This window comes from Vicia villosa, linkage group LG2, assembly GCF_029867415.1.
Source record: "Vicia villosa cultivar HV-30 ecotype Madison, WI linkage group LG2, Vvil1.0, whole genome shotgun sequence".
Taxonomy (NCBI): Eukaryota; Viridiplantae; Streptophyta; class Magnoliopsida; order Fabales; family Fabaceae; genus Vicia; species Vicia villosa.
In genome coordinates this window covers 141,080,572-141,152,660 of record NC_081181.1, presented here as the reverse complement: position 1 = coordinate 141,152,660, position 72,089 = coordinate 141,080,572, and the positions used below count along the sequence as shown (strand labels likewise).

Below are 72,089 nucleotides of genomic sequence, written 5' to 3'. Positions count from 1 at the left end.
ATTAATTCATTATTAGTGATAATCAAATCAATCGATTTGAATTGGTAATGGTGCAAAACCCCTAATCTCTTAACTATGGTGATCAAACCTATTGATCATTGCGGTTAATTGTGCCAAATCAGGGTTGTACGCCCGAATCTTAAAATATTTCTTAAATCCATTCAAAACCACAATACTAAACTATGGATTTTCATCCTCATCAATTAGACAATTCAAAAACGCTTTTCAAAGCACAAACAATTTCAAACACTTTCAATTCTAATTCTAAGGCGTACAACCCTCCCTGAACTACGTAGACTCTGATCCTCCCTAAGGAGGTACGTAGGAACTTGGCAACAAGGCGAGTCCCCCTCTTCCAAACTCTAATCATGTTCAAATAATTAGCCTTTAACCCTATTTACTGTCTGTCATCTTTCTTTATCTTTTGCTACAAACCTTCATCTTTGCAATGTTAACCTTTAGGAAAGGGTTGAGGGTGCCTAACACCTTCCCTCGATCTGAATATAGTATTTTACACTGATCTCTTAACTGCGCGAGGTTTCCTATTCGCCTTGGTAGAATAGGTGGCGACTCTAATCTTTAATTTTTAGGGCAGGTTGCTACAGAGAGATATATTGAAAAATTAAATCACAAACTCTAGAATAGGTGGCGACTCTAATCTTTAATTTTTAGGGCAGGTTGCTACAGAGAGATATATTAAAAAATTAAATCACAAACTCTCACCAAATGGATCATCAAGTATTGGATAAAAAAAGAAATTTAAAACTATTTTAGAATATAATAAAAACAAACAAGTATTAAAAGAATAAAATCAAAAGGATATAAAAAGGAGGGTGAGGCCCAAAGCTGAGTTTGAAGTCCGGGAGGGGGTGTATTGATCATGCGGTGGTGCTGAAGCCAAAAAATGGTTGGATCTGAAGGTTAAAGCCCAAAACATTGGAATACAAAAGAAACCCTAAATCTAAACTTGTGGTCCGCCTCAAAGCATTTTTTCTCCAACTCAACTGATATTCACGAGTTTCCTCTGTATCGCACAACATAACTTCGTCTCTTTTTTTCTTCTTTCCACGATTTCTTCATCGCCTCTCTCATTTTATTTCTCAGAAAAATCGAATCCGAAGCTGCGTGGAATTGATGACGTCGTCGATGATGTTGCTTAAGTTTCGGTGATGGATTTATTCTGCAAAGCTGATACGGTGAGTGTTTGTTGCTTCGTCGGAGGATGATGGCGAGGTCGCTGACGAAGTGTGTTGTAGTGTTGACGGCGCGCGTTTGTTGAAGGAGTTGCTGTGAGGCTGTGATGGACGTAAATTGCAAACGGATGGTTCCGAACGAGAACAGAGGTTTGTTGAGAGTTTAATCGCGTCAGTGGAGGATGCTGAATCCGGTTCAGATTTGCGATGTTCAATGTATTGAAAGGTGAGTTGTATGTTGAAGTTTATGCAGGTTTATTAGAAGGTTTTATGAATATGGTGGATCTGAAAATTGATAAGGCTTGCTTGCAGGTGTAATGGATTATGCCAATGGTTGATAGATGAAGATGATTTGAAGTTTATGAATCGGTTTTATGAAGGTTGAAAGAAGCAGGGAGTTTGAAGGTTGAATATGATGCGATGGTGATGAATTTGAAGAAGATTTGGAGGAGAGTTTTTCTGGTTTTCAATTTGGCAGCATAACACTAAAATTTTCTCCTCCTCTTTTCAGTGTGATCAAGCTCTTATTTATAGATGGAATTTAAAGATGAAATACGTGTGAATTCTGGATGAAGCGTGTGAATCAATGAGGAACTTGTGAAGGGTGGTGAAATCGTGACCCAAACTCTGCGTTTTGTCCAATTTGCTTGGCTGGAAACGTGATGTGAAGAGCGTGATCCGAGAGTTCCTTGGCTTGTGTGGACCCACTCAATTGACTCATTATTTTCCTGCAATTGAATAAAGACCAAAAACTAAATAAAAATAAAAATAGGCTTGGTTAGTGAGAATTTAAAGGGAATTGATTTAGACTTTAATGATAATTCAAAATTGAATTAAAATTAAAATTTAAACCTATATGCAATTAAAATGAAATAAATGTATGATATATTTTTGAGAATTTAATATTTGATTTTAAAATTCAATAAAAATTCAACATGAATTAATATTAAACTAAAATCAATATTAAATTCAATTTTTTGCTAAAAACTAATGAATGATGAAATTAAATCGAGATATGCATAAAAGGGGATGGACACATAAAATGCGGGTCAAAAATTGGGGTATGACAGTCGCCTTCTCTAAATACACGAAGTCGAACCTTCTTATCAAAAGCTTTCTTCATTCTCTTCTGGTAGAACTGACCATGGCATAAAGTCGTCATTCTCTTTTCTTCTATCAAATTCAATTGATCAAACCTGCTCTGACACCATTCAGCCTCAGATAACTTGGTTTCCATTAAAACTCTCAATGATAGAATCTCAACCTCGACGGGGAGCACTGCTTCCATACCATAAACCAAAGAAAAGGGAGTTGCCCTAGTTGAAGTGCGAACAGATGTACGGTATCCATGCAAGGAAAATGGGAGCATCTCATGCCAGTCCTTGTACGTAACAACCATCTTTTGAACAATATTTTTAATATTCTTATTTGTTGCTTCAACAGCTCCATTCATCTTTGGCCTATAAGGCGAAGAGTTGTGATGTTCAATCTTGAAGCTTTCGCACAGTTCTCTCATCATGCTATTATTCAAATTTGAACCGTTATCAGTAATGATCTTGCTTGGTACACCATATCGGCAGATGATGTTATTCTTGATAAATCTGACCATAACTTGCCTTGTCACATTAGCATATGAAGCGGCTTCTTCCCATTTGGTAAAATAATCGATTGCTACCAGGATGAATCAATGTCCGTTCGAAGCCTTGGGTTCAATCATGCCAATCATATCAATACCCCACATAGAGAAAGGCCATGGAGAGGAAATAACATTGAGAAGTGTCGGAGGTACATGAATCTTGTCAGCATACACTTGACACTTATGACACTTCTTTACAAATTTGTAGCAATCAGATTCCATTGTCAGCCAATAGTAACCCGCTCTAAGCATCTTTTTAGCCATCGAATGTCCATTGGAATGAGTACCAAAAGATCCTTCATGAATTTCATGCATCAACATGTCTGCTTCGTGTCTATCCACGCATCTGAGAAAAACCATGTCATAATTTCTTTTATACAATACATCCGCATTGATGAAGAAGTTGCCAGCCAATCTCCTCAAAGTTTTCTTATCCTTATTTGATGCCCCAAGTGGGTACTCTTGGGTCTGAAGGAAATGCTTAATATCAAAACACCAAGGCTTTTCATCTGTTGATTCCTCAACTGCAAACACATGAGCAGGTCTATCAAGACGCCTGATTGTAATCCGAGGCTCCTCATTATGGAAATTCACTTTGTACATGGAAGACAATGTGGCTAAAGCATCAGCCATTTGATTCTCATCTCGAGGGATGTGGTGGAATTCAACTTTGCTAAAGAATGTCAACATCCTTCTGGCGTAATCTTTGTAAGGGACTAAACCAGGATGACAAATTTCCCATTCTCCTTTAATCTGATTAATCACAAGCGCGGAATCTCCATAGACATCAAGAATCTTAATTCTCAGATTAATGGCTTCTTCGAGCCCCATGATGCAAGCTTCATATTCAGAAATATTATTTGTACAATCAAAACATATCCTTGCGGCGAAAGGAACATGTGAACCTTGCGGAGTGATAATAACAGCACCAATACCATGGCCATGAACATTAGAAGCTCCATCAAAAATTAAACCTCATTTGGATCCTGGATCCGGTCCATCTTCTGGCAACGGTTCATCCCAATCTTGAGCTCACAAATACATTATATCTTCATCTGGGAAGTCCATTCTGATAGATTTATGGTCATCAATTGGTAGGTGAGCGAGATACTCTGCCAACACACTTCCTTTCACAGCTTTTTGAGCTCGGTATTCAATATCATATTCAGATAACAACATTTTCCAGCGAGCAATCCTTCCGGTCAATGCAGGTTTTTCAAATATGTACTTAATTGGATCCATTTTGGAAATCAATAAGGTGGTGAGGTTCAACATATACTGTCTCAGTCGGCGAGTAGCTCACACCAAAGCACAACAAGTTTTCTCAAGCAGCGAGTATCTTGTTTCGCACTCGGTAAACTTTTTGCTAAGGTAGTATATTGCATATTCTTTTCGACCAGACTCGTCATGCTGACCCAACACACATCCCATTGAATTCTCAAGCACTGTGAGGTACATAATCAGAGGTCTTCCCTCAACTGGAGGGAGCAAAATGGGGGGTTCAAGCAGATATTCTTGGATATTATCAAAAGCTTTCTGACAATCTTTATTCCACACACATCCCTGATTTTTCTTTAACAACTTGAAAATTGGCTCACAGGTAGCAGTCATATTGGAAATGAACCTGGAGATATAATTCAAACGTCTGAGGAAACCTCTCACTTGTTTCTCATTCTTTGGTACTGGCATTTCTTGGATTGCTTTGACTTTATCAGGATCCACCTCAATTCCTTTTTGACTGACAACGAAACCCAATAATTTTCCAGAACAAACACCAAAAGTGCATTTGTTTGGATTCAAACGAAGACGATACTTCCTCAAACGCTGAAACAACTTTAAAAGATTTTCCATGTGCCCTTCTTCTGACTGGGACTTGGAAATCATGTCATCCACATAAACCTCAATCTCTTTGTGCATCATATCATGGAAAAGAGTAGTCATGGCCTTCTGATACGTCGCGACAGCATTCTTCAACCCAAAAGGCATTACTTTGTGGCAGAAAGTTCCCCATGGTGTAATAAGGGTTGTCTTTTCCATGTCTTCAGGTGCCATCTTAATATGGTTATATCCTGAAAAACCATCCATGAAGGAGAAGACCTCGAATTTTGCCGTGCTATCTACCAACATATCAATGTGAGGTAGAGGAAAATCATCTTTCGGACTGGCTTTATTCAAATCTCTATAATCAACACACATGCGAACTTTTCCGTATTTCTTCGGAACAGGCACAATATTGGCAATCCATTGAGGATATACAGAAGTGACAAGGAAACCTACATCTATTTGCTTCAAGACCTCATTCTTAATTTTCTCCGCCATATCGGGATGACTTCTTCTTAGCTTTCGCTTGACAGGAGGACATTCTGGTTTCAACGGCAAACGATGCTCCACAATATCTGTGTCCAACCCAGGCATGTCTTGGTAGGACCATGCAAAAATGTCAACATACTCTTTAAGAAGCTCTACAATCCTCTTCTTAACATCTTGACCAAGCAGTGCCCCAATCTTGACTTCCTTTTTATCCTCTTCAGAACCCTAGTTGATGACTTCTAATGGCTCTTTATACGGCTGAATGGTGTTTTCCTCGTGCTCAAGCAGTCTGGAAATCTCATCAGGAATACATTCATCACTCTCTTCTCCCGCCTCATACACAGGACACTCGAAGTTGGGAGAAGGTGCAGGGTCATTACTTTCAACGGTTTTATTGGTTAATCTGCACAAGTGATTATTATTTCAGAAAAGGAAAGATATATGCAAACATGCAATCGTGCAAATTATGGCAAATGAAAACATATTTTTAAAGGTTTTTTGTGTTACCACTTTCTAGAAAAAGCAAAAAGGTAAAAAATCATATATATGCAGAAACAAAATGACTTTTATTGATGATTTTAATGTTTAAAACAAACAGAAAAAAGCCCCAACAACTTCACTTTCATCTTGGGCAGAATGAAAGGATTTTGAAAATCATAAAAGCAAATTACTTTGAAGCATGAGTACAATCAGGAACGTCAATGGTGATCCAGTTCTTGATCATCTTTCCACGGGTCACAAAGTTTGGCACTTCTGGCTCTGGTTCATCTTCAATAATAGCATCCACCTCTGGAGGAGTCGGATGTAGGAACCCAGCACTATGAAATATCTCCTGATAAGGATGAAAAGCAGATTTAGGCTTCATCACAGACTTGTCTGAGACAGAAAGTCCCAGACCAGCTCTATTCTTGTTCTCTTGCAGACTCACCACTTGTCCCCATACTCCTGAGTGTCCATTCTGAACCACTAGCTGAGCATCTTTTAAAGGAGGCAATGGAAGCTTCATCTTTTTTGAATTCATCATTAACAGACAGGGCTTGAAACGCAGTTCCAATGACCACTTCATCAGCTTCTATAGTACGGAATGAAGAGAGATGACTAATCAACAAAGCTTGTTCTCCATTCACGACAACCATCTTTCCATCTTTCACAAATTTCAACTTCTGGTGAAGAGTTGAAGTAACTGCCCCAGCTTCATGGATCCATGGGCGTCCCAATAAACAACTGTATGCAGGAAAGATGTCCATCACTTGAAAAGTAATCTTGAAGACAAACGGTCCAATACAAATGGGTAAGTCAACCTCTCCGACCACTGATTTCTTTGATCCATCAAAAGCCTTCACAATAACATTGCTAAATCTCATCAGTTTGCCACCATAAGATAGCTTGGCAAGAGTGGATTTTGGCATGACATTCAGCGATGAGCCAGTATAAATCAACACATTAGACATTGAGTCCTCCTTGCAACTGACAGAGATGTGCAAAGCCAAATTAAGATTTCTTCCTTCCTCAGGCAAATCTTCATCACTGAAGCTCAAATTGTTACATGCAGTGATATTACTCACAACCCCATTAAACTGATCCAACGTCACATCATGATTCACAAAGGCTTGATCAAGTATCTTCATCAAAGAATCCCTATGAGCAGGAGAACTCGTCAGCAGTTCCATTATAGAGATCTTATATGGAGTGCGATGCAACTGATCCACGATCTTATAATCACTCATCTTGATAAGCTTCAAAATCTCATCCATTTCCTTTCCTGAAGACGACCCATCATTAACTTTTGTCGCATCATTCACCTGTACTTGAGTAGGATTCCTCTGGACACCCACAACTGCTTGAGGTTGAGTAAAAACTCGTTCACTTCTAGTTACTCTACTAACATCTTCTATATTCTCAATAGAAAACAGAGGCTTAATCTCGACTTATTTTCCAGCTTCCAGCATGGTGGCATTGTATCTGTAGGGTATAGCTTTATCAGAGCTATAAGGTACAGATCCAGGCAAACATATCACAAGAGGTTCTACAGCAGCTTTTCTATAATAACCAATTTCTACACATTCCGGAATTTCAAAGCACGGCTCAATCATATTAACATCATCTTCATCTCTGTCCCTCAGAATCTCAATGAGCCTTTGATTTATCATCTCTTGTAAATCTCTTCTCACAATATAACACCCTCGAGGATTGACTAAACAAATCCTACAAGCAGCATGATTATGCTCATAATGACTATATTCACACAGAGTGGCATGCATCTCCACCAATGATCCTCTGATGTGTTCCACACGATAAATCTTATACTTTCCAGGGCATCCATGCACCATGTTCACAGCAGGCGCTTCATGAGTCGGCAATGGATTGTTCTGCACATTTGGGCCAATATCACGGAAAGAAAGCATTCCTGAACGAACCAATCTCTGAACTTCGTTCTTTAGAGGCCAACAATTCTCTAAGTCATGCCCAGGACCATTCTGATGAAAAGCACAAGTGGCATCAGCTTTATACCACCAAGGAAGTTTCTCTGGAACGGGAGGCGGTGACCTTGGTTGAACCAACTTCTTATGAATTAGAGCCGGATACAGTTCAGTGTACGTCATGGGGATTGGATCAAAATTAACTCGAGGATACGAATTCCGCCTCGCTGGTTGTTGGTTAACAGGAGCTACAGGTACTGGATTCACAACAGGAGTCACTGATGCCACTTGTTGAGGTTGATTTCTGGATCGACTATTCCTTCCATGAGAAACAACATTAGCATCTGATTCCTTCTTCTTATGGAAAGAAGAACCATATTTCTTTGCACCACCAGACGGATTGTCATTCTGAACCAGGCGACCTTCTCGCACAGCTTCTTCCAGTCTAACACCCATACCCACCATTTCAGTGAAGTCTACGGGAGCACTCGCAATCATCTTTTTATAATAAAACGGGCCAAGAGTCTTCAGGAAAATCTTAGTCATCTCTTTTTCTTCCATCGGAGGAATCACTTGGGCGGCAACCTCACGCCATCTCTGAGCATATTCCTTGAAGGATTCCTTTTCTTTCTGCATCATAGCTCGTAGTTGATCTCGATCAGGAGCCATGTCCATATTATACTTATATTGTTTCACAAACGCCTCAGCTAAATCATTAAAAGCGCAAATATTGGTGCTATCAAGGCCCATATACCACTTAGAAGCAGCTCCGGTCAAACTGTCTTGGAAATAATGGATCAACAGACGTTGATCATCAGTGTGAGTGGACATCTTCCTTACATACATCACCAAATGTGCTTGAGGACAGGAATTTCCCTTATACTTCTCGAATTCAGGCAACTTGAACTTAGCAGGTACTTTCACATTGGGAACAAGGCGGAGATCATGCACATTCTTTCCAAACAGTTCTTTCCCACACAGGGATTTCGTTTCTTTCTGCAGTTCTTCAAACTGATCTTGGAAACCATCCATTCTGTCATGGATACCCAAACCTTCACTTGGCGCAGCATCAAAAATGGGCTCTGGGACAAAAGGACCAGTATGAACAATAGGAGACGTGTTGACCATAACAGGAGTCAAAGGACGAGTCATCTCAGGAACAAATAGATAACCTTCAGGCATACCCCAGGGATATCCATTAGGCATACGTTGCTGAGTAGCACCAACAGGAACAGCAGGAATTGTTGTAGAAGCAATTTCAGAAATCATAGTAGCTTGACCCTGAGCTTGGGCATTGGGGGGAGGAACCTGATTCTAATTCTGAGTAGCCATCAATGTCTCAACTAGAGCAGTGAGACGTTCCACACCAGATCTCAAAGTAACAACCTCTTCACGTAGCTCACGATTCTCTTGTTCAAGACCTTCCATCTTCTTCTTGCAGTTAGCTTGAGTGTTATTCCGGTGAGACAACTTGATTATGTATGAAGAACACTGAATAAGACCTCGGGAATACTCTCGGAAGCAAGACAAAAATGCGGAATGATGCATGAAATGCAATGCAAATGATATTTATTGGTTTTCAAGGAACTTTAAGATATTAATTGTGAACATTAGCAAAAACAACATAAAACATAACAACATTCTTTCATTAGTAATGGAAAAGCTTACAAAAGGATTCAAAGATCCAAAATTACAAAACAACGGAAAAACTAAAAACTAGAAGGGAACGCTTCTGACGAAGATCCAACTCCTCTCTGCAGCTTCCTACGGAGCTTCTCCAATTCGTCTTCATAAAAGGCCTTCAAATGAGTCTTCTCGACCATTAGCTTATCAGCAACTTCCTTCCATGCGACTGAATCTTCATGACTACCAGAGGAAAATAAATCCTCTTGTTGTCTCTTCCGCTTTTCACCATGTTGTTGAAGTAGCTCTTCCTGACGACGGATCTGATCATCCTTCTCCATCAACCAACCATCTTGGATATAAAGCATTTCATCCTTTTCTTTCAAATGTATCTTCAACTCTTTATTCTCAATTTCCGAAGCATGAAACTTCTTCTCCCAAGCATCTCTTTCCATTCTTAACTTAGCCACGAGCTCTAAGTGCTCTTCACTACTCTCGATGGGAATAGTGGAAGACAATGGTGGAGCAATGGGTAGAGAGGGTTCCTCAAGTAAATAAGGCATCTGAAAAGTATGAGCTCTAGTTTGAACCCAATCAGTATAGTCTTTGAAAGCAACACATTGCTTCTTTCCCAAATGTCTCTTCCTATCAACATGGTGCCAAGCACGCACAAACCGATTTCTCATATCCGAATCTCCATCTTGATTAAGATAAAAGATTCCTGATACAAGAATACTAGCAGGTCGCTCCTTCATGGGGTAACAAAATTGACGCCTTGCAAGAATGGGATTGTAGGTAACTCCTCCTTGTATACCAAGAAGAGGTACATTAGGGAATTCTCCACAACTATCGATAATCTCACCAATGTCATAAGCAGGATTATACCAATGGATATTCCCATTAGTAAGAGGCATGATCTTCTGAGACCATGAGAGACCATCAGGATTGCTCAAGAAATTCTTAGTCTGAGGTAAGTGCGAAATAAACCACTTATAGAGCAAAGGAGTGCAATAGTTGATAAGTCCACCTTTCTTATCAGTCCTATGGTGAATGGAACGATAAGTATCCCCAAGCAAAGTAGGCACAGGATTCCCAATCATGAAGATCCGAATAGCATTAACATCGACAAAGTTGTCAATGTTGGGAAAGAGTATTAAACCATAGATGAGCAAGGCCAAAAATGTCTCAAAAGCAATCATACTTCCTTTACTAGCCAACATAGAAGCCTTTCCGATTAAGAACTTAGAAGTCAACCCCCCAAATTCCTCCTTTTTTGGTCATATTTGCTTTCACATCTGATATCTTTAACTGAAGAAGCTCTGCTATCTCATCAACCTGAGGCTCTTTCTCCAGACCACTAAACGGTATATCATTCGTAACTGGCAAACCAATCTAATACGAATACTCCTCCAAAGTGGGCATAAGCTGATAATCAGGAAAGGTGAAACAATGATAAACCGGGTCATAAAACTGCACAAGAGTCTCAAGAATCCCCTTTTCCACTTTGGTCTTCAAGATAGAGATCAATTTCCCATAACGGTTTCTGAAGTTGTCAAGATTAGGAACCAAAGTCGCTAGCTCTTTCAACTCTTTTGCACTTGAATTCCTGAAAGTGTACTTGTTAATGCTTCTCTTTTGATCCATGGTACCTGTGATGTTTACAAACAAAGTCTCTAAGTTCCTTGAAAACCATTTGTGAAAGACATTTTTTTTATGAATGCATGAATGCATGGTTTATGCATCAACCACAATCAAGAGCACACAAGATCACATCAAATCATACAAAATCACACAATTCAAGTTCAAAGGTTCGACGTCACGAGCATGGAGCCATGGGTCTACCCATCCCACAAGGTGTGTTCTAGGGAATTTTGTACCTGCCGATCGGGCTCTACAAAGGTTCCCAGAGTTTTCAATCTTCTATAGGACATTACCGGCACGCACAATTGCTCATGGGCGCCAATGACATGCCTAAAAAGACCTCGTCTGAGCGTAGTATCGCATGACAACAAGCTCAAATTGGTACTTGATCTTGTTTATGCACTACATCCTAAAAAAGGCTTAGATGGGTTAAAAAGGTTCTAGGCCATTCATCTTCTACGGACACTCACTATTGAAAGTAATAGCGTTCTTACGATGGTTCGTAACAACATCTACTACCTTCCATGAGGCCTCCACTGATTGGGGTTCCACCATATGACGCTCATGGTAATGATTGCTCCTGACATGCGACTATTGGTCTTACCACCTCCTATCTCAAGTTACTCACAAAAGTTCGGGTTAGAACTTTATCTCATCACAGAGGAACCATCGAGCACCAAAAAGAAAAAAAAGAAAATAAGCAAACAAAGCACACAACAATATATACAGATAAAAACACACAGATAAACAAAAATAGGCTTAACACACTTAAAACTGGATCCCCAGTGAAGTCGCCATTTTTCTGTAGCGGGGAAAATCTGAGATCGAAGCCATAGGATTGACTCGACTCAATATTTCGTTTGAAATCGCCACCACGCTTTATTGTTTCCAAAGGAAAAGGGAAAAGAACGTAAAACCCAAAGTTTGTTTTTTTTAAAACAAAAAGAGAACTCGGGTTCGGGTGTTGATTATACAAGGGGAAGGTTTTAAGCAACCCTCATATCTGTGGTACTCCACAGGAACCTTTTTGAAAATCTGTGTCGTGTGTGCTAAAAAAGGGAGTTTGTTTTATTTTTAAAATAAGCTCGGAAAAACGTTAAGCTTTGTGCCTACATACCTCCTCGGTGCAATGGAGAAGTCAGAGCTAATGTAGTTCCGCTTAAAAGGGAAAACATTTTAAAAAAAAACGAACAAACACTTTATCGTTGTTGGAGAGAAATACTCAGCCATTGATCTTGAGCATGAGAACAAACGAGTTCTTTGCATCGCAAATGAAAGAAGGGCTCCAACTCGGATAGAAATCAACGAGTATGCCACTAGCTCTCTCACGCGGAAAAGATCTCATTATATCAATCAATTTCAAAATCGTGGGGTATCGCCGCTCGTTTCAACAATTAGTCGTGTCTAAACTTTTGAAGAAAAGCCACTAAGGGCAAAAGATATTTTAAAAGAAAAAGTTTTGAAAAGATTGCAAACATAAGAAGGTTTTTGAAAAAGGGAGAAGATTTTGAAAATTAAAGAAGGGGAGGAGATGAAGAGGCTAACCTAGTGCATAAAATAAAAGCTAGGGAAAAGAACGGTCTAACCGAAATAAGAAGCCAACACTTGACATTAAGAGTCAAGGTAGATTTCCCATCCTTTGGACTTATCAATACCAAACCAACACATTATAACTTGGGGATCCAAATGAACTTATTATCTTAGCACCATCTCGCATTAAGCACATTAAAATTCTGACGAAAATCGGGCAAAGTAACGGCTGTTTTCGGGTAAAATCCTTATATCAATGCCTTGGAATTAACCATCAAGGACTTTCAAGGAAATACCTGCATACACAAACAGACAACAATCCAATGCCAGACAGACAGAACAATCACAGAGTAATAGCAGAATAAGGGTCCAGAGGCACTAAGTCCATAAGTCTGAATCTCCAAAATGCTAGGGATAGTAACCAATAGTCCGAAAGAGAGCCTTAAACGTTTTTTATATTTTTGTTGTTTATTAGTGTTTTAGCATAAAAGTAAAGTATGGTCCAAGTGGACAAAAAGAAAATAGCGGAAGCTTAAACAATACATCCAAATGGACAAAGAAAAAAAATAGCGGAATATAAACGTGATGAAATGATAAAGTAAAGCAATAAAGTAAAATATAAAGAGCAATATAATAAATTGCGGAAATTAAAGTCAATTGTTAGATGTTAAAGATAACCATCTTGAAGCTTGTCAAGTATGTTATCAAAGTTAGTAAGAAAGATCGATGGTGAGTGAAGGATGTTCTCGGATTTAAATTCAATAGAAATTTATCAGAAGCTTGATAAAACCATAGCGACCACACGATAAACCTCCATAAGTCTTAAATCAACCGCATACAATTCTCTTCCATATTTGATCTTTTTATGATTCGGGACACGAAATATTGCACTATGTTAAGCAGATCGCCAAGTGATTTATGTAGAAATCACCCTACAACGAGGCCGATCAAAACTTTATGTGTTAATGCATATGAGAGAAGCGATATGTAGATCACTCTCCGAAAGCAATACCGCACGAAAAGAAAAATAGGGAGCGATCTAGTCTTTACCAAGAATCCATAAGAATTCTCAAGGCATTAAGACTTTCATCGATCAAAATAAAAAGAAGTAAAAGATGGAACCACATTAAAAGCTCCTTTCATTCATGATTTCAATCACTTAATTTTGCGGATTTGGATTCTCATCCTATCGACGCCCTAAGTCCATTGAAATTAGAGAGAAATTAGGCCTTTAACTTGTGATTCAAAGAAAATATCAAAAGAATGGAGTAGAAGATGAGTTAGAACCAAAAACAAGTTAAAAAAAGGCAAAAAACACATTCTGCTCAGATGTAAATCGATTTGCACAAAGTGTAAATCGATTTGCATAACTCTGTTTTCAAATCTGCGCAGTTTTCTTGTTATGTAAATCGATTTGCACCAGATGTAAATCGATTTGCACAACACGGTTTTAAAAAAAACAGCAAATAAAGAGAAGAAAATTTGTTTAAACATAAAACCAAACACCTTGTGATCTTGGATCAATTTGTGCACGAAAATGTATCAAGTAAGCAAGCAAAACTCAGCAATGTAGCACCAAAGGTGCATCAAACATAAACAACAATGGATCACATCTTGGATTATGGAAAGGATCTAGAATTTTACCAAAACTTTCACAAACTTTGAATCTTCTTCAAGGACACACAACCACAAGCCTTGATCTCTCACAATTGATGAAGAAAGTGATGTTTAGATGGAGGTTTAGCTCTAAATTAGTGACGTTCAAGATGTGACTCACTAATTTTTATGGAAGAAGAAGAGAGCTTTGAGTGAGGGGTTTGGAAGGGGTGAGGAGAGAAAGAGCGAGAGTTTTCTTGGCTATTAAAGCTTGAAAAATGAAGAGGGGAATGGCTCAATTTATAGGAGCTAGGCTTGGGAATTTTTGTGGTTTGGAGTTAGGATTGGAAAATAAAATTAGGCTTGGGAGATGGATTTGGAGCCAAAAAAGAGATCCAATGGTCTTGATGCAATCACATGAGGGTTTATGATCAAATGATGTAGGCAATCAAATACAAGAGCTAAGTCATGCTTCCCATGCTTGCAAATGATGTCAACATTTCCAAAAGCTGAAATTTGCCTTCATTTTTCCAAATTCGCACTGGTGCAATCGATTTACACTTTATGCAAATCTATTTACATTGCTGAAAAAGGCAAAATTTGGGGCAAAAACAGTTATGTAAATCGATTTGCACATTATGCAAATCGATTTGCACTGATTGCAGAAGCAAAATCAAGGCAAAATCAGTTGTGTAAATCGATTTACACCTTATGCAAATCGATTTGCACCGTGAAATTGTTGAAAAATGCCCTTTTTGAAGGATACTTTGACTTGGTACCTACAAAACACAAACATACAAAAGCACAAGGCAATATTTTTGGTATTTTGGTTAGTAAAACAACATATACAAGAAAAACATTGGTGCTTGATGATTCCTTTGCAGATGAATTGTACACAACATCACAAGTAGAGTTCTAAGTTGAAAACTTCTTGATTGATGATTGATATGCAAATGATGTATGATCTTAGGGTCAAAAATTGGGGTATGACACAAACCACTTCTCCCTCGGCCTTTCAATCCCCTTATAGTCAAGCTGAAGATGATAAACATTTATCAACCTTCATCTTGTGGGGGGATATTGAGTCTTAAAATGAACAAGCCAACGAAGTAGTTAATAAGTAGTTACAATTTGATTACATACAATTACATGCATGAGAGTTTGTATTCAATGCATGCTAGTGTAGATAGCTTATGATACATATTACTCTAGCTAGTATAAATATATCCCTTGTAACTCATTCATTCTTAATGAGAATCTTCACCTTTCATCATGTTCATTGGAATTCATAAGGTCAAACCGTAATTTTTTCTGAATTACTCAACTCTATATTATACAATTAAACTCAATAATTATATAATATTTTTCACAAACTCATTAATAGAGTAAAATTATATTATTACTCACAAATACTCATTAGTAAGGTAATCTTATTATTACTTATGTCAAACCACCAATAGCGTGATAACTATTTGCTCAGAGGTGTATTAGTATAGCTTTAAAACATTTCAGAGTCACTCAAATAATAACTCTCACAACTCAACTCATATTTTGTTTCTTAACTCAATTCATAAAATTGCTCAAAAAGATTCTAAAAATTCGAACCTCTCAACTTTAACTCTAAGGCTTGCCAGATATACTTTAAAAAACTCAAATCCAACTCTAACAACTCTAAACATGCCGACTCAACTCAAAACAACTCTAAAGTTGCCAATAACAACTCAAAAATATCTCACCACTTTACTATTATTATTTTCTATTTACTATTATTATTATTATTATTATTATTATTATTATTATTATTATTATTATTATTATTATTATTATTATTATTATTATTATTATTATTATTATTATTATTATTATTATTATTATTATTATTATTATTATTATTATTATTATTATTATTATTATTATTATTATTATTATTATTATTATTATTATTATTATTATTATTATTATTATTATTATTATTATTATTATTATTATTATTATTATTATTATTATTATTATTATTATTATTATTATTATTATTATTATTATTATTATTATTATTATTATTATTATTATTATTATTATTATTATTATTATTATTATTATTATTATTATTATTATTATTATTATTATTATTATTATTATTATTATTATTATTATTATTATTATTATTATTATTATTATTATTATTATTATTATTATTATTATTATTATTATTATTATTATTATTATTATTATTATTATTATTATTATTATTATTATTATTATTATTATTATTATTATTATTATTATTATTATTATTATTATTATTATTATTATTATTATTATTATTATTATTATTATTATTATTATTATTATTATTATTATTATTATTATTATTATTATTATTATTATTATTATTATTATTATTATTATTATTATTATTATTATTATTATTATTATTATTATTATTATTATTATTATTATTATTATTATTATTATTATTATTATTATTATTATTATTATTATTATTATTATTATTATTATTATTATTATTATTATTATTATTATTATTATTATTATTATTATTATTATTATTATTATTATTATTATTATTAGAGTTGTGCTACATACACCGAAAACAACCATCACGAATATCACGAATGGAATAACATCTCATTTATAAAAATATTGAGTCATTTATTTATTTAAATTTAAAAGTAACTGTTAATTAATATAGTTTTTTCATAGTCCATATATACCTCTTCTGTTGCTTATATAAATCCAAAATCATCTATCCACTCCCAAAATTCCAACTTCACGTACTTATATCTATTGTGATTGTTGTCAATCTTCTAACTCGAAAGTGACGATCGTTAAATTTTTTCTATAGTTAAGATCCTACTCACTCTCCTTCCTACGATCGCTCTTCTAGATTTTCTAACACTTCTCTTTTCCACAACTTAACATTCTGTCCTAAATCCCAATAATACTCATATATTTATATTTTCTCTAATTTACTTATTTTATTTAATATAAATTCTAATAATATATTAATCAAATAATAATAATTTCCCAATAAACTCAGTTATTTAATTATTCCAATAATAATAATAATAATAATAATAATAATAATAATAATAATAATAATAATAATAATAATAATAATTCTAACAATAATTTTATAATTTTTGTTAATTCCTCACCATACCCCTAACCTACTCCAACACCTCTTTCTATTAATATTTTAATAAAAATTCCATTCTCTCTAATTTTTAATAATTTCTAATTTTCCTAATATTAATTAAATTACTAAATCCCATAATTCACCCTAACCTACTCCAACACCTCTTTCTATTAATATTTTAATAAAAATTCCATTCTCTCTAATTTTTAATAATTTCTAATTTTCCTAATATTAATTAAATTACTAAATCCCATAATTCACCTCAACACATAAATTACTCAATAAAAAAATTAAATTAATATAACATCCATTAAAAATAATTAACGAAAATTAGGGTGGTACGGTTTCACTTGTATAAGTAATGCATCATTATTTGTCAAGACTTTCATGATAAATCAAAATGTGATGTTTAAAGTTAGAGCATGTTAGTGAGAGAGGGTTAGTTTATCTTGAGAAACAAAGTTTTCTAGGAGGTGATAAAATGGAGAATTTTTTATCTATGATAATTGCATCATAGGAAAACAATATAAGGTTATTTTTAGGGGTGACATGCATAATTCTAATACACATTTTTGAGTATATTTGCTTTAATCTTTGAGGTCCTACAAGAGTGACTACTTTTGAGGATGGTTCATATTATTTCACTATGGTTGATGATTCTATGAAAGAGCATGAGTTCACATTTTAAACATTTAAAAAAAAAAGAAGTGACAATTTTGAAAAGATTAAGAAATTGCATATTCTTATACCAAGACAAATAGGAACTTAACTGGAATTGTTAAGGATTGACAACGACAGTTAGTTTCATAGAAATTTAATGAGGTTTCCATCAAATTAGAGAACAAACTTATAAATTTATAATTTAATTACAAACTCAGTCTAAAATATAGAGAATATTATCTTTAATTTAAAATTTTAAGTATTAAGAATATTAATTAAATACAAAATAAAAACATAATAAAAATATGATAATATTTAAATTAAAATATTAAAATATTAAATAAATTACACAATTTAGTTTCGAATTTACTTATTATTCTCATAAATAAAATATGACTCTTGAAAATATGCAATTCAATCACAAAGAATACCACAAATTACATGCATGATATGCCACCAATATATCTTTTAAAAAATACATATATTCATTGTTCTTCACGTAATAAATATGAGTATTAGAATCATGCATATAATATATTTACTATCTATAATAGATTAGATAAATTTTTAACTCTTGTAAAGTTAGGATAATTTATTTCAAATAATATGTATCGTTAAAATCTTGTAAAGTTAGGATAATTTAACATTATTTTATTTTAACAAGTGTAATTTAACATTTGTTAACACTTTATAAGTTCATTATGAACATTACCTAATATTAATTGTGTGCTCTCTAATTTGTCTCAGTTTATTCTTTTGTATTTTTTATCTTTTTTATTTTCATAAGTCAAAATGAAATACTTTTGAAAATTACTAAAATTTATTATCTTCAAACTATTAACCTATATACAATCAAATTCCTAACAAATTATTTACAAATACTACCTGTATTATTAAAAAATTGTTGTTCATATAACAAGTGTTGTTCATTTCCCTTTAAGGATATGAGCTACGAATTCTGGTCATCCTTAGAATAATTATACCTAAAGATATATTTGACCAAAGTTGCATACTCATATTCAATTTTTTTCTTAGATCTAACTTTATTTTATTCCACAAAATATCATGTGTCTAGAAAATTTTATCCTATTTTATGAATTATAAAATAAATTTTTTTAATATATAAAAATACTCTCTTATTATGATTAAATTTTTAACTAATAAAATATTATTAGTTAAAAAAAATTATTGTGATTAAATTTTATAAAATTAAATTAGAAATGCTATAGGGCAAGACACCATAAGTATATGAATAATGAAATGAATTAAATACAAAGAGAATTATTCCACAAAACAACATATCTCTTATTTAGAAAACCATATCCTATTTTATAACAAAATAAAATACACGTAATTTAACTATATAATATTTCTTATTTATTTTAATACTTTTTCTTAAAACATAAAATAAAATAAATTATTTTCTCATTTATTTATTTCAATATTAAGGTATATTTAATATAATAATTATTTTAATTAAATATAATTATGTCTTCTAAAATTAATAAATTAAGAATGTTATATAGCACCTGCTATATAAGTATATGTTGTCCTATTAAATAAGACAAAACAATAAAAAAACATATAAATATTATATGTACAAAAGACATTACATATTATCGAAAAATTGAGTTACAAGAAGTAAATTACAACTAAAATAATCGGTCTGACACAAGTAATAATAATAAATTTTCAATTTTTCTTCTTATATTTGCGCTTGCAATAATATAGAGGAAGGCTATATTTTATTTCATATTGTAATCTTGTACACTTTATTCAATAATAAATTATTTATTTTCCTTTAATATTGTTTTCTCATAATATCGTTCAAAAAGTTACTTTAAAAATTGTTACGATCCAACAAATTGATTTAGTTTTCGATGTGAACTTTTACCTCCACTTCTTTACTAAAATCATGAATCTTTTTATATTTAACTTTTTCATTGATCATCACCTTCTTCCTTGATCTTCTTTATCTTCATCGTGTCTCATCATGCATATCTGATTGCGAACAACCTGACACTGAATAAATTTCCTATATTTATCATAGGGAAGATGTCAATTTTGACGCTGTCACCTTTAAGCTCAATGGATTATGTTATCCTGCATGGAATAGATCGGTGCATTAAGCTCTTGGCTCAAAGAAAAAGATTGTATTCATCGATGACTTAACATTGATTCTTGAAAACTTTGACCTAAATTGAGCAAATTGGGAAATGTGCAATCACTTATTAAGCATAAACTCTGATATGGACATCGAGAAATGACTAAACATAGACATTATAATATTCATATTGTCAAATATATAGAACACCGACATGTTTCATATATAATAGTATTTGACATTCATTTATCCATCTATTATTAAAAGAGTTAAAATAATAATTGTTTCATTCCAGAACCAGACATAAATGATCTAGTACCGTTCGGGAACTATAAATGGTTGCAGTTGGAAAACTGGTGATCTTAAACACTGGCTTCAACCTCCTTTACGGTGGCGCGTGGTGGACCTGCATGGTTAGCACTTCAATGCTCAAGTCAGTTCAATATTTAAGATGAGTGTAGCAAAATTGGAGGTCATAGATTGTACCTTGTTCTTAATGTGTGAACTGATTTATACTTTAGGTTGGATATGAGATGGTTGGGTCTTGGTCAATTGGTTCTTTGGCCGGTCCAAAACAGTTGTCTCCAAGGATTTGTCTGACACAGAAGGAGACATGGAAAGCCTTAAGTATCATTGATCGACCTCCATGTCGTGACACGGATGAGTTTTTAAAAAAAAAAACATAATAGGAATAGGCGCATTTAATGTAGTTTCATCATTGAAATGCTTTGTCACCCTTTTCTGACATGTTTATCGACATGACCAGCTAGGGTATAGTATATATTACAGAATACATGAGTGAACTTGAGTTGGCATGTATCCATGAGTGGAAATCTATTTGTTGATCTTATTTTCACTTGTTGGTCTTGATCTTTTAGTTGTAGTTGCTTATAAATAGAGTGAGTTGAGTATTTGGAAGTTTTCGTAACCTTTAGCCTTCAAGCTTACGGTTACTTTCTAGAAAAATGTCTTTGTTCTTTCTTCCCCAAGATTATCACTAGAAGAGATTTAGTACTTCACTTAAAGCCTTCGCCTTTTTTCCATTCTTCTTGCTTCATAAATATTCTATAACTAGGTACCTTTCTAACTCAAGCTTTACCTTAACCATTTCCTGTTTTCTAGTCAGGATGAATGATAATATTGTTGATGTAGTAAGTGATTTTGAAATTGAGATTTCATCTGCTTCATCACAGGGGCATCACTTGATCCTTATATTCCTTCTCTAAGTAGTGATCACATAGAACCAAAAATCACAACCCTATATGACGATTCTGGGTGAGAAAAATATCTAGAAATTCCTTGGAGGAAGAAAATTCTTCTTCTGGATTGTTATATGCCCTTATATAAAATGTTGGCAGAGGAATAAGTCGCGTTGAGGTCCCTATGCCCCCGTGTATCTTGTGACAAGAAGAGATACGAGCCAAATTGCAAAGGAGGGAACATGTTAGAGATTTCATTCAACTTTATCTACAAATTGAAGGTTGTGAGCCTAGTGAGACTGATGTGATGGACCACTTAAATATTAAAAGAAAGTTGGGTGCATCAGAGTATAATTGGGAAGATGAATAAGTAGTGGGCACTTCCTCCGTCTTGAGTATCAAGGCTTTCATAGATGCAACTGGCGTAGTAGTCAGCGATCCTTCGGAGTGATTAGCCCTTCCCGTGTCAAAGGGGAAGAGGATATGCAACTCTTTTGATGATAGTATGGTCCCATTTTATGAATGCCTGTTTACTAGAATGGTCTCATTTCAATAGAAGGAGAGAGCATTATAGTCAAAAGTTAACAAAAGTTCAGGAAAAAAAGGATTTCACAAAGGTAAAACGTGTTTTAATTTGTAATGGAAGCGAAAATTCATCCAGCAAGCCAAGCGAGCGTTATATAAGCAAATAAGGGTGGGTTGATCAAACAATCTTACCTTAAAAAATATAATGACACTTGAGTGCACTTGAGCACCATAGAAGGATGCATTATGCCCTAACTTACGAACTTATAGTCATGTGTTTCAATGTCTTTTGAAACGTCTCAATGATGGAAAGCACATATGATGCACTTGTTCCTCGCTCCTCTTACGACCAGCTCCCCGAACTTTTTCACTCTTTTAAGGCAATCAACTTGACATTATGAGAATGAAACCAACTTTGAAATCAACTTGACATTATGAGAATGAAACCAACTTTTAAGGCAATCAACACGCCATGACAAGTATTGGGGGAACGAGTCCAAAAAGAGGCAAAATTTATACACGCGTAAAATTTAAGGTATACACACTTTTCATACTTCACTCTATTGACTTAAATATTAAAGTATTTATCTTGTAGACCCACTCTCGCTTAATTGCTCTAAAGACTTGCATCACCACGTCATGAGTCCACCACCTCAATTTAATCACATTTTCTCATCCCAAGAAACAACATTTATTAATTAAAAAAGGATTAATAGCTATTTCCCCCCTTCCATATAGGTGAGTTTTAAAAAAAAAACTGTAAAAAAAAATTAGATTGCGTCCCTAACATTTCAAGATTATATTGTTTTGGCCCCTGTTAAAATCCAGTCACAAGAATCTTTGATGTGACAAGATTTTTTTATTTTTTATTATTTTTTAATAACGTTGATGACTTAGTTGACATTTTATTATTATTATTATTATTATTATTATTATTATTATTATTATTATTATTATTATTATAGGTGGCACTATAAATTTGTCATGTACATTTAAATTTGATATTTTTTATATGTCATTTAAATTTGTTTAACTAATCTAAAATATTTTTTTTTTAAAATCAAATTAATAAATGATACATCTTATTTAATTATTTTATTCATAATTATATTAAAAGTTTACTAATATAGAAATTTAAAATTATTTGCTAAAAGTAACGTTCCCTAACTTTTCATCACCGTCTTGCTCAGTAGCTTTTATCTTTCATGGACACCACAGACGCTCTTGCTTCATCCTTTCCACAATTCTTATATAATAGATCCTTCTCATCATGTTCATCAAAAAATCCCAAATTCTGAAAAATCCTAAATGCATTAAAAAAATTCTCTTCAACATATTCACAAAATTCCAAATTCTGAAAAACCCTAAATCCCAAATTTTGAAAAAGAAGGCAAGTGTTCTTACTCTCTAATCTTTCATAGATCTAGAGGAAAAAATGTCTTCTCTTCATCTTTCTCTTCAACCTTCTTCAAGGAAGAAGACAAGGGTTCTCTAATTCTTTATAGATCCCTAAAAAAGTTTTCTCTTCAACATTCTTCACTCCTTCTTCTAATTTCTTCTTCATATTTTATGATTCTATTGCAAAACAGAAACGAATCTCGTATATTTTAAAAAATCAACACGAAATGGCTTTTGTTGCAATTTTGGCCGATTTAACTAATCTCTGTTGTTTTGTATGCGAGTAATTTTGGCGAAGTGGATACGAGATCTGAGGATGCGGTTTTGTTGGTAATGTAAGTGCAAGTACACACTCAACAATGGTTTTTGATTCATGGCAAACATCTAAGTGGAACAAACTTAAAGCAATAAGTGAATGACATAAGAAGAAACAAGTTTTGGAAAGTTTGAACACATTAGGTCGACTCAACATAAGCCTAGGTCGACCTAGACCACTACACAAACTCTATGAAGGATTCTAGTCCATTTAGGTCGACCTACCTTCAACCCAGGTCGATGTAAACTGAAGAATCAAATTGTCTTTCAAGTCTGCCTCATTTAGGTCGACTCAACAACCCACCTAGGTCGACCTGATGAAATGAAAATCAATTAGGTCGACCCAGAACCTCCTCAAGTCGATGTATCTGAAGAACAATTAACTGACTTTTGAATCTGCTTCTTTTAGGTCGACCCAGACATCGGGTAGGTCGACCTATCGCGCCAAATATGTTTGAAAATTTGCTCTGTCTCCAGCCTATCTTGCTAGCACCTATATATATTATTTCATGCTAATTATTGAAGGTGAACACCAACAACTGAAAGATACACAAAGTCTTCTCATCTTCTCTCTTCTTCTTAACTCTAACACAATTACACATAACAATTCTTGTGGTGAGGGTTTATAATTAAGATTGATAACGTCCATGGAAAGGGATTGAAGGTTCCTAGTGGGTGAAGATTTGTGGGGTTATTGGTAAATAAAATCTACGGATTTTGTCCTCCAAGATTGGTGAATTTTGGGGGTTTTTGTCAAGAGGTTTCATCAACGATTCAACTGAGTGTAGAAGTTGAAGAACAAGGGTTTGATCAATTCACAACAATGCAGAAAGGGAATCAACGACAAGCTCTTGGAAGACACTTGATCTTGCGTAAGATCAAAGGGAAGAAGATACAAAGAATCAACATAATCGGTTTTATCGTTATTGCTTTGTTATCTTCTTGTATACACGTTTTTCAATCAATAATGAAAGACATCCCAATTCCTGTTTGGAATTGGGGGCAGATGTAGTCGTAGCGAGGACGATCGACGAACTGCCTGAACAAATATCGTGTTCTCTATCGCATTTATCTTTTCGTTTACGTTATGCTTATTTTTGGTTATAATTGCAAATTGATTAACAAATCAAAGTGTTAAACTTGTGTGATAAAATCTACAAACACATCACAAGTCACCACACATTGATCTATAACTCAATTTGGTTATTATACGCCACATGTTTTATATATTGCTTACTTTGGAAATTATTCATACTGCATAGTATAGATCATTTCCTATTGCTTACTTTCATCAATCAAATTCATTGGAAACAAGCTTATTCAAGTTAAACATTTAAATGATTTCTCTTATCAAATAATTTGTTGATTCATTGAAAGTACTTCCATCTTCACATTATAATTGGTTTGTGTGTTTAAAGCATATCTGATCCTTCCCGTAGCGGTTCGGATTAGACGCAAGTCAATTCCTAAACGCTTTCGCCTAAAACTTTTAAGAAAACCGCAATAAACTCTGAGGTATCTATTCAACCCCCTCTAGATACGTAAGCCAAGCGTCTAACAGGTAATTGAGGTGTGTTGTAGTATTGAAAGCACTTAAGAATGAATGGGGGTGTATGTGTTTTGATTTGAAATTGATATTGCAGAAATGAGTGTGGTTTTTGTTTTGTTAGTGAGAGTAAAGGATAACAAGATATTATGTTCTTCAATATTTTGCTTCTTCTATTTGTTCTAAATTGCAACTTTCTTCATTTTCTTGGGAACATTAGGACCTCTTGATTTTTTTCTATAACCTTAAATTTGATATGGATTAAAGAAATTGTTAGTTATTAAATAATAGCTATTAAATGTTAGTTATTTAAATAATATTTTCATTAAAAAAATGTCAGTGTGGATTTATATTAAAAAAGTAAGAAAATGAAAAAAAAACCAATTAAGCAGTTCCATGTCATTAAAAATAATAAAAAATTATAAAAATATTTGCCACGTCAGAGATTCTGGTGATTGGATTTCAATAGAGGCAAAACAATGGAATCTTGAAAAATTAAGGACAGAATCTAAATTTTTTTCTCGGGGATATTTTTAAAACTCGCCTAAATGGCAGAGAGCAAAATAGTTATTAATTCATTAAAAAATAAAATGAAAAAAATTAAGTTAATGAATTAAAAATCTAATTAAACATTTAATTACTACTTAAATATTTAAACTTTATCTTATTTTTTGAATCAAAAGATATACTTTATTGATAGATTCAAAAACATTACAGTCCAAGCGATCGAAATCGATCCAAAAATACACAGTAATTTAGGAACCAATACAAAACTCTAGATCCAATCTAAGGCATAAGGAGTAAACCAATTTGTTGCCTAAGTTTGGGGTGAACCCAACATCTCTGCACAATGTTATCCACTATTTTGGGCCCAATTTGGTCACAATTTCTGCTACTATTAGTACCAAAGCAGACAAAATTTCTAAACATCCAGACCTCGTAAATTGTCTCCATGAATGCACATTTCAGGATTTCCATTAATCTCCAACCCTTCCTGTTACACTGCCCTATCATCCAATGCAGTTCTTCTTTCGAGCCAAGAGAGAGATGATTATTGTTCATCCACAGTAATACATATTGCCAGATTTTCTTTGTGATCCCACATTCAAACATCAAGTGCTTCAAATTCTCAGGATTCTCATAGAAGCAACATGTAGAGTTTTTAATCATACCAAATTTAGAGAGTCTATCTTTGGTAGCAAGTCTATTATGGCATGCCATCCAAGTAGTGTGCACAACTCTTGGTCTTGCAGTATTGCAAAACATAATTTTTCTCCATTCCACCAAGTGATGGCTCTTGGAAAGCTCCTCATATAAAGCTTATGTGTTAAATTTTCTCTTCTCTTTCATTTTCTCCCACGTTGTAGTTTGGATGGCCTCTTGCTTCATGTTGAGAACAACCTTCAATATCCATGAGCATCCTTGTTTTACATCGATACCCATGATATCTGCTCCTTTTACAAAGTAACTATGCACCCACAGTATCCATAAACTATCTAACTTACCACAAAGATTCCATAGCAGTTTGCACATACCCACTTTGCTCCACGCCTTCAGGTTCATCATATTTAAGCCACCATGTTTCTTAGGAGTGCACACTCTATACCAGGCCACCAGTGATTTTCTGGTAATGAACTATTTCCCTAACCACATGAACGACCTGCACACTGCATCTACATGCTTCAGCACCTATTTAGGAATAATGATACACTGCATCCAAAAATTAGTTATGGAAAACAATATACTTTTTATCAATTGGGCTCTACCTGCGAAACTGAGCAAACGTGTGCTCCAATGTTTAACTCTAGCAGCAATTTTCTCAACCAGGATTAAGCAATGGTGATTGGAGAGTTTTTTGCTCGTAAGAGGAAACCCCAAATAACGAAAGGGAAGAGTTCCTTCAATGAAGGAAGTGATGTTGCGGATTTCCTCTTTCACACTATCTTCCACATTACCATAATACGCCTTGCATTTTGAAGGATTGACTGATAGACATGTTGACTTAGAGAAGCTATTAAAGGCCTTCAGCATGAGCTTAACAGAGATGGCATCACCACGTGAAAAGAGCAAAAGGTCATTCGTAAAACTAATATCCATAATGTTCAATTTTTCACACTTCAAATGAAAATTGAAATTGGGATTCTTCCTCAATCTAAACAAAACTCCACGCAAATATTCCATCATCATCACAAATAGGAAGGGGGACAAGGGATCACCTTGTCTCAACCCTCGCTTGGCAGCCAAGACACTAGTGATCCTATTTTTAATATTATACCTGAATGAAACAGTAGTGATGGACAACATGACGCACTTAATGAACTTGATAGGGAAGCTCATCTCTCTAAGAATATCCTCCACAGCTCCCCATTTCACAGTATTGTACGCTTTTTGCAAGTCCATCTGGAGCATGCATCTGGGGGCACCTCTCTTGCCAATGTATCCTTTCAAAAGCTTGTATGCAAGGAGTATGTGGTCATGTATGTGCTTCCCCGACACAAAAGCTGCTTGGCTCACATAGATAATACTCCTAAGCATTATTCCTAATCTAGCTGTTAAAACCTTAGGAATTATCTTGTAAAGAGTAAAGCGGAAAGATATGGGACAAAAATATTTAATCATCTCAGAATTACTTGTCTTGGGAATGAGAGTGACCAAAGTGCTATTGGCAGCTTTGTAGAGCCTTCCCTTTTCAAAGAATTCCTCTACAGCCTTCATGATGTCTTTTCCTATAATGTGCCATGTAGCTTTAAACAAATTCTATTCGAAACCATCAATTCCTGGTGCAGTGATGTCACTTGTACCTTTAAGAGCCTTTTTTACCTCTCCTTCAGTCACCTTAGCAGTGAGGGTTTCACACTGCTCCCAGTTAACCAGAGGCCCTTCTCTCAGGACTTCAATATTTACTTTAAGTATCCTCTTAGCTACACTTCCCACCAGCTTGCCATAAAAAGTTAATATTTCTCACTCAATTTCACTTTGATCGTAGATAATATCACCATTGATGTTCTTGATACAGTGCATTTGCTTTTGACTTTGCCTGCTTTTCAGTGATGCATGAAAAAAGGCATTGTTATTGTCCCCTAAAGGTATCCACTGAATTTTTGATTTTTTCCTCAACAGTTGTTCTTCATATATTGCAGAGTTTAATAATCTCCATTGTGTGCCCTTTGGTTCTATCAATCTTGGCAATGTTCATTCTGTCTAATACAAGCTCCTGCTGAGCTTTGCTAAGATCCTCTTATGCTTTATCAATTTGCTTCTTGATGCCATTAAGGCGTTTACTCCTCTATTTGATAATAGGTTGCAATCTTCTAATCTTTTTCCACGCCACATACATAACATTCCCTTCCATTGGAGTATTCCAGTTTTCCTCTATAGCTTGCAAGAATCCTTCAGTGGTGACCACTGCATTAGGAAATTTGAACGGATAATTTCTCATATTCCTCTGTTGCAAGTTTTTTTTTAAAAACAACAGGGAATGATCTGACACCCCAAGTTCCATGATGTACAATATATAATTAACAAACTTTTGATGCCAGTCCATGTTGCCAATAACTCTATCAATCCTCGTGTATATTGTGCCCAAGCTATGTTTTTTAGACCAGGTGAAATGATCCCCTTGACTCTCTTTCTCATGAAGATCAGCATCTTTCATCATGTCTGTCAACTCTATATACTCATTTTCCTGCACAGATCTTCCTCCAATCCTATCCATAGCACACACCACATTATTAAAATCTCCCATACACATCCATGGTCCATCAATGCCACCATGAATTTGAGCAATGTCTCTCCAGAGTTGTCTTCTGTGAATAATTTGGTTGTGAGCATAAATCGCAGTGCACCACATAACCAAGTCACCACTATTGGATTGCACTCTAACATGGATAAGTTGATCTGTGCAATCCTCTACAACAAGATTAACTCTATTATTATTCCATAGAATCCAGATACGGCCATTCAAATGTTTGGAGTAATTGTCGATGTATGAAAAACTGTTACCAAATTTATTTCTAATGCTATTTACTTTATTCAACTTCACTCTAGTTTCCACTAGTATAGCAATATCAGGGTCAAGCTTCTTGAGACGGGTTGTAATCTCATTACACTTCCCTGCATTATTCAACCCCCTCACATTCCAGCTTATGATCATATTCATATTCCTTCCTCATCAAGAGGGCCCTTCAAAACCCTCAGAGGCTCAAATCCATTGTTACAATGTATGTTGTTATCACTACTTCCGACAATCTCCAACTTGTTATCATGTTGCACTACTAATTTTCCCTTAATTTTCCTAATGTGAGTCACTTGACTCCATGCTGATGAGACATGTTCAGTAGGGTTTGTGGGAGTACTGACTTCCCTTAGTTGCTAGTTTTCTTTACTTGGGGTGGCCTTCCATTCCTTAACAAGTATCTTCTTTTTTTGTTACATACATGCCATATTTTTTGACACATATCACAATACTTGGGTTTCCATTCAAACTCAATAGGTTGAATCATTTTGTTCCCTTCATTGTCCCTTATCATAATATTTTCCTTTTGTTTCTGAGTTATGTCTATTTCAACTAAGATGCGAGCATACGATATTCTAAGTTTATTAGCCGTGCATTCATCAGAGAAAAGAGGCTTACCTATGACACTATCAATCTTTCCTAGGCTTGAGGCACTCCATAGATACAAAGGCAAATGAGGTAATGTCACCCACACCGATAGAGTTCTTATCATATCTCTCTTGAAATTGAAATGCGGGCACCATTCTTTGAGGACCATTGGCATGTTCTAAATAGAATACGGGCCCCATCATCATGATAGGGTCTTTGTCTTTGTAGCTAGGAAACTTTATAAGGAAATAACCTTCATCGTGATAGTACACCTCCGACAGCTGAGCAAAACTCCAAAACCTGATCATGAACTGCTTGACAGCATTCATACTCAAGTCCTTTCCCAAGACATACATTATGAGGGTATTATCCCAGAATTGAACCTCCAATATTAAATCTTCTGGTTCAATAACAACTTTAATTTCACCTTCCATCATGCTAGGAGCAGAGTAGTTTATAGCCATACCATTTGCAGGGATGCGATTTTCACTTATTACATCGACCCACAGCTTTTTAATGGGCATGTCCTCACCTTGTTTTTCCTTCCCATCCTCAATCTTCGGCTCTAGGGTTTTAGGAATTTCTTCCTCCACAACTTGAGTCACCGCTATGTCGTCTCCATTATTATCTGTCACTTTGGTTACTTGTATTACCTTCATCATCCTGGGGTTGAACCGCTGGCAATGGAACCTTAGAACTTTATCTTATTCATTTACATACTTCTTATAATTTTTCATATTACTATTAAAATAATTATTATTAATTCCTTACTATAAAAAAAACTTATTATTAATTTATTTTTTCCTTCCATCTATTTTAATTTCTCTCTAACCAATACTAATCGCCAAAACACACATTTTTTATGTGAACCATGTACTAATTCTATGGTAAAAAATAGTACACTATTTTTTTAACAAACTTAAAATATTTACTAAATTATATTTAATTATTTTTACTAAAAAGGTCCAACCTTTGGACTGGAGGCAGAAAAACTACTCTTCACAAGATTAGGTGTCTTCCTCTACAATATTCATGTAGGACAAAGGTCCTATATATAACAAACAAGATAACCAATTCCAAGAGACTGAAAACTTGTGCCTATTGGCAAGAAGAAAAACAAATGAATATGAAGAGTCTATTTCATTTTGTCTTCCTTTCCTCTCTAGCTCTTTCTGGTAAGAACAAAAACATCTCAAATGTCTCAAAATCTTCATTATCAATGTATCAAATGCTTTAGTTTCTTCTCATTTTTTTGAATATTTTCTTATCATGTTTTTGTTTTTGTTGTTGTAGTTTCCATTTCAGTTTCTGGTCAACAACAATCCCTTGAGTTCCTTAACCTATGTGAAACAAGTGAAGACATTGTAACAGCTTCATCAAACAGTGAGTTTCCTATAGCTGTTTCTCTGAACAAAGAAAACCTCAATCATGTCTCTAACAACATTTTACTAGCTGAAACTTGGCTTAGGTCAAATATTTTCCCATTTTACCCTTCCTCAAAAATCACCAACATTGTTGGAAAAACCTCAACTTTCTGTCAACAAGACCAAAACCTAAACCAAAACAACCTTAGTTTGGTTCTGTCTGCCTTGAAAAACCTCCATCACTCACTCAAAAGATGGGGTTTAGAACAAGACATCAAAGTCTCCATTGCTCTTGATTTACATTGCTTCAACCCAAACACTGATTTGAAAATGGTTAAATCCATGACTGATTTTCTCCAATCTGTTAACTCAACATTCTCCCTCATCCAAAACTCAGATAAAAATCCAAACTTTATCACTTCCCACTTAGAATCCATGAAAAAGCTTGGATTTTTCAACCTCAACAACATCATAAACATTGCCACCATTGTCCCAAAAGAGAGAAAAACCATAACCAAAACCAGAAAGCTTTATGTCACCACAATCCCTGTTAAACCAACCCCATTTCCAGAAATCGCTCAACCCCCTTTGAGTTTCCCTGCTGGGTCACCTTCAAATCAACCAAATTCAGAACCTTTACCACCTTTAGCTCAAATAGTTTCATCACCACCACCAATTGCTTCTCCCAGTTTCTCTCCTCAAGAACAACCTTCACCACTTCCTCCACAGTTTCTTGCTCCTCCTGCTAACTCTCCTCACTATGGTTTCTCTTTACCACCTTGCAATCCAGATTATACCGGTTCACCTTCACTTTCACCTTCACCTTATCCAAATACAGTTCCTGTTCAGAAACTTTGGTGTGTTGCAAAGCCTAGTGTTCCTGAAGAAACACTGCAACAAGCTTTGGATTATGCTTGTGGTGAAGGTGGTGCTGATTGTATGGAGATTACAAACTCGCAAGGGAATTGTTTCTACCCTGATAACTTAGTTGCTCATGCTTCTTATGCTTTTAATAGTTACTGGCAGAAACATAAGAGAAATGGTGGAACATGTAACTTTGGAGGAACTGCTATGTTGATTCATTCTGATCCAAGTAAGTGTTGTGTATGTGTCTCTTCAAATTCATCACTCTCTTATGATTGAGATTAATTACTTTAATATTTTTGATTTTTTTTTTTGCAGGTTTCCTTCATTGTAGGTTTATTCTGAGCTAGATTCATGTGGAATGGAACAAGAGTTGTCTGTGTTTTGATTATTTTAATGTAGAGAATCCTATGTTAAGGTTACTATGTTTTTTTGGTTGGTTTTGCTGTTATGTATAAACTATTATGTGGACCAGTTTGAAGAATTTATGTTGTTGTAAGAAACTAAATTGAGTATCATGAATCAACTAAATTGCTTCTGGATTCATTTTAAATAAAATTATCAACTTGTTTTAGTGGAAAAGTTTTCATTTGGAATATATATTAGCTTGGTATGCAATTCATTTATTTGGTGAATTTTAATAGTAAGAACTAAGAAGGAAACTTTGGGAATAATTGAATTGTGCTAAGCTTCTAATGGCTTCAATTCGTTGCTTTAGAATGCCGTTAATGTTTTATGGATACTAGTGATATTCTTTCTTTGTTTTTACAAGAAACAAGTGCTTTATTGTTTTTGAAGTATTATCTTGCTTTCTTTTCTATGTATTGTAATGCTCATCCTTTTAGATTATCGACTATCAATTATTTGTTTGATAAAAAGTAGCTGAAGATTTTGTTTGATTAAAAATAGCATATCACAAACAAATAAGATAACTTAGAGAGGAGACATTTTTTAAGTTGGTTGATTTAATCTGTTATGTTTGATAAAATTAATGATGGACTTAACTTTAAATAAAATTGATATAAAAATATGTTAAGTTGGAATATAATTTTAGTGAACACTATCATAACCTTGAATTTAGCTCGGTATTAGTATTTTTGTCCAATCAAATGTTATTATTCAATATCATGTCATTTTTTACAATTATTTTATTTTAAAATAAATTTAAAATCTAAATTAATTTACACGGAAGATACCCATATTCAATTATTTATTATGAATTTATTTTTAATTTTTTTATTAATAAGTTACAAAGGCAAAATTGAGAGACCTAGTGATAAGTCAAAGAAAGTCTTAATGTCAAAATGCAATATACTCTTTCAGTTTCTTTTTAAGTATCATTTTTTATTTTTTACACATGCTAAGACAACTACTCTCTCCGGTCTCAAATATAAGTAAAATAAAATAAAAAAATTTATGACCTTAAATATAAGCAAAAAAATCTATAGTTATTATATTCAATGTCACTATACCAAATATATCTCTATAATTTTTTAGTACATTTTAATGTTTGCAACGATTTCCAAAGAAAAAATAGGGATAAAATTAGAAAGAGTGTAAGAATTAAATGCACTAAGACACTCTTCTTAAAAGGTGAGTTTTTTTTTTTAAATTTGCTAATTATATATTTTTTTTTGCCTATAATACTCTTAACTTTTTATTAATCTATTTTACTTTTTCTCTTTCCATAATAAATAATTAGGTGTAATTTTGACAAAACTACCATTATTACTACTTTAAATTTTAAAATGACACTTTAAAAAAAAGGAACGGATGGAGAACTTATCAATTATGGTTAATAGTATTGTTGTTGAACGGTAAAAGATTGGTTGAGATTTGGCTTATAACACTTAATATTTAGTTTTTTTTTTCTTTTTCTTTCAAATGATTGCAATGAAAGAGGAATTATGTCTCTTAGCTCCCTTGACTAAGCTTATATGCCTTAGAAGAGGGATTGATACCGCAACTTGTATTTTAGCCATGATGTTATGACTATCTTTCTTGAGCAAAATATACTCTCTTCTTTTGACAACTTGTATTTTAGCAAAGAAATTTTTTTCCACAATAAATGTCGTTGTAACTTAAAAAGTCTATTTAAAAAATGAATGTCATTAATGATTACTATTTATTTGAGGGTTTGGCTAACATGTGTCTTAAGGACACGTGTTAGGGATATTATAATTAAAAAAAAATTAAATGTAATAAAGTCATATTTAAAGTTCAATGCATTGAATACACGTGTTCCAAAAAAATATTTTTATAAATAGTTTATTAGTAACTTGTGCCTTTGAGGCACATGTTAGCTTTTTCCTTTATTTAATTATATCATTCAATTATTACTTTGCACACTACTTCTAATACATTTATATTGTTAATTTAGGAAAAGTATGATGTTTTGTGACAAAATTATTACATTTTTTAATTTGTGTGTAAAAACATTAAACGACAGTCATTTTGAAACGGAGGGAGTGTGACAGAATCTTCATCATCTTTCATGGACTATTTAACAATGATTATCAAGCCAATGTTATCACATTTTTCCTATTGGCCTCATTTTCAAGAGTTAATTTGCATTTTTCATCAATTATCGGATTTAGGCTTATGCGGTCTTTGACATGGCACTCCCCTGACTACTCCAGGGAACTTCATGTCTTAACCATGCTAGAGTTATCAAGTGATTCTCCAACTTTTCAAAAAGGAACATTTTTTCTAGCGCCTCTATAATCTCGTGCGATGATATCTTTTTTCTCCCTTTTCTTAGATTTTAGTAATGAGTTGCATAACTTGTTTCATTTTTCATATATATTGACTCAATTGTTACATCTTTTATTACATTCTTGTGAGAGTGTCTATGTGAGGTTTCTTGGGTCTTCCTTTCTTGTTCATAACCCAATACTCTTTATATATGTTGTTTGGGGGTTTCATCATTCTTCGAGTCTTCATTCCCTTATTATCTCTTCCAAAAATCTCTAGGGAAGCTATCATTTTATCTATTGTAACTTTGGTATTGTTTTTTTTTACCTTTTGTGACATACTCTCTCTCTCTCTCTCTCTCTCTCTCTCTCTCTCTCTCTCTCTCTCTCTCTCTCTCTCTCTCTCTCTCTCTCTCTCTCTCTCTCTCTCTCTCTCTCCAAGTAAGGTCGACTACCTGCACTTTTGAATGTTAGCTTGAACTTCCCTCTAACGCTGATGTAGGAATTCCTATATGGTATAGAACTTTGCATAACAATGTGTTGTTTCACTAGGTCTTGAGTGAGACATTCTATATTAGATGGCATGTCTGTCTTGTTAATACCAAGAACTGGGACCAACACGATGGTTAACCTATTGAACGTGGTTTCGTATTTCGTCTACCTTTCCCTTTGTAAGGATTTGACAAACTTGACTTTAGGCTAACACATCTGTTTCATTTTCTATTTATTCCTTACATTTGTCTTGAACCCTGTAGGAAAGACATCATGACTACAATCATGGTTATGAAGGGATCAATTTCCACAACCATATTTGGGAACTCTTTATAGGCCAACTTGAACATGCTTGCTTTGATGGTTTTTTATTAGCCCATTAAAAACGCAGTTGATCATTATATAGTTGCATGAGTTACGCCACTTGCAATACTTCTTTCCTTTGATTTCTTAGGGTGGAGGGATTTTGTGACCATAAAATAGTTGAATGTTCTTAAATTTATTTAGATGATCAAATATTTAGTTCAATTTTGTAATGTCAAAGGTATATTTTATTATATCTTGTTACTTAATGGTTCATTTCCTCTTAGTAGGATTTAGGGCAAGACAAAAATAGTTTCTCTTTAAAGAATTTAGCTACCGCTGTAGAATTTGCTGACATGCGAAAGTCATATTCCTCCATATCTATGACAAAGACTAAGTATGGGCTTCTCCATCGAGTAACACACATATTCTCTCTTTCCTATATCATTTGCTCAATGTGTGATGCTTTGAAAGCCAATTCATTCATATTATGATAAGCTTGTCCAGTCAATTTCTCTTTTAGTTTTGGGTGCATGCCCGTTGATGGTCATTGATATGTATTCACCATAAGGAAATCAGAGTGAACATTTTATATCCTTTTTTATGAACCACTTAAGAAGACTATTTGCATATTCATCAACAAGTTGTTCCAAAGTCATCAAATCAATTGTCATTACCTCAGACAAAGGCCATTAAAATTTCATTGAAACAATTCCCCATGTATGTCAAGGTTTGTATTGACCTTGGTAGGAGAAAAGAGCACTACATAAATGTTCTTGTCAACAATATAGGGAACAGCTATAGTTTGTGGAGTTCATTAAGGTTTTCTTTACCACACTTAGAAAATACTAGTATAGAATAATAAAGAGTCTTGTCGCCTCTAGGAAGAGGCATTAACTTTCAACCTATTAATGATATGACTTATTATAGATAGACATATCTACATGATTTAGTTAGATCCTAAAATAAATCTTGATTGTATTAATTATGAGGTTGGGCACCAACAACTGTTGTCTAGGAAGTCTAGCCCCGACTTTAGTTGACTGGCGCCACAAATTATTAGGGGGTTGGAAACCATGTTGAAATTGAACATAAGGTTAGGGATTTCCCCATGCATTATCTTGGTTCTCTTCGACATTGTTTCTCATAAGACTTCCAAATACAAATGGTGCATTACATTGGGGTATGGATATATGATCCATGGCAGTTCACTAACATAACCAACGAATAATCGAGGTGTCGCTAAACCCATCGGGGTGGTATGGAGATTGTGGTATGCATGTTGTAAAATTAGCAGATAAAGCTTCTAAACATGCCCATGGGTCCTGAATTGGATAGTCCTCAATTGATATCCAAATTTAAGATGTTTGTCTAAAGGTGTTTTCTCTAGCATAAAACATGTTCTTCTGCACAGTATTGCCATGATGTGTTACTTGTGGCATACCAATATTCTTCTCATGGCATCATTTTCGTTTGTACATGTCCAAGTTGAAGATTAGTATGATTTGTATCATTCATCAGTGGGTGCTCCATGGGTTAGTTGTGGCAAAAACACAAGGTTATGAATAATAAGGGGGTAGAAGGCACTTGTTGTATATGACTCCGTTAGACTTGGGAAGGTCTTACAATCGTATAAGTAGACTGACTTTGAGTAACAATACATGTCTGACCTTGCCTTTATTGAACTCCACGAATAGTTGACGTGACCTCACCTGGACTGTCTCTTTTTGTCTCCAACTCACTGCCTTGTTATAAAGCATAGGTCATACGATAAAATTGAGTTGTTGAGAGACTTAATATACATGATGTTATACATGTATCCCAAGTCTAAATGTTGCATATTGAAAGACATAGACAATATTATTGTTTGTATTAGGTTGAACAATTGTCTCATTCCCTTAAATAGTGGAAACAGGTTCGTAGACATTATCATTAATTATGAAGGTTTATTTGTTGTTGTTAGTCTGACCTCCTTTAGGTGATGATGGTGATGATTGATCCATGTTGCTGAAATTCTTTTTAGATTACAAATGCATACATCAGGCATAGTCGTGATTTAGTGATTGAAAACTTTTAATAATATTAATTGTTGTCTCATTAGACGTGTCAAATTTATTTTTGAACTATGAAAGACTAGATGAAATTCAAATCATAACTCTTAATAATGATTCTCCTCTTCAGTTGATTGTGCTGAGAATAAATTTGTCTCTTAGTGGCAAATTACTTAATTACTTTGAGGAGCATTAAATATGAATATAAATATGAAAAGTTGAATTATTAACTTAAAAAATACATAAAGTTAAAAATAATATAAATAGTTAGGTTGATCCGCGCTCCACTATGTTTATTTTTTTTAAAACAAAATTGTATTTTTAAAATAATTTATTTAAGAGATTAATTAGAATACTAACAGTGAAAAACTATGTTACACAGTGATTTAATTAAAAATAATTATTTTAAAACATAAAATTAAAAATAAAAAATTATATTTATTTCATATATTTATTTCTTTTTATATATCAAAATATTTAATTTTAATTGAATTAATTTTAATTGAATGACATTATAAAATACTCCCTCCGTTTTTTATTATAAGTCGTTTTGGAAAAATATTTTGTATTTAAATATAAGTCATTTTACAATTCCAATGAATAATTAATGTTGTTTTTCCTATTATATCCTTAAATATTTATTATTCTCTCTCCTTTCAATTATATAAATTTATCTTCCACATGTCATTAATGAAGGATAATTTTGTAAAAACCTTCATAATTTCTCATTTTCATACAACAATTATTATTTTTCTTAATCTGTGTGAAAAGTCTAAAACGACTTATAATAAAAAATGGAGGGAGTAGTTTTTAATTTCTAATTCAAACTCATATTCTTTAATTAAACTAAAATAGCTTTTAGATTTTTATCTTTTGTTTTTGCGGTAGATTATTTGTTATAGTTTTCATATTTTAAAAATTTATTCTAGTCCAAGAAAAAACAAGTCATGTCAGTTTTATACTGAATGCTCACGTGTGGAACTTTGATTTGTTGATAGTAACACGGTAGGCACCACCTGAATTCCCCTCGGTTTTACCGTTTGGCGTTTGCTACTACTTTTTGTTTTTTTCTAAGTTTTTTTAATAAAATTCTGTCCTTTTTTAAAGCTGCATTTAAAAATTGAAAAAAAGAAAAACATGAAAAAGAAACAACGGTTAGCCACAATAGTTAAGTCATCATCAAAAAAAATTCACTGGCCCAATTTTATTAAGAATTACTATTTTTCAGTATAGTATTTCGAAAAATAAAATAAAAAGTAAAATCTTAAAGTGGGTTGCAGCTGTTATTTTGCCATGTGGCAAAGAGCATGAGTTGTAGTACATTGCAAACACACTTTTGAGAAGGAAACAGTTGTAACAGGATTGGCTAACTGAGAATCAAATCAAATCTTTGTGAAATTAGGACTTTGACCGTCAGAATGTTTGATTTGCATGAAGTTTTTTACCGTTGGTATTAGAGGTTTAATAGACTAATGATGAAGTTATTGTTGGAACACATACATTTTTAGAGTGATGATGATAATGTTAGAGAATTTCTTTCACCCACCTCCCAACCTTCTTGGCCACCTCCGGTGAATTTACCACAATACCCCTTGTTTCGGAAGTTCATTTCCGAAACGGTACTTTTTTTTTGGAAAAAAGGTGTTTTCGGAAATGAACTTCCGAAAACGTGTTTTTTTTAATATAAAATATTGATTTCGGAGATGCATCTCCGAAATAAAGTCACTTTTCAGAAAATGTGGTGTTTCGGAAGTTCATCTCCGAGCGCACCCCCCTTGGAGGAATTCGGAAATGCACTTCCGAAAATAGGTCTGGACAGAAGAAAATGAACAATTCGCTTTATTTAATCGGGTGAAAATTACAACGATAATATTATATAAAATTAAAGTTACATATTGCTAAACACGGGTAGGTGGGGATGAGAGAGTGGTGGGGAGAAAAAAAGGCTTCCAAATTTCAAAAGGTTTATTTATTATTTTAATAAAAATACGTACAACTGAAAGTAACAAATGACGGAGGAGGTGTAACCGGAGCCGAAACATATGACGGAGTAGGTGGATGTCCGGAGGAAGAAGACCCGGAGGTACGTCCACCGCGAGACAAAAGAGCCAATCAATGTAAGCTATAATTTATCATTATCATCAAGGGACGTCATTACAAAAAATTGGAAAAAAAATCTTATTATTTTTAATCTTGATTTTTTAGAAATGACCTCCGCAGATGATAATCATAAACTATAGCTTACATTGATTGGCTACTTTGTCTCGTGGTGGACGTGTCTCCAGTTCTACTTCCTCCAGACATCCACCTCATCCGTCATATGTTCCGACCCCGGTTACCACTTCCAAAAACTAACATGATAAATCCAATACAAATACACTGTGCGATACAATCCGAAATCAGAACAAAACAAAACAAAAACATGTTATTCTGCCCGGCGAGCGTTACAAAATACACATCAAACAAAAAAAACACGTTATTCTTCCCGACGAGCGAACTCCTCCGAATGAAGATAATTATACCAATCTTCATCCCACTCATTATCAGAACCATCAGCGTTGATCACGCCTGAAGGCTGAGCCTGCGCGTCCGAGCCATGGACTCCCAGGGGACGAGAAGCAGAACCAGTCAAAAGCTTCTTCTTCTCCTTCACCTCCTTCACCTCCTTCACCTCTTTCACCTCCTTCTTTGAAGAACTCTTTCTTCCCTTAGCGCCCTCTTTAGAAGACGCAGTCCTGCGTGCTTGTTGGTTGTCTGACATGTTCCTGTAAACAGTTGAAATCGATTAATATGCGAGACAAAATAAAAAACAAAAAAATTTGAACTTCTGATACAATTCGGAAGTTCATTTCCGAAAACTGGGAGGGAGGTGTTTTCGGAAATGAACTTCCGAAACACCCCTGCGATGCAATTTTCTGCAACTTCCATGCCAGACCCCTAAATCAACCTTCAAACCAAATCAAAATGCTTCTAAACAACCTAAATACTACTAACAACCTAGCCATATATCATTTATGTAATTAAAACCCTAAATAACATGCATTTGAATAATAGATCTAAAAATTTCAAAACTTACAAAGTGTTAGGATTGAGGGCTTTTGAATGTTGTTTAGCAGTGTGATTGGAGCCTTGATGCAGCTTTGGAATTCCGTTTGCACAAATTTTCGCCTCTGCCACTTTTTGTTTTGATTTAGGGTAAATGATTGGGGGAGGGGGAGTGTTTTGATAAATCTGCAGAAATCGCAGTATTTCGGAAGTGAACTTCCGAAATAATTGTTTCGGAAATGAACTTCCGAAGTAAGTCAATTTTTTTAAAAAAACACGCTTTCGGAAATGAACTTCCGAAGCAGGGGTAGTTTTGGTTTTTCGCAGGAGGTGACCACCCATAGGGAGGTGGGTAAAGAAATTTTCTAATGTTAATCACCACTATTCAGTTTTACTATTTGCATTACATATTTATACAAAGGGTTGTAAAGGTCACTAAATAAGTTTCATAACTAATTTTTAACAACTACAATGTTAATCGAAATACACGTTCAATCCACCTCCTTAATTTAGTATATTCACTATCAAAGACCTTATCTATGCTCAACAACATTCATCTAAGGAAGAAATAGATACTCATGGAATATATTGATGGACTTGCCAAAGTAACAATGGAAGTACGAAGAGCCAATGGCATGCTAAAGTAATTAAGTTCGAACTGCATGTTTAGAGAAAAACTAGGATTGGAAGAACTAAAGAATACGAGTGAGATCCTCACTCGAGTCCAACCATCATCAATTATGATGAAAAACTGCTAGCCAAAGATGTTTAGAGAAAAAAAAGGCATTTGGAAACACCAAAGATGAAGGTGTTATACCCCAAAATTTGCCCGCATCTTTTTCAGAGAGAAGACAACAGACTTCTGTCTAAAAATTGGGAGTTTCATATAATCTTGGATTTTATTTCGTAAATATCCTGATTTTATGAATACTCAGTTTTTAGAAGGTTTTATACGGTATTTTGGTTCGCTGTTGAATTTATTCTTACACAAACGCCAAATACTGTTTATCACTTCACACACGTTGTTTATTTGAGATTTATTTTCAGATAAATAATACTAACGCAATTGGTACATAATTAAATTTTGCAGGCGCAAAGTCCGGAGATTCAGACTGTACTGGTAACAATTAAATTATTATTAGTTTTTGTTTCCCACTAATTTTTGTACTATGCTATTATTTTCAAATCTTTTCATTTCTTTTCAAATCTCTTTCTTTCAAATCAAATCCTAACTTTATTCCATACATCTTTCTTTTCAAACCCTACCATACACTTTCTTTCAAATCCTACTACCATTCAAATTTTCCTTTTTTGTACGGTATCACTTCATTCCCCAACGTCTCTATCCTTCTTTTCACTCTATAAATACCCCTCATTTTTTTCATAAATTCTCGCATCAAATTTCACTCATTTCCCAAATTTCTATCTCATAATTATTTTCTCTTCTTCCCCGGCAAAAATGGCAAAGTGGATGGATACGTTTTTTCTTATGGTCATCACTGTTTTGGTGGTGATCATGTTCTTTTTCTGTCTGCATAGTCCTGAAAAATGCGGGCCTGGGATGTTTACACTCCCGTGCATCTATATATTATTTATAGCATGGGTTTTCAATCGTCATACTTAAAGTTTGTCGTATCTTTCGCTTTCAAATAATGTACCGTTCATTTTGTCGTACTGTTCGCTATATTATTATGTAATATTTGTACTTTTAGTATTAAAAATTGTATTGTCTGTCGTACCGTCGTTTAGTTATCAAGATAGTATTATGTGTGTTTATTGCTAGTTAAATATTTATTTTTCTGTGCATTAAATCTTTTTCAAGATTATTATCGGTAATTTCGTTCGCGTACGGTATATTTTATTTATTTATTATGTTTGTGTTTTTCTAACAACTCATGTAAATAAATTTTCACCATTAACACAACAAAAACAAAAAGAAAAAATTAACTTTAACTGTTAAGTTTTCACTTTAACTGTTACGTTAATGCCCGGACAGCCAGTTAACAGTCAAACCCGCTGACAGCACGATTCTCCGTGTTTTGTATCATCATTCAAATCAATCTTTCATATTTCAAAATTCCAAGATTTTTGTTCTAGAAGTCTTCTGATAATCACATGATCAACAGAGACTCAACACTGCACAAAAATCAGGTACGCTTAACTGTCTCCTACACAAACAGTCCCTAAATAGGGTTTTTTGTTTTTTTCAGGAGAACAAGTTTTTTGAGACCTCAAATGGATTTCATGGATCTCCATATGTCTCAAAGTACCACCAGACAAATTTTCAAACTTCGATTCGCTCAGACGCACAGTCAGCAGCTCAAACAGTCAACAGACGACCAGTTTGACCGAAAAGTCAACAGACAGTCAAAAATGAATTTTTTTGTCAACATCCATATTTTGTCAAAAGATTCATCATTTGATCAATGGTTGATCATAATTCATCAAGAAAAGTTCAAAAATCAACAAAACCCTAAGTTTCAAAATTAGGGTTTTCTCCTAAAAAGTCAACTGAACTTTCACCGGCCATAACTCTCCTCGTTCATTCAAAAAATTCCAACCAAAGCTTGTTTTGAAGTAAATTCAATTATCTTTCAAATGAAATTGATCCCATGGTCATTGGATTTACCATTTGAAGAATATGAGCTCAGACATTACAGGTCACTTTCAAAGTCAACAAAAAGTGGTTTTTTGTCAAAGCCCATAACATCAAGATAACTTCTCCAAATGCTAAAAAGTTTCCAAAGTAGCTTGTATAGGACATCTTAAGGTTTCTAAAAAGTACAAGAACTCCTTCATATGATCAAAATTGAGGGAGTTATGCCTTGTTGAAGTTGGCTATTTTTTGGGAAAATGCATGAAACCAACATTGATCAAAAATGTTTTTTTTTTCAAAAAGAGGCCAAGTATTCATGATCCAAACATGTTTCTAATGATATTAAAGGGCTCCCACGACCAACTTAAGGCCCATGGCATTTTATTTCTTTTTTAATTTAATTTTATTCCATTTAAAGTTAAATTAAAAGAGAAATGATTCAAGAAAATGATTCAAGGCTTTTGTCCTTAGCATGAGCCATCAAAATTGATCCAAACTCTGCAGCATAGAGGTGTATAGTAGGCCTATAGCAAGAGGGGTGAAGAAAATTGGAGCCATGGCCAAGAAATTCAAACTTTTATTCATAAAATATTCAAAGATTCAAAGGCACTCAAGTATGGAAGAAAAGCTTGTTAGCTTAAGTTTGCAGCACCAATCTTGCTTATATAATGCTTAGCACACTTCAGTAATAGAGGAGACACGAAAGCATAGCCTAGAAAACACCTTCAAAAACTCAAAAATATCAAAAACTTTGTAATTTTCGTTTTGTAATTTCTAGCTTACATCAATAAAAAACAATCATCCAAATCATCTTCTGGGATCATATAGAGTAAGATTGAGACCTTCACTAAGTCCTACAATACCTTGAACGCATGTATATGGTTCTTCATGTTCATACATATTTGATTTTCGTTTTCGTATGTGTACTTAGTTTTAATAAGAACTAACAATTTTAATGTGTTCATGAGGTAATAATATAGCAGGTCTAACGTGGAACATGTAGGGTTAGACGCCTGAAACAAGTTCCACCATTTTTGACCGAGTTGATGTTAAAAGCTTCGTATTTCATAAACCAGGAACTTTCAGGCCACGAAACCATCACCAATGGAATCGCAGCCCTCGAATTAGAAGGGTAGGGTTCCTTTTGAACGTTTATAGCTCGTATTTTTGCAGGTGGGAGGTGGAGGCCGCCGGAGAAGATGACCGGAGGTTTGACTCGGGCGTTGCTGACTTTCCTTGACTAGGTCAAGGCTTGCGTGGCAAAAGAGAGAGTTCTGATTGGCTCTGGTTAAAATTCTGGCCCCACGTGAAATGTTTTTAAACTGACAGATCCAGTGCTCTTAATCTCATACACTTATGATGCGCCCTATCATTTGAAGCCCTCAGATCTCATTAATTCAAGATCCAGGCATCTGATCACGCCTTCCATATCATAGACTCTCCAGCCAACCACACTTGATCATTTATTTTATATTTTCTATTTTATTTAGTTTTCCTTGTAAAATTAATTTAAAATAGTTTTAAAAATCAAAAAATTATATTAAAAATATTCTTAGGTTGATAAAATGTTTAATTAATTTTTGACATAAAAATATGTTATTTTTCTTCATAATTAAAATATTTTGTTTAATTGATTAGAAAATATTGTTATATTTATCTTTTAATTATTTCTAACCTATCAAAAAATCAGAAAAAATATTTTCTTTTTATTAAATTAAGTTTATATATTATAAACTAATTTTTCACATATTTAGAATATTTTTCTCTTTAAGTTTAAATTATGTATATAATTATTTGTATAATTATATGTTAATTAATTTAATAATCTCCAAAACAATTTCAAAAAATCCCAAAAAATTAATTTTATTTTAAAATTAATTGACACACAATTTGGACATATTTTAGACTTAATTTTTTAGGCTTAAATTTTATTTCTAATTCCTAACCTTTTAATTAAATTAATTATACATTAATTTTAATTAAAATCAACCATCCAAAAATATTTTCCTTTTATCTTATTGTAATTTAAATTCATAGATAAGTGTATAGGTTGTCAAATTCATGTAAATAGCGTAGTTTACATTTCTCGCACAATCGATGTAATAGCGTAGATTTATTTTTCGCATTTTTACATTCCCGCACTTTAATCTACTATCTATTCATTAATCATAGATTGACCAAAATGCCTAAATTACCCTTTCATCAAAATTTATTTGCACTAATAAAAGGTCATTTTTGTAACTAACAAATTAAGTATTCACTCTTTCAACTTTATTGAATGGGTGTCCCAAGTGTTGGCTTTTCATTGGTCCGAATTAAATAACATTTTCCCTACAACTTTATTGCATGAGTGATGACATCACATGTAAGCCATGGATGATGGAAGTCATATTTAAATTTTCTTTACATTTCATTTTCCCACACTTTCTTACTTTCATTTTAATTTTTCTTAATTTATTTATTACCAAAAAAAATATTAATAATCTATTTTTAAATTTTAATCTTACTAAAAATTTCAAATTTCTTTTACATTTCATTTTTCCATACTTTCATTTTAATTTTTCTACATTTATCTATTTTCGCAAAAAATATTAATAATCAATCATTTAATTATTATTCCCAAAAATATTTGATTATTTCACGTACCACTATCAACTCAATATTTAATCGATCATTACACATTTTCTCTATCTTAATTAAAATTTCAAATTTCTCCCACATTTTTTCACACTTTCTTACTTTTATTTTAATTTTTTTCTCTATTTATTTATTTATTTATTTATTATCTCACGGGTCACTATCAACATAATTTCTATTTTATTTTAATCAATCATTGTCTTTATTTAAGAGATAATATCTTTATTTTTATTTTTTTTCTCCATCTCACGATTTTTTATCATTATTTAATACAGTTAAATTTTTATGATTATTGTTTATTTTACATTTGTTTTTAAATATATTTTATATCGCATCAAATTATTTTTTTATTTCACGGGTCATTATCAACATAGTAGCTATTTTATTTTAATCAACAATTACTATTAATTGAGAGATAATTTTTATTTTTAAATGTTAATATTTCATTTTTATTATCTCCATCTTATAGTATTTTTTTATATGATTATTTAATATAATTGAATTTATATGATCATTTTTCATTTAAAAATAAACCATAGTGATCTATATCGTTTTCTTTTAATTGTTATTGGACCGTCAATTATTAAATTACCTGACTCAATTTTGCTATTGTGTTCTTAACCTATCTTAAACATTTTTTTGTGGATCATTGTTTTCTATATAATTATTGTTAAATTTACAATTAAGTAAATTATTTCATATTTTTCATTTATATTTAAAATTTTACATTTGCATTTGTTAAAATTTTATTTTTTCTCCAACTCACATGTCCTTTTTTATATGGTTCTTTATTACACACAAAATTAGCACATGAATATGATAATAATGTTTAATCTTAAGGGTCACTTTCAATACAATGCCTATTTTATTTTAAACAATAATGACTTTTATTTGAAAACTAAAGTATTTATTTTCAATTTTCAAAACGATTCCTATGGATATTTGGTTTTCAAAGAATTGGGAGAGCAACCAATAAAACTCTAACTCTATTCAAGTAAAACAACTCCTTTTAATTATGCATATTGCTTATAATTCCTTTTATTTATATTATTCATATCATTACAAAAATACTACACCAGAAAAAAAATCACCCGTGCGAAAGCACGGGTCTCTGACTAGTTCCTGTACATATAAAATTGCGTGTATGACAAGAATAATAAATGAAGCGCTGGATCACTAATTTCAAGGACAAAAATATCTGAAAATAAAACACAATCACACTTGCACCTCTTAGGGTAATCCCTCAGTTACTCTTTTCAAAATCAACTCTACTATTTCAAATACGATTCAAAATTCTTCTTCTGTATCCAGTCAAGGAAAATTTTCTAAAAGAAAATAGGAAAGGACCTTACGAACTTAGGGTAGATCTCCTAATTGCTGGCTCAAATCAAACAAAACAACAAATGTTTCACATATCAGTGTTTTTCCAAAACAAAACTTTCAAAAAGACAACACTTCGTATATATCCAAACAAGGATCATTACGAAGTTAAAAATCTTTTTTTCAAACCATCAAAATATCTTTCGAAAGATAAAACACTTTGTATACAGCCGTACAAGGATCATTACAAAGTTAATTCTTTACAAAAGTATTTAAAACCACTTACAAGCATTTCAAAGCAAGACAAACGATTCAAACAAGTGAGCTAAGCAATTAAGAGCCCATGGATAACCATGGATACAAAGGGGTGCTAATACCTTCCCTTTGTATAACCTACCCCCGAATCCAAAATCTCTTTAAGGTCTTTTTCTGTTTCTTTTATAAACCTTTCCTTAATTGGATAAAATAAAAGTCGGTGGCGACTCTCTGATTTTCACAAACTCAAAAATAAAAGAAGAGTCAGTTCGTATCCCACGAAAAAAACCGAGGACGACAAAAGGCAATGAGACAACAAGCACTAGGAAAACAAAAATAACGAAAGACACAAGGGACCTAAGTCCATATTATTGCAGGAATGTGAAAATAATGAGTTTAAGAAAACCAAGGTGAAATACCCCCACGTGGTGGAGAAGACAACACAGAGTGACAACAAGTCGAAATTCTGCAGGTTTCATAAAAGTTGTGGACATGAGCCTGATTAATGCATCCACCTGAACAACATAATAAAATATTTGTTCGAGAAAGGAAGACTTAGTAGATATACCAAGGAAGATGCACAAGGTGAGACCACAAGAGACACATAGATTCTCCACAGAAATTTTTTCGGCAGAGTGAACCCCCATGTTGAAAGTGTTCTCCCGGTTGGGGTGGAACAACACCTAGGAAGACAGAGAAGTTGAAAGCACTAGTAAAGGAAGCCATAATTACAATGAGGAGAACACAAAGAAGATAAATATGTCTTTTATAACTTCCATCTATGCAGGTTATCACTTTATTGCATCTATTACATGAGGTTTCCCACCAACGAAGATTCCATCCAAGGGAATCGTAAAAAGGGAAACCTCCTTAGGCGAGAGCACTAAACTTTCCATCCTAGGCTTTAGGGACGGTGAGAGGTAGGCATGGTAATAAAACCCGAACCCACAGATACTGTAACACCCTAAGTTCCTCGATAATTATTAATATAAAATCAAAGTAATTTTTAAAATAAAATAATAAACATATGATAAAACATGCAATTAGGATGTCACACTTTTTAAACATATTAAACCTGCTCAATTGCATTTATAGATACATAACACAATTAATAGATGAAAAAACAAAGCAAAAATAGTCTTTAAGTTTAACTTTTATTAATGCGAGAATTATATTTGTAGTCAAACAACCTCTTCAAAATAAATCATCATTTATTCAAATAATACGTAGTTCATGAGACTCCAAAAAAGTACTAAAACCAACAAAAAAATAAGCGTTCATCCCCTCGGTGTTACATATCAGAACACAGACGCCAACTTGAAAATAAAACAAAGAACAACCTCTTCCGGACTCTGCAGTCTCGGGCTACTCTTGACTATCTGCACGATGCCGTATAAAGCATCATTCCAACAGAAGGGTGAGATATCACAATAATATAAATGAATGTATAATATTAGGCATATTGTAATATGATCACGCAGAGTCACACATTCTGCATCTCACACATCCCACCACCAAAACTATTATCATATAATTCAGACATCAATCACACAACATATTTATCAATGTCATAATAATGCAATGCAATGAGACCGACTCACACACTAAATGCATGTGGTACCAATATCGCCCCTGAATCCACTCCATATATGACCGGAGCCAACAATCATAAACACTTCAGTTCACCTCGCTCTAGATTCACTTCATCTAGCATCAGAGCCAGCAATTAAGAGCAATTTGGTTCACCTTACTCCAGATTAACTCTATCTAGGACTAGAGCCAACAACAGGACTAACGTCCACAACATATAATGCATGAAAATTAAACATGCAACAAACATGACACATTGATATCTACTTCCAATAATGTGACACACTATCATAGGCCACCATGTGTAACACCCTATAATTTTAATTTTTAATTTATTTGGTATTTAAATCAATAATTAGAATTATTTGGCTTTTTGGAAATTATTTGGAAAGTTGGTGTAAGCCATTGGGCCATGTGTGGCATTAGTAAGGAAGGGGGGGTGTTATACTAGTAAAGCCTTTTTACTAATTAGAATCTTTTTCACAAAAGTAAGGAAATTGGGAGAAAGGAAAAAAGAACGTGAAAAGCAGAGCAGAAGATACGAGAGATTGGGAAGCTGATACGTGAAGAGGAACTGTAGAGGGAGAGACCTATCAAGAATTTCGACTAAGGTAAGGGGGACTCTCCGGTTAGCATCTATTATCGCATTATTAGATGATAATATTGATTAGGGATGTTGTTTGAGTCAATTGGATTGTATGTTAGGTTAGGGATGTTATAATTGATGAAATTGCATGAATTGTTGGATTAATAATGTGTTGTTTTGATGTATGATGATGTATAATGATGTAATTTGTGATTGTATGACTGTAACTGGTGTTTATAGTCGATTTTGGGGCTTGGATGTGTGAAATCGCAGGGTCTGTCGTAGACCTGAGAAACTGCAAAATCGCAGGTCCGCTAAGCGGAGGGGGTCCGCTAAGCGGAGGACCCAATCTAGATAGTTTCTATTCAGGGTCGCTAGTGGTCCGCTGAGCGGAGGTCTGAAGGAAGTTCGCTTCTGCCTCACGTCGCTAGTGGTAAGCTGAGCGGACCTTGCTGTGCAAAAAATTGTCCAAACTTAAAAATGATGTATCTTTTGAACCGTTGGCCTCTTTTGAGTGCCGTTTTGAGTATGATGGACCTCATAACATAACCTATACGTTTAAATGAAGAAATGAGGTGTAACTTTCAATTATTAATGAATCATGATTTATTGCTTGGTGAATGATGTATTGTACATATATGTGATGAAATGTGATAATACATGCTATGTTAAAGCAATAATCATGTGATGATTTATTGGTTGTTTGACGATGATGATTATATAATATTTGAATGATGTTAACATATGTAAACATGCTTTGATGATGATGATGGTTTGATTATTGGATGATGTTACTCATTGACTTGACGATGGTATAAGTATGTTCATATATGTTTGCATTCACTCATAATCATTTGTTGAGGCTGTATCCATGATGATGTGTTGGATCAGTGAAGGGCATGATTCCCATTGTGTGGAATCTGTGCCGGCAGGGCCGTAGATTTACGATGTTGGATCGGTCGGTGGGTTATTCCCATTGATGATGTTTGGTACCACATGCATAGTGTCAGTCATTACATATGCATGATTTTCATAATATGATTGAATGTGTTTTAATGTTATGAATCGATGATGTGCTAGTTGTGTGTTTTATTGAATTGTCTGAATATAATATGATTGGGTGAATGATATAACTATGATATGTTATTACTTACAATGCAATAATATTTGTTACTTGCGATGAGACTGACCCTTACATGTTGTTATTTTCAGATTGAGGTAGCGGCTTTCCGACTTGGTGAGGATTAGCTCATGAGTCAGTGTATTTTAGTTAGCGTCAGGTGTCATGCTCTGATATAGTGTAACACTGGGGGACGTGATGTTTTGAGTTTATATTTTATAACTCTAATTGTTTGTTGAGTTTGAAGGAATAAAGTTTTAAAAGATGTTGAACTTATCTGTATGATTTAAATTCCGCTGTGTTGGCATGAATTGTTATGTATTATGATGAATTCCTTAGTGAACACATGGCAATGACATTTGATATTTGTTTTAATTATGAATTGTGGCACCCTTGTTTCATGTTACTCTGAAATCTTTATTTAATTGTCGCGGGGTTTAGAAGGGTGTTACACCATGCAACAACACCTGCTCCACAAGCACCAGTAACAACACCATGATGTAGCAACAATAATAAAATATTTGCATACATCCAACAACACAACATCATCATATCATAATCCGCCACACATGTTATCGACTCATCAAGTTACAAGTCAAGCACGCTTAATTGTGGAGTTCTTATGGAACGGGCTACCGAAAAGAAGATGCATCTTGTTGGTATAGGTAATACCCATCCATTCTTATAAGCTTTCCTTCAACCATGCAGTCCCATACCTGCACAACATCAGGATCCCTCTGATTCCGATGTGGCGACCAACCTTGCCCTCTTTGGCCTCCGTTATTACATGCGGTGTAACCACCCCTCGCCATCTTCGGCCTCGGGTGTTACATGCCCACCAGCTTCCGCATGGTTCGTCCTCGAACCACATCGTATTGGGAGAGGTCTGGCTCTGATACCATTTGCAACGCCCCAGACTTCTTACCCTTTTTATATAACAGCCCGAGCCTTTGGCGTTCCCGGCACTGTCACCTCACGAACTTCTCTACCCCCCTCACTAGTAAAGTTTTTGCCTTTCGTGGGAATCGAACCATGTACCCTGGGGTTCAAGTACATGTTCAATCCATTCCCACTACCAATTGATCTACTGAGCATATTATCAATTCATCAAGTATATTCCATAACAATAACACAACATCACATTATTACAGTAATACAACATCATCACACATAAGAGCATACACACATCGCAGCATAATAGATAAAATCTCGCACGGAAAAGCGTCGATTACCAATAAATAATCACCCATTTTATTTGAAATTATTTTTATTGGAGAGAAATTATTTTTAGCTTCTCGTAGGTTCAAACGGACACTCGTAGGTCTTAACAACACATAATGTCAAAACAAATGTTATAACATCTACTTACTTACAACACACTTATCAAAACTGAAAGTAAATGACATAGTGATAAATAACACAATGAATTGTTAACCCAGTTTAGTGCAAACAACATCTAATCTGGGGGCTACCAAGTCAGGAAGGAAGTCAACTATCCGCAGTATTAGTTCAAAGCTAAACCCCTAATTTACAACTTCTCGCCTAATCACTACCCAACGCTACTTCTGCCTAGAAGTCGACATCTAGACCAGAGAAATCACCATCCCACTTCCAATCACCGTAGTGATAAAATAACAGGGAACCCAAGTAGAAAGATTACACTTTCCAATAAACAAAATATTTAGTTAAGCACCCAAACTAAGAACAATACTTGATCTTGCTTAAAAGCTTTGAGAAAAGACAACACTCAACTCTCTTGCTTAAAAGCTTCAAGAATGAGAACACACGTCCACCTCAATGTATCAGAAGATACATGATTAACACAAATAAATAGAAAACACAAAGAACTTTAAGAACTCCCAAAACAACAACCTTTATTGCTCCCACGATTTTCCTTACAAGAAAGCTTAGCAAACTAGGTTTTCCAAGTTTCCTTTTTATATATACTTGCAGAATAGGCTTGGACTTCAATTTGAATCCAATCTTCTCTTTTCTGAAACAGCTGTAAGATCTTTTTACAAATTAGGAACAAATAAAAATAATATCAAATCTAAGTTTTCCAAAATAAATCTCAAAGATTATTTTTCTAAAAATAGAGACTAATCAGCATTTGTCCTAATCATCCCTTGATTGCCTCCGCCTGTAATGATTATCTGAATATTTCATATTCTCATATTTTTCAATCAAATCTTTCAAGGTTTAAAAACATTCTGAACTGTCTGGATATTCTGGTGTAGAATGTCACAACATCTGGTAGAACTTCTGTCCAGACACATAACAGTAAAAACCTATTATGACAATAGAACAGGATGTTACAACATCTTGTTCAACATTATTTATGAACCAACCATGTTTTACAAAATTATGCCAATACAAAAACCATCATATCCATAATGTTTATGTTAACTTATACAAAGTTAAAGTGAGAGTACCCATCATTAACAAACAAACATAATAATGTAATTGGGAGATGCGCAGAGCGCGATTGATTGGTTATGTGATAATTATAAAATTAGCTCACTAAACTAACATTTAACAAATATTATGATTAAAATAATTAAGTCTCCTCCCTCAAATCCTTTTCCCTTTTCACCTGGTTAATCTCGTCTTGAAGCTATAATGAGTCTTCTTATATCATGACTATTTTATAAAACACGATTACATAATGTTTTAATGACCATGTAATCTACTTCATATGAATAAGATCCCCCAATGACATTGGGGAAAATTACAACTGACAAAGGTTTATAAAACATAAAATACCTAATGTCATGGACAATTATTCTCCATGTCTAGCAAGTATCAACAACCTAACAATGTTACTTAATTCTAATATGCAAGTTTATGGCTAGTTCTTATTATTTTCATATTGATTCCTCTGAATTCATGGATGAGAAAAAAATATTAAACACAAAATAACACTACATAATTATAAGAAGAGATTCATTTTTGAGAGAAAATATACACGAATCACATGGTTCACATTATTTGGGACAAATTCATCTAAGATTGCCTTATCTAAGAGAACTAGTCATTTATCCGTAAGAGATTAGTGGCAATAACAATAGAAAGAGAGAGATTAGTCTTAAAAAATAATTAAGGATGATTCTCTAATGATGTTGTGCATTTTACCTTCTTCCTTAGCTGCTAATTATGCCTATTTCTCATACAAACTCAGAAGCCTTATAACTAAACAAGTCTTACATTATATAGAAAAATTATTAAACCACGTAATCGAGATGCTCTTGACTTAGAGTGAGCCATAATTTTACAATTTGTATGACTTTCTAGTTTGTGATCGTATAAAACATTTTATTCCAACACTTAAGAGTGCAACTATGATAACCAAGAGATTAAAATAGCGCCAGTATGACTTTTAGAGTGGCACTTGCTCATTTGTTGCTCAAAAATGCCATTGTGCGGTATGGAAGCACCACAATTTTGTTATTTTTTTCCTTTTCTCCTTTTTTTTTTTCTCAATTCTCGTATGTTAATCATCTCCTTACTTTATCATCGTAACCTCTATAGTAAAATACAATATAGCTTTTCTGATTAGGATGATGTTGACTTGGATTGGTCTTTTACATACCTCTTCAGAATTTTTATTAAAACCTACAAAATATATATGAATAATAGAAAATTAATACTTAAAAATGAAGGAAATTTAAAGCAAGATGTGACGAATGATCATTAACCATCCAACAAATATCCTCCTCACGACTTAAGTGGGAAGGAACTACTCCACCATGCATTCATTCATTTTACATTTTATTCATTTGTTGTTACATGTAGGGTTTTTGTCATCACATTTAAATCATTCTCATTATTGTGTATTGTCAAGAAAACAGAGTAATTCAAGTTTGTGCAATCGATTACAATATGAGAGTATCCGGTTGCCACCTTTTCATCAAGAGCTAGAATCAAACAGAACCATTATGTAACCAGTTACAGATTTAGTGTAACCAATTACCACCCTCAAGTTTTATATATTTTTTATACAGTAGCTTCTTGTAACTGGTTACAAGTTTGGTGTAACTGGTTATATAGGGTTGCAAATTTTTTTCTCATTAGTTGGTTAACCACATTATTTTGTATTGTTGTATAATTATCCATGTTGGGTCATCAATGAAATAACAACCATAATTTCACCCTAATTCTCTCTAATCCAATCCTTCTCTCCAAATCTCCATTATTCATCATTTCATCTTGTGATTGGGTTTTCCCTAACATTTGGCATAGAGAGTCTGGTTTTGATTGAATACTTTGTGTGCAAAAATGATTTCTATCTCAAATGAACGTATGCCTACAAATCTCCTAATTATTTATGCGAAGAATTATGACAAGTGGTGTAAACAAATGATTGTGATGTTTGGTTATCAATATGTTCTTGAAGTGAATAAGAATGATGTTAATCCACTTGTAAAATCTGCAACGGATGTACAAATAAATACACACAAGGAAGTGAAGATGAAAGGTTATAAAGCTTTTATATCTGATTCACCAATATGTTAATGCTAATAATTTTGAGAAGGTTTGTCACTTCACAACCTTAAAGCAAGCTTGGTAAATCTCGGAGAAAAGTTATGTAGGAGCTAATAAGGCAAAGGTGGTGAAGTTATAAACTCATAAAAGGAAGCTAGAATTAATTCAAATGGAGGAGACGGGAACAGTTAATGAATTTACTACAAGAATCACAAGATTGGTGAATCAAGTGAAAGGGCGTGGAGTGACAATCATCGAGCAGTATGTGGTTGGTAAAATCTTGAGATCGTTAACGTCAAGATTCAATAACATGGTTGCTATTGAAGAGTCCAAGGATCTTTCAACCATGAGCAAAGAAGAGATGCAAAGTTCTATTGAGGCTCATGAGCAAATAATGAAGGAAGGGAATTTTGAAAAGGCAAAGGCTGAAGTTGCTTTGCAATCTCGTTTCCTTGGAAAGGACAAGAAGGTGAAGGGAAAATAGGCCATGAGTAAAGGTAGAGGAAATTACCACAACAATGATGGGAGAGACTCCCAAAATTCCAACAATTCAACATTCCAAAAAGGTGAAAGCAACTGCAACAAAAATGGTGGATCAAGCAATTACAACGGTGGAAACAATAGAGGAAGAGGAGGAAGATGGACAAATGACAAGAGAAACATTCAATTTTATAATTTCCACATGCTTGGACATCTTGCTCGGGAATTTTATGCCAAAAATAATGATCCACAAGAAGATGGAGCAAAGTTTGCAAGGCAATATAATGACGAGAATGCACTGTTAATGGTGATTGCTGAAGTAGAAATCAACACAAAAAATGCAGCGAAATCCAGGTACAAACGTTTGAAAACGTGATGGTGACTACGTGAGAAGAAGCATAATGCAACGATAAATGATACCTTGATTTCGGGTGTTCAACGCACATGACAGGAAGCAAGGACTGATTTGTTAAAATCAATCAAGCATTGAAAAACAAGGTGAAATTCGTGAATGAGCATACAAGCAGTAGAGGGTATTGGTGACATATCAATCAAGAGAAATAACGGTGAGCATTCCTTGATTAAAGATGTGTTGAGTACATCGAGAATCAAGTGTAATCGTTTGAGCATTGACCAATTGCTTGAAAGGAATTACAAGATTCACATGGAAAACAAAGTGCTGAAAGCTATGGATGCAAGCAGGAGTTTAATCCTAAAGGACCATATAGCTCAAAACAAAACATTCAAAGTTGAGTTGAAAGTATTGGAGTATAAGTATCTTTTAACGGCTGCAAGTAGGGAAGAATGGATATGGAACTATAGGCTTGGGCATTTAAATTTCAAGGACCTCAATGCTACATAGAAAAATAACATAGTTACGTGTCTACCATTGATCAACATGCCAACTGAAGCATGTGAAAAGTGTGTGCAAGCCAAGCAACACTGAGGCATCTTTAGCAAAGATGAAAAATCAATTGTTATCTTGAGGTGGTGTATCCGTACATTTATGGACCGATGCAAGTTAATTCAATTAGAGGCAATATGTACTTTGTCACTTTCATTGATGATTTTAGTAAAAAGTTGGGAACTTACTTGATTAAAAGAAAATATGAGGTGACAGAAGTATTCAAGAAATTCAAATGGATGGTGGAAGGACAAAGTGATCACAAAATAAAAACTCTAAAAATAGATGGTGGATATGAATATGTCTCAAATGATTTTTGGAAATTTTATTATCAAAAGGGCATTGTACATAAGGTGGTGCCATCCTATACGCCTCAAAAAAATGGAGTGGCCAAGAGGAAGAATTGATTTATTATGAACATGGTGAGAAGCACGTTGAAAGGGAAAAACTTGCCAAAAGAATTATGGGGAGAAACGGTGTCCACAATCGCATAATTGTTGAATAGGTGTCCAACAAAGAAGCTAAAAAATATTACACCTGAAGAATCTTGATCTAGATTAAAGCCAAATATGAGTCACTTAAAGGTATTTGATTCGGTTGCATATAAAAGGTATGTTTCAGATTAACTTAAAAAGAAGTTAAATGACAAGGGAGAGTAAATGATATGTGTTGGGTATCACTCTACGGGTCTATGACCTAGTTAACAAAAGAATTATAACTAGTACGAACGTGACCTTTGATGAATTGAGGGACTGGAAGCATGCTGAAATTAGTTCGAAATTTGTTGGAACTCTTCCTGCAATGTTTGAAAATGCAACCAGTAAAGTCCAAATTGAAGGAAATGTGAGAAGATCAACAAAGACAAAGAGGCATGTCCGCAAGACTACAAGATTGTGAGTCATTCCTGGATAATGAAGTAAACAAAAATGGTGATCTCGTTCATTTCTTATGGCTGAATATGAACCTGTGAAAACAAAGGAGACCTTGAGTGATCCAAAGTGGATATGTGCTATGACGGAGGAGCTGAAGTCAATTGAGAAAAATAAGACATGGGAACTGATTTTTATACTTCAAGGAAATAAGCTAATTGGTGTAAGATGGATGTACAAAGTGAAGGCAAATCCCAAGGGTGAAATAATCAAGCATAAGACTCAATTAGTTGCAAAGAGACTTTTGCAAATAGAAGGCATATAATTTGAATAAGTAATTTCCCAAATGGCTATAATTGAAACCATTAGGCTAGTTATATATATATATATATATATATATATATATATATATATAAATATATAATTAGTCCATCTATCAAATGGACGTCAAATCTGCATTTTTGAATAGTTCTTTGGAAAAGGAGGTGTATGTGGCACAACCACCTAGTTTTATTATGAAAAATCAATAATTCAAGTTTTAAATATTGAATAAGATGTTGTATGGCTGAACTAAGCACCAAGAGCTTGGAACAAAAGAATTGATGGGTTTCTAAAGGAGATAGGATTTGATAAATGTGTATCCAAACATTATGTGTATGTGAAGAAGGATACAAGCAAAGAAGTGATCATCATATGTCTCTATGTTGATGGTTTATTGATTACGAGCAGCGGTGAAGATTACATTACTAAGTTCAAGGGTGATATAATGAAGAAGTTTGAAATGACAAATTTTGATCTCATGACATATTTCCTTGACATTGTGTATCACAATTCTGAAAAGGGATTGCTCATGCATCGAAGGAGGTGTGCTCTTGAGAAATTGAAGAAGTTTAAATTGAAGCATTGTAATGCGCAATTATCCCTGTAGAGTTGAGATTACAACTATAAAAAATTAAAGACGAGAACAATATTAATCCAACACAGTGTAGGAGGTTGATTAGATCAATTCGGTACTTGTGTAGTACGAGATTGGACTTGGCATATAGTATTGAAGTGATTAAATTAAAGGGGAATCCAAAGGCATCATACTTGGGAGAAGTCAAGAGAATTTTGAGATACATCAAAGGTTTGATTGGCTGCAAAGTTATATTTCTCGCAATGGATAAAGGTAGAAACTGCAAATTGCTCGGCTATACCAACTTAAACTAGTGTAGAGATAAAGATGATAGAAAATCCACAGCCGGATACATCTTTATGTATGGAGAAACATCAATCTCTTGGTGTTATAAGAAGAAACTAGTTGCGGTGCTCTCTTCTTGCGAGGTCGATTACATTACAGCATCTATTTGTGTATGTCAAGTTGTATGGTTGATGAATTTGATGAAGGAGTTGTGTAGCAAAGAGTATGAAGTTGTGACATTGATCATAGACAATGTTTCCGCCATAAACATTGCCAAGATCCTATTGCACATGAGAGAAACAAGTATATCGAGATGCGATTTCACTACTTGAGAGAGCTTGTGAGTGAAGAAAATTTGAAGTTGGGGTATTGCAAAAGTGAAGACCAGGTGGCCGATTTGCTAACCAAATGAGTAACAATTGAAGTGTTCAAGAGGTTGAAGGAGAACATGAGTATGAAAGACTTGGAGGACTTGAATTAATGTCGTGTATTAAGAAAATGGAGTAATTCAAGTTTGTATTGTTGTATAAATACTCAACGTGGCTTGACCCGAAATGAAACATCTAGTGATTGTCGAATTAAATGACATTAACACTATCATATAACGATAAAAAAATTATGCTCAACACCCAACTATAATATGAATTTATTCATCCCAAAAAATTCTTAAGACGTTTCAAGTTGTTGTTGTAATATATTTAGTCTCATTAATAGAGACAAATTTATACATACTTACAATCTTGATTACCAAGAGATTATGGTTTGTTATATGGTTTTTATAAAAAATGTCCGCGACCGCGAAAACGGCAGCGACAAAAAGATTTTGACAAATATCAATACCGATACGTTATTACCGTTTTTTATATTAAAGAACAAGTTGTTTTTAATTCACACCACAACAACCGTAATCAATATCGCAACATCTGTAACAACCGAAATCATAAAAATGTTTACACTATAGCTTCTGTTTTTTAAAACCTTGGTTTGTTATTCTACTACTTACCCGTCTACCCTACTTTTAGAACCTGAAGATCATGATGAATTACAGTAGTATAATGAAAGCACCAACTATTGGCAGGTAGGGAGTAGCACAGCACCGAATAAAAGAAATTTTCTCACACATTGAACACTTACAATGGAAACTCAAAAGAAAAGGACTGGGCTCACAGAATCAGCTCTTCCAACGGTTTTTTACCATACCATGTTCTCTATTGTGTGCTGTCAGGGCCCACTCTTTGCTTCATTTATACATTTCTTATGGTTACACTCATCCTTTGATCAGTTTGATGTGTTTGAGAGTTTTCAATCAAAATTTATTTTATTTACAAAATTTAAAATATGATTTTTAAAATATAATAATTATTATTAAATCCATTTTTAAATTATTTATCTCAGTTAAATTTTAACTAAAATCAATTTAATCAAACTTATTTTCATCGTCAAAGACATTAATCATGAATAACGTTAAGTTCCAAAAAAATATAATTATGCATACTGGAATTTAATTAACGTAAAATAATTCTTATGCATTCTAGAATCAAAATTTCAGAGTGCATGTATATTTGTTCCAAAAATATAAATTTCAAATAGCTTAAATATCATTCACACACACACAAAAAAAAAAGTTATGCATTTCGGAAGCAAATTACAAGAATGTATACATATATTCTAGAAAGGGGTTCTGGCCAATGGATGTGCGTAACTAGAAAAGAGGGTGCAAATAAGAACTTCTAATTTGATTTTTTATAATGGTAGTATATCAAAGATAGCATGACACGAATGGCCCCAGCCCAAGCAAAATAGTAACAGCAATCATCAACTTGCTATCTTGTCTTGAAAACAAAGTCCATCATCAAGAAACTGAAAGTCATTTGTAACATAATAATATTTTGATGCACAAAAAGGAAAGAGAATTTTGTATCGCACCCTAAAAGTTTAAAAAATTATTAATAAATAATTTAACAAATCTACTTAATTGAATGAAATATTTTAAGAGAATTTAAAATAAAAATTTAAAAGTAATACATTGATCGTGTAAACTAACTTTATACATATTTGTTTTTTTAAATTAAAATTATGTTTTAATTAGATATATGGTTGTGATTGATTGACAGTGTAAAAATATTTTACACAGTCGATGCATATCCCTTTCTCTCTTAAAATAATTTAAATAAAATTAATTGTTTAAATAAAAAATATAAAAAATTGTTAAAATGATTTAAATTTATAAAAAGTATTTTATTCAAGATAAATTTAAAGAATTTTAAAATAATATTAAAAAGTAAATAATTTGAAACTACTCATTCACAATTGTTTATTATTAGATTTTAAAATTTTATAAAATATTTCTCATATTTTATAAAAATTCCAAATCCACCTCTAAAATTTTCAAAAAATACAAATAAGTGCCTAATAATTTTCATATTTTACAAATTAGTCCCTTCAAATTTTCAAAAATTGCAAATTGGTCTCTATTTTTATATTTTAAATTTGGCCGAAAATTTTAAAATATTATGAAAAAGACCCCAAAAAATTAACAATGAATTATTTTACTACTTCATCCAAACAAAATAATTTAAACATGAATAAATTTTAATTGAATCATTTAAAATGCTTAGAATTTTGAATTCCTTGAAAATTTTAAATTACCTCATCCAAACATACTCTAATGAGAGCATGTAAGGTTTTAAGAAAATTTAGAATGATTTAAACAAATTTCATGTTTTGGATAAAAAATACAAAGAATTGTTAAAATTGTGGAAATATATTTTGAATATTTTGTCCAAGTTAAATTTTATGATTTTAAAATGATACATAAAATTAAAGAAATTCAAATTTCTCTCATACTCTATAAATTTTGAATGTCAACTTGGTCAATGTTATTATTTTAACTTTTACAAATTAGTCTTTATAGTTTTCAAAATTATAAAATTGCCCCTAAAAATTAGTACAATAAGTCCTTTAATAATTTTTAGATTTTACAAATACGTCATTACTTTTAAATTTAAAATTTAACCCTATAACTTTAAAATTTATAAAATTGAGCCGAAAATTTAAATAATTTTTTCTTATGCTCAATCCAAAGAAAAAGTTTTAAAATAAATAAATTTCAACTGAATAATTTAAATTGCATAAATTTTTAAATTGCTTAGAAATTTTCAATTAACTCATTCAAATACAACCTAAGGAAATTCTAATATGCTCCTCAAATTTTGAAAGCGTATTTACGTATGTGCACCATTTTCTCACTAAAACACATCCTAATATGAGATTCGTCTTTTTTTCTCTCCAAAGTTTAGTCTGGAGATGCATCTTCGGATTCACCTTATATGCACCCCATGCATTCACAACCGAGTAGGGATGGCAATTTGGCCCATCCCCAGTGGGTACCCACAAAAAACCTCATATCGGGTAGGGTAAATACCCATAAAAATGGGTATGGACACGGACACGGGTAATTACCCATTAAAATATGCGGGTATGGGTGCGGGCACGGGTACCTTACTACCCAACCTGCCCCATACTCACACTACATATTTCTATAATGTCATTTATATTATTATATAAAAATGCATGATTCTAAATTTTTTTAAAAATATATCGCTATTAAATCATTATACATTTTAATAAAAGTGTTTATTTGTTTCTTAACTCAACAATAACATATATAGTTTTCTTAATATTGTTAAAAGACTTAAATTATATGATATTTTGCAATTAAACGATCTAATTTTACTATAAATGCGGGTAAACGGGTACGGGTATGGGCATTGAGGTACCCACAGGGTACGGGTACGGACATGAATATTGATACCCACGCGGGTTTGGGCTCGGGTACGTGGATTTTTTTAAACTGCGGGTATGGGGACGGGTACTATAGTACCCTGCCCAAACCCTGCCCATTGCCATCCCTACAACCGAGGCACATTCATTTTAACATAAATTGATCCGGAGATGCATCTACGTATTCATCCTAGACAGAATATAGAGATGTATATCTAGATTCACACTAGACAGTAAATTTTGACTTTGTTTTGAAGATACACTGATGTAACCGACGATGTATTATAAATATACTACCATATTAGATTTTATATAAATTAAATCATAAACTAATCAAATAATATGAAAATACCATATATAAATTAATAAAATTAGAATACATAATGAAGTTAAAATAAATTATAAACGATAATAATGTTAATACAAATACTATATGCTATGGCGTATGTGGGACTCAGACCCCCCGTTCCTACGCTGCATTTTGTATTATAGTGTCATATGTGCCTCCTCTATGACGGCATCTAGAATGCCCCATGCCTCAGAGCCTTCTGAAAAGACTCATCTATCTATATTTAACTGCTCAAGCTCTACGATACATCAACATCTATATGAGATGGTATTTTAAAATATCAAATAATCCATACTTGCCGCATCTGAATCTTCCTACATATGAAAGAGAGCATCTAAGGCTAAGTGAGAATAACATATATTAAAATATTACATATATTCTTAACTATTTTTGTTTATATTATTACTTTATGTTATTATGTTATGGTTCTTTGTTGATGTGTGTGTAAAATATAAGTTTAAAAATAAGCAAATAGATCATATAATCCGAACATGTAAATCACCTTATCAGATTGATGGAGAATTTTACAAGTTCGAATTATATATTGTTATTGTTTTTCCTTGATAATTCTATTTTTACTTTTTAATTGAACTTAATATTGTACATTAATATCAATTTTTAGGAGTGTTTAATCATAATCTCTTAGCAATTTAGCCTTTAACCTTAAATTAATTCTCAATCCCTTAGTGAATTAAATTTAAGATTATGTTTTTGGTGTGTAATTTGAAGGATCAACTATGCCAATTGAATGATCGTCTCAACCAACGCGATACAACAATGGTAATCATCGTTTAGTATCAACACTCTTCAATCGACAATGATGAATGTGTTCAGTGATGTGTAGCTTCAAAATGACAATGATGTGAGAGTTCTCAAATATTAGCGTCATTCTTAAGGACCGTTTAAGTTAGATGTTACCCCGATCAAACATGTTGATAGTTGATACTATCTTTTCAAGTTTGATTTGTTTCAAGACAATTGATGAAATCGCAAAATGCATAGTTGAAATAAACGAATAAACTAATTTATTTCTTATATGATGATGTTTGTATTTAATTGATAATTTTTTTAATTTATGTTGGTGTAATATTATTGTTGTTGATATATTATGTCATTGAGTTTTATTTAATGAACTGTTTACTTTTAATGTTCTTTGGGTTTTCAATATGTTTGAATTTTAGAATGCAAATACTTAAAAAAACATGTTTTTAATACTAAAAAAACATGCTTTTAATGTTACTTTTAAACATGTTTTTTTTTCATAGCTTCTATAACTTTCTTAGACTTAGCATTTGTGTTTCCTGGAGGGGCAAAGGAGTCTCGACACTGTCATATCTAATTAGATGGTCTATACCTATGCTAGATTAAAGTGGACGATTTTAACTTCTCATCATATATAAACATGTCACGTATCATAACAAGTATTTATCCACTCTCACTCGTGCAAGTTACACCTCTGTGATCTCACTAACTATACCATCAAAATATTAATCATGCAGATCCTCCTCAACTCATCACACCCAAAATTTGCAAAACCGCATTAGAGAAGCATCTCAACACCGTACCGCCGATCTCTCCTTCTGCTACGAAATAATTTCTATAAAAAAATCTTTTGACTTGCTTTGTCATCTAGACTGTCTTTGAGGGCGTTTAAGTCGGGTTACCGAACAGGGTCTCAAAATTTCACAGTTAAATTTTACTTAAATAAAACCTCATAAATCTTTGTCATTTTTAAAATTTAGTCAAATAGAATCTCTAATTATTATTTTCATGGTTAAATCATGACTAGCCTACATAGAGTCTGAAAATTTTTGAGACTTGAACCTCAACTTTTTTGGAGTACATTATAGAATTTAAGGCTAATAAAACCTCCATCAATATTTCTTGATCAAAAAATATTATAGAATCTCCAATCAGAATATTCAGGACAATTATGATTTATATGTAGCATTTGATATATAAAACTAAAAACAGATTACAAACTAATATAACATACACTTATCTCTACTATTTTCTTTAAACTTGGATTGTAATATAACATTTTTTTTCTTTATGACATGCATGGATTAATAATCACATTTATATTTGAATTTCTTTTTTTTAGACAATAAATATTTGCAATTTCATTGTCTAAACTATCCTACATGTAATATGATAATTAAAAATAATAATTTCTTTGTCAAAATTGTCCTACAACCTAAGTTGTGATATATAAAATATATATAATTATATGAGATTCAAATATTTTCCTTTCTAATTTGGCATAAGTTCCTTTTGTTTGAGATAATTCTATATAAAAAATATTTAATACTAGATATAAATAACTTTTAATTAGAATTAAAATATTTATGGTATAACAGTAGATTATATATTGATGCCGAAAACAAAAATAATATATTAATTATATCATTGAATGACTCTCAAACACTTGTATGAGTAGGGTTGATCTAACCTACTTTGAAGTCTAAAATCATTTTTAAAATAAAATATTTAAAATATATTAAAAGAATTAATTTTTTAATTGACGAAAATTAATTTAAAAACTAAAATAATATAAGAATTTTTACTCATTCAACTATTAAATTTAATATAAACTCTATAAATTTATATATTTATAATTAAATTCACATTTTTTTAATTTTTTTATTAAAATTTTGAGGTTTAAAATTTATGTTTGAATCGCCTGATCTTTAGACAGACCCAATGTTCTAATTAGTATTCCCTTCATTTTAAAATCAATGTCGTTTAAAGTTTTTCTACATATTTTAAGGAATGTAATAATACTGTCATAAAACATTGCATTTTTACTAAATTAACCTTATAATTTGATAATGATATTAATACTAATCAAGACGATAGAAGTGAACAAATATCCAACACATTTGAACATGTGAACGTCGTTGAAGAAAACCCAAGTGATGTTACGAGTCGAGTTAGGACTATTTAATTTTGTGTTATCTCGGAACAAAGATATATAAATATTTTGTACATGTAATTTGTAACTACATGTATTATTAACTACATGTAATTTGTAACTACATGTATTTGGATTTGGAACATGTATTATTAATTATACATGTATGTATTTGAACATGTATTTTTAACTATACATGTACTCGAACATGTAATTTGCATTATGTTTGATACATGTATTAAATACAAGTACTAATCTTACATGTTCATAGACAATTTTACGTTGGATAATTTGTTATTACATTATTTAGAAATCCTAGTTTTGGATTTAGAATTTAATATATAATACATGTATTATTGCATTGCATAGTTACTTAAGACTTCTTTTTTGTGAAAATGGATTCGTTTAGGACTGGTAAACCCCCAACTCAGACATGGCTGGACCTGAATAGCAAAATTGGAGCCCATTTTAATTTGAACTTTTTGGGCCTGGTCTTGAAAAGCCCGAGTCCCGAATGGACCGGCCCGTTTAGGACCGGTTAGCCCATTTCGACAACTCTAAGTTAAATGATCACATTCACATCAACATTTTTTATTTATAATGTCAATATAATTTAAAATATTATATTTAGAAAACATTAAAAAAAAAACTAACTCTTTTTCTTAATGGATACGAAAGTATTTATCAATAAATTCAATAATATAATTGCATACGTCAAAAATTGTAATTATTTAATATAAAATTTTAAAAAAATCTTTAATATATGACATTTTTTTTGTCATATCTCCTTATTCTATTGGTCTTTTTATTTTGATTTCAAATGCATGTTCTCATCACTTTATAAAGTAAGCTTCTTTAATACATTTATCTCAAAATCTTATCTCAATACGCACAATACAAACAAAGCTATCTAACATGTAGAAATTTATGAAACTCTTTCGGTTGTATGAACAATTTATTTACAACATGTCACACCTATTTATCATGTTTACAATAGTTTATAAGCATTTAGCTCAGCTGACGCATACTAGTTGAGCTTTCACATTTACTCCAATTTTTTTTTTTATATTTATAATATTGATATAATTTAAAATATTATATTTTTAAAACATTAAAAATACTAACTCTTTTTTTCTTAACAAGTACGAAAGTATTTATTTTATTTCAAGAACTTCAATAATATATAGTCCAAAAAAACTACAATAGTATTATTGCATAAGTCAAAAATTACAATTACTTAATATAGAACTTAATACTTTTCCTTAAATGAATGACATATTTTTTAAAATTTCTCCTTGTTCTACTGCTCTTTTTCCTCAGCAAATTGACTTCAAATTCCAATGCATGTTTTCATCACCTTATAAAATGAGGTTCTCTACTACATTTTTCTCACAATCCCATCTCAATACATACAATCAAAGCTATCTAACATAGAAACAATTATGAAATCCCTCATTGTAATTCTTTTTGTGATTCTGAGTGTGCATGATGTGTCTCTGGCAAGAACAGATAATAGTGAGAATAAGAAGAATACCTACATTGTTCATGTTGCCAAATCCATAATGCCAACAAGCTTCGACCACCATTTAATCTGGTACAAATCAATTGTGAAGTCGGTATCCGAGTCAGCTGAAGTACTCTATGCCTATGATAATGCAATAAATGGATTCTCAACAAGTTTGACAGTTGAAGAACATCAATTACTAAAGACAACTCGAACACCAGAATTTCTCGGGCTTGATAAACTTGCTAGTTTGTTCCCCACGACAAACAAAAGTAGTGATGTAATTGTGGGACTCCTAGACACAGGTGTTTGGCCCGAAAGCAAGAGCTTTGATGATACTGGATTCGGGCCAATCCCGCGTAATTGGAAAGGAGAATGTGAAACAGGTACAAATTTTACAACATCTAATTGTAATAAGAAATTGATTGGTGCTAGATTCTTTTCAAAGGGCATCGAGGCGTTTATGGGTCCAATTAATGAAGCCATCCAGTCTAGATCGCCTCGAGATGATGATGGCCATGGAACCCACACCGCGAGCACAGCTGCAGGATCTGCGGTGGAAAACGCAAGTCTTTTTGGCTATGCCAATGGGACTTCACGTGGGATGGCAATTGGAGCTAGAGTTGCTATGTATAAGGTTTGTTGGAAAGATTTCTGTAGCAATGCAGATATATTGGCAGGAATAGATCGGGCCATTGCTGACAACGTCAATATTCTTTCATTATCGCTTGGAGGTCTAACACGTGATTATAAGGATATCATCGCGATTGGAGCCTTTGCAGCTACGGAACATGGTATTCTAGTCTCGTGCTCAGCAGGAAATTCGGGTCCTACTCCTTCCCGTGTCACTAATGTAGCACCCTGGATTACCACCGTGGGAGCCGGAACACTCGATCGAGATTTTCCTGCATACGTCAGTTTAGGAAATGGAAACAATTATTCTGGTGTGTCACTTTATAAAGGAATTTCTTTGCCCGATACTCTTGTGCCGTTCATATATGCAGGAAATGCAAGCAAAGATGATGAAAATGATGCTGCGAGATGTCTTCCAGGTAGCTTGGCTCCAAAAAAAGTAGCGGGAAAGATTGTGTTATGTGATCGTGGATATCTTGATAAGGTAGCCAAAGGATATACAGTGAAATCTGCTGGTGGTTTGGGCATGGTGTTAGCCAACACTAAGACAAATGGAGAAATTCCACGAGCTGATGCTCATATTTTGCCAGCAACTTCTGTTAGCTTCACAGATGGTGAAGCTATCAAGAATTACCTATTTTCTGATCCAACACCAATGAGTACAATTGTGTTTCAGGGAACAAAGCTAAAAGGTTGAGCCATCTCCTGTTGTTGCAGATTTCAGCTCACGAGGCCCGAATTCAATAACCCCTCAAATATTGAAACCAGATATCATTGCTCCTGGTGTTAACATCTTAGCAGCTTATTCAAAAAATGCGAGTCCCACTACCTGGGATTCTGATCCAAGACGCGTAGATTTCAACATTTTATCAGGAACATCCATGTCATGCCCACATGTAAGTGGACTAGCAGCTCTAATCAAGTCCATTCATCCAGATTGGAGCCCAGCCGTCATTAGATCCGCGTTGATGACAACCGCTTATACAACTTACAAAAACAATAAGACATTATTAGACAGCGCAACCAAAAAACCAGCAACTCCGTTTGATTTTGGTGCTGGACATATTGATCCTGTTTCCGCGCTAAATCCTGGCCTTGTCTATGATTTAACAACGAATGACTACTTGAGCTTCCTCTGTGCTTTGAACTACTCGCCTGTTGATATTGAAATTGTAGCGAGGAGAAAGTACTCATGCGATCCAAAGAAACAATATAGTGTAACAAACCTTAATTATCCTTCATTCGCAGTGGTTTTTGAAGGTAGAAATGATGAGATTAAACACACTCGGACTCTTACCAATGTGGGTGCGGCAGGAACATACAAGGTATCTGTTAAGTTAGATGTTCCATCCGTCAAAATCTCAGTTGAACCAAAAGTGTTAAGTTTTAAGGAAAATGAGAAAAAATCATACATAGTTACATTTACTACATTAACTTCAGAACAAAATATTACTCAAAGTTTTGGCAGTTTGGAATGGTTTGATGGAAAAATAGTTGTTAGAAGTCCTTTAGCATTTAGGTGGAAAATACAGTAAAATCTTGATGCTTTGTGTTTATGATTATATAATAAAATAATAAAACATAATATTTGTATACATTTGAATTTTATTACTTTTGTTTTATCATGTATGAATATACACTTTAGTTTTTATTCTTGTTTTTCATTTTCTTAACCAATCAAATTATATTATTTGTTAATATCGAAAACATTTTAAACTTTAAAATAAAGTAAGTCAAAGTTCACTTCACTCTTTTAACTTGTTTACCATCCTCAAATTCTTACAATCTTTTGAAAAACAAATTACAACTTTAATTTACTAATAAAAAAAATTTATACTTAAATTTACCAATTAAAATAATAAATTTGACAAAAAAAAATCCCAAATTTATTATCTTTAAACCTTAATCTCAAATTCCACAAAATGCTTCAAATTTATCAAACTTCTTACTTTTAATTTTATTTTATATTTCAAATCAATAATCAAAATGAAATTTTACAAATTTTTTGTAAAATACAATTAATGAACAATAGTGTCATATTTTATTAACTTTTAAAATAGAGGACTAAAAGAATTTTTATAAAGTTAATGAAACAAAGTTGTACATATATTTTAGAATTATGGACGTTCGCAATGCAATGCATTGATATTTCAATGTAAAATCTCATCATATATATATATATATATATATATATATATATATATATATATATATATATATATATATATATATATATATATATATATATATATATATATATATATATATATATATATATATATATTTATATATTTCAGTTTTAGATGACTAATAATGACACTACAACAAATATAATCTTTAGCAGCACCCCTACGAGAGCGCTTTTAGGAAAAAGCGCTCTTAAAGATTTCGCTAAAAACAAAAAAAAAACAAGGGAAAAAAGCGCTGGTAAATGGTGGGGGTACGAGAGCGCTTTCTAGAAAGCGCTGGTAAAGGGTGGGGGTACGAGAGCGCTTTCTAGAAAGCGCTGGTAAAGGGTGGGGGTACGAGAGCGCTTTCAAAAAGCGCTGGTAAAGGGGGGGTACGAAAGCGCTTTCAAAAGCGCTGGTAAAGGGGGGGGGATACGAAAGCGCTTTTATTCAAAAAGCGCTGGTGTAGATGGGGTTACAAAGGCGCTTTTGAAAAGCGCTCTAGTAGCTAATTTAAAATTAAAATTTCTAAAACAAAATTAACAAAACACGCTATTTGCCTTCAGTACTGTTCTTCTCTAAGCTAATAACGAAACCCATATCTCCCTTCGCTCTGCTACTGTTCCACGCGAAATCGCCGCCGTAGAGCCATACGTTCATCTCCTTCTCTTCACTGCAACCACATTCATCCTACAATCATCTTCTTCTCTTCGCCACCGTAGCTCAGCAACAAAGTTCATACGCGAAGGCATCTTCGTCTCCTCGAATCGACTCTGATTTTCACAGGTATCTTTGATTTTGATTCTGCATAGCTGGGTTTTATATATGCTCGACTTTGATTTTGAATACAGTCATTGCAATTGGCATTAGGGTTTGTTTAATCAGCAAAGGTTTTATCAGTCATTGCAATTGGCGTTAGGGTTTGTCAAATAGCAATGGTACAGAGCTATAGTGTTGCGAAATTTGAACTGCACATTGTTGCTTTCTGATACGGATGATTGTTATTTGTCACATTTAATTTGCAGTAGAAAAATTTATGATAGAGATAAAATAGTAATGAAGAAAGTTTGTTGAAATAGAATGGATCAAGGTAACTATGTATGTTGAAAACTACTTCCTGCTGTGTTGTTTGATATCAATTTGAAAATGAAAGTTTGTTTGAGGAATTTGTTAGATAATTTGTTAGATTTTGTTAGAATTTAGATAATTTTATCTCTTGTAGAATTTGTTAAATAGATTTTGTTTGATGAAAGTATGTTAAATAGATTTTCTTCATTACTATTTTATCTCTTGTAGAAATTGTTAGATAATTTTAAATGATGAGTTGTCATATTAACTTGGAATATACTTGAGAGTTGAGAGATATACAAAAGAAAGGGATATAATCTTAACTTTCTTTATGCATTCATTCTGCTGAAGTTATCAAAAGTAAATAATTTAATTAAAAAGTTTACCAAAAAGAAAAAATCACAAACAAGTAGAGTTGAATATCAATAAAAAAGAAGAGTTAGAAGTGAAAAACAATAGTTACCAACTTATCTGCCTTGGATGTGTCATACTGGTTTCATTGGTTTTAACCATTTGATATAGGTACATGTGGTCTCCCTTATTGTTTTACTTTTGTGTTGCAAATGTTAGGAGTTCCTAAATAGTTTATTCAGTAAATTCCTAAATTGTTGAATCTGGCTTATTAGTAAATTTCTTTCTCAAATTACTGGTATTATGATGAATTTTGCAGTATAGAAACTAACTTTAATATGTTCAATTTAGATTGGGGTTTTTTTGATATTGTGTTAGTAGTGGTGTATTTAACTGCATCGTGTGTGTTTAATTTTACAGTTACTTTGAAGGCTTTGGTTTCTACTCGTACAACGCCGATTCAAACCTACCCGTCTCCCACATCAAGTCTAACTCAGGTTACTATCCCTTTCTTCTTGCTTATAGTTTGTTGTTTTCTGCTTGTAGTTTATTGTTTATGGTTCTATTTAATTTCAATTTAGTGTCTCTCAATCCATTTTTTGGTTTGTGGACTTATATTACCTTGAAATAAGGTAATGTCTTCTTTAAGAAATCGGGTATTCTAATTAGGTATTCTGATTAGGTATTCTATTATTCACACTTTATAGGATCTCATTAAGTATTCTGATCAAAACATAATGATGATAGCTATTTATTATCTTGACAGAATTCCTTAGTACCTGATAGAGAAACCAAGAAGCATTTGTTTAGCTTAATTAAGTCATGGATAAGACATGGATGAGATCAAACCGATTGTCGAAAGAGTACGAGAAAGGGGTATGGGAATTCGTTGAGTTTGCGGTTGCGCACTCCGAAGACCCGCTTCGAATGCCGTGTCCTTGCTTGGGTTGCTGTTATGGGGATAAGGTTGACGGGAAAAAGTTGGGATCCCATTTACTACGGTTTGGAATTGATAGAAGTTATACATGT

The 72,089-nt window shown here is 33.0% G+C and overlaps 3 protein-coding genes and 1 pseudogene across 3 annotated transcripts; 2 read left to right on the top strand and 2 right to left on the bottom strand.

Annotated features, from left to right (window-relative positions):
* Nucleotides 1-28,142: 28,142 nt before the first annotated feature.
* LOC131650179 (uncharacterized) lies at nt 28,143-29,015 on the bottom strand. The gene has a single exon (XM_058919902.1). It carries the CDS (start codon nt 29,013-29,015, stop codon nt 28,143-28,145), a length of 873 nt encoding a protein of 290 aa, XP_058775885.1.
* Nucleotides 29,016-30,478: 1,463 nt separating this feature from the next.
* On the top strand, nt 30,479-32,261 carry LOC131646929 (glucan endo-1,3-beta-glucosidase 13-like). The gene is made up of 3 exons (XM_058916855.1): nt 30,479-30,634; nt 30,753-31,916; nt 32,006-32,261. Exons 1-3 carry the CDS (start codon nt 30,580-30,582, stop codon nt 32,035-32,037), a joined length of 1,251 nt encoding a protein of 416 aa, XP_058772838.1. The 5' UTR covers nt 30,479-30,579; the 3' UTR covers nt 32,038-32,261.
* A 7,330-nt stretch (nt 32,262-39,591) lies between these two features.
* Nucleotides 39,592-40,614, bottom strand: LOC131646927 (uncharacterized). The gene is made up of 2 exons (XM_058916854.1): nt 40,303-40,614; nt 39,592-39,991 (listed from the first exon to the last, which is right to left on the bottom strand). Exons 1-2 carry the CDS (start codon nt 40,611-40,613, stop codon nt 39,703-39,705), a joined length of 600 nt encoding a protein of 199 aa, XP_058772837.1. The 5' UTR covers nt 40,614; the 3' UTR covers nt 39,592-39,702.
* Nucleotides 40,615-56,351: 15,737 nt separating this feature from the next.
* Nucleotides 56,352-69,124, top strand: LOC131650178 (subtilisin-like protease SBT1.7; annotated as a pseudogene).
* The last annotated feature ends 2,965 nt before the right edge of the window (nt 69,125-72,089 follow it).

Excerpts from the sequence above, each read along its gene's own strand:
- LOC131650179 (XM_058919902.1), bottom strand. The coding sequence starts at position 29,015 with ATGAATATGATCATAAGCTGGAATGTGAGGGGGTTGAATAATGCAGGG.
- LOC131646929 (XM_058916855.1), top strand. The coding sequence starts at position 30,580 with ATGAATATGAAGAGTCTATTTCATTTTGTCTTCCTTTCCTCTCTAGCT. Across the intron at positions 30,635-30,752 it reads TTCCTCTCTAGCTCTTTCTG|TTTCCATTTCAGTTTCTGGT; the intron begins GTAAGAACAAAA and ends TTGTTGTTGTAG. Across the intron at positions 31,917-32,005 it reads GTTGATTCATTCTGATCCAA|GTTTCCTTCATTGTAGGTTT; the intron begins GTAAGTGTTGTG and ends TTTTTTTTGCAG.
- LOC131646927 (XM_058916854.1), bottom strand. The coding sequence starts at position 40,613 with ATGGGTGGTCACCTCCTGCGAAAAACCAAAACTACCCCTGCTTCGGAA. Across the intron at positions 39,992-40,302 it reads GCCCTCAATCCTAACACTTT|GAACATGTCAGACAACCAAC; the intron begins GTAAGTTTTGAA and ends AACTGTTTACAG.